This window comes from Coregonus lavaretus, assembly GCF_964263955.1.
Source record: "Coregonus lavaretus genome assembly, chromosome: 17".
Lineage (NCBI taxonomy): Eukaryota > Metazoa > Chordata > Actinopteri > Salmoniformes > Salmonidae > Coregonus > Coregonus lavaretus.
In genome coordinates, this window is record NC_140004.1 from 23,018,541 (window position 1) to 23,079,488 (window position 60,948).

Sequence of the window (60,948 nt, forward strand, 5' to 3'; positions counted from 1 at the left end):
GTAGGTAGCTGTCTGATTGTGGGGGCCATATTCCTAACACACTCAAACCCTCCTGATCCGCCAGAAGTAGTAGTTAACCTAACACAAGTTGATAGAATAATACCTGAGCACAGTCTACGAAGGCATAGGAGACAGCTAGATGTAGGGAAAGGGGAAGTACTAGGGACTGTAGGGAAGGACATCACCTTTTGAGGTCTTTCCGGACCAGTTGGGGAGTTGGGGACTACTGGCTGGTAGTATCGTAAAGGATGGGAGATATATATGTATGTCACCATGTACATCCTGGGACTATGTAGTTGCTCATACTGAGCGGGGGGGGGGGGGGGGGGGGAAATGTCAATCTCCATACACAGTTTAAGGACAGGTGGAGTATTGTGAAAGTAGGGAATTATCAGAAATGGCAGTGCGACCCATATAAGGGTAGGTACTGTCTGAAAGTCCGAATTATGCTAAAACAGGTTACAGACCTGACAAGTGAGATATCCTCTTCAACTGGGGCACCCTATAGAGTAAACCTCTCTGAGGGAGGTAGTGAGACCGGGGCTGTGGTGAAGATAGTGCAAACTATAGACCTGAAGGAAGTTGTACAGGTGGAGACGGGGTATAGAGATCCTAACCTGTGGTTGGAATGGATTCAGTATACGGCAATAACTATGTCTAAAGAGGACTGTTATGCCTGTGGGACAGCCAAACCAAGGTTAACAACTACTCTGTTCCCCTTGACAGGCTTTAACTCTCCGTCAGGTTTATCCTCCATGATTAAATTGTTTAAGCCACCTGGGAATGTGGTGAAGGAGTCTTGTAGTAACTTGCACTATCTGTATCCCCCGATAACAAAGTCACCCCGACCTAGGTTGCCTCCGTTTGAAGTCTCAGGGGATTCTTATTATTGTTTTTCTAGGACTAATAAGATAGGATACAGGGTAGGGCATCTTAGCTCCTGCTCCCACACAGAGAATGTCACAACTAAAGAGACCATGACTAATCTCTCCTCTTTGTTGCAGCCTGAGGATTTTAGGAGCCAAAACCAGGCCTGTGCTGACATCTGGTGGTTGTGTGGTGATAACAGATTGTGAACTCACCTACATACGCAAACAATCAAACGTGTCAGAGACTGGTGAGTTGTCACGTAGAAAGCGGGACCTCCTCCCGGGATCCTTTGATGAAAGGATATATATTGATGGGATAGGAGTACCTCGAGGGGTTCCAGAAGAATTCAAAGCTAGGAATCAGATCGCAGCTGGGTTTGAATCAAGTATTTTCTGGTGGTCAACAATTAATAAAAACGTAGATTGGATAAATTATATTTACTATAACCAGCAAAGATTTATAAACCACACTCGTGATGCAATAAAGGGATTGGCTGAGCAGACAGCAGCAACTAGCTTAATGGCATGGCAGAATAGAATAGCTTTAGATATGCTTTTGGCTGAGCGGGGCGGAGTTTGTGTTCTGTTTGGATCTATGTGCTGTACTTTCATCCCCAACAATACAGCACCGGACGGGTCCGTGACCAAAGCGCTTCAGGGACTCACCACGCTGGCGAACGAACTGGCTGAGAACTCTGGTATTGATAGCTCCCTAAACGGTTGGTTTGATAACATATTTGGTACATGGAAAACTATTGTTGTAACTATTCTGGGTGCAGTTATAGCTTCTATGGGTATACTTGTTCTTTGTGGATGTTGTCTTATTCCCTGTGTCCGAGGGTTGGTGAGCAAGGCGATGGAGAGGCGGTTTCCCAACAGATGGTGAGATACGGCCCAATCCTGGACTCCGACCTAAGGAATGAAGGATATGACCTACCAGGCTTGGTGGAGGACGACGACGATCCAGATAGTTTGAGACTGGATGTTTTCCTAGAACTATAAATCTCTAGTTTAAAAGTTATTGTAATGATCTTTTGTGTATTAAAGTCTCGTTTTAAGTATGATGTACTAGTTACCATTGCTAAAAAGTAACGTTACGCTTTTAATCATGGGGTAACCCTGATGAACCTGTAATGTTTTTATATGCAAACCAACTTATATACTGCAATGAGTGTGATTCATTTCTATAACAACATATATTTTGTATGTGTGTAATATTTAGTCAAAGGGTGGAATTGATAGATTAATTATTAATGACTAATTATTACACCCTGAAACTGTGTATAATGTGTTAGAAATGTGTGAGTGTAGGACCAGTAAAGGCTATGGCATTGAGCCACTATTTAGCAATGTGAGTAAGAGTTAGGCCAGACAACAAAGACAACTGAGAAACTAAGATAAAGAGGCCTCCCAATTTAGGGAGGGGAGAAACTGTTATGAAAACATGGTGCAGAATATTGTGAGAACGGCAATAACTGAGTAATGCAGGGAGTAGGATATGTGTGTGTGTGTGTATGTGTGTGTGTGTGTGTGTATGTATGTGTGTGTGTATGCATGTGTGTATATGTGTGTGTGTGTGTGAACTGATGGTTAGGAGAGCAGTTTTAGAGTGGAAAACTACAGCCCGCCTACAGAGGGGAGGGATTTAAAAGATGGACTCTGTATAAAAGAGTATAAAAGATGGACTCTGAAATTGTGATGGCAGAATTCTCAATGAATAAATATCTCTGACTATGCAGACCGGGACTCTGGCCGTTACTTAAATCCCAAAAGACTTACAACCTTTTGGGAGACGCACAGAGACACTGAAATAGTTTGTTAAATAATTCACGTAACAAAATGTAAGCAAGGTTTGAAATGATTATGTTTTAGTCAAACATATCTGTTTGGGCTTCTTATGGTCAATTTGCAGTCTACAAATTATTTGTAATTATGTTCCCGCCCCCCGACCATTCGCTCATGAAAAAAATTGGCCCGCGGCTGAATCTAGTTGATGATCCCTGGCTTATAGTATTAAAGTTGAATAGTTCAACTGGTGATTTGATGAAAAATGAAATGCTTCAGAAAAAACAAGTGATGCAACACACTACCTTCTTCTGAAAACCCCACTCTGTCTATCTCTTCAGAATGTATTGCTTTAGGGGTATATCATTTCCCCACCAAAATAAATGCACCATCTCACACACACAGTATTACTCAATGACCTAGTTATTTAGAAGAGGATGAGCTGCAGTTCCCCATACTGTGATGCTGATGCAATTACTGCTCTTGGTTGTTTATCTTTTCAATGAGCCATAAAGAACAAACCCTGAGCTGACGACATTGAGTCAACCGGATGTAGCTTAATAACGAGATGAACCATGACTACTAAAAACTGGGATATGAAACTTGTCATGACCCATTCTAACCTGCACCAACTTCAGTTCACATTGAATCACAAGCACTTAAGCCCTGCAATATCAGCATTAATGGAAATGTATGATTCAATAGTTGTCCTTCATACAGTGGGGGAAAAAAGTATTTAGTCAGCCACCAATTGTGCAAGTTCTCCCACTTAAAAAGATGAGAGAGGCCTGTAATTTTCATCATAGGTACACGTCAACTATGACAGACAAAATGAGAATGTAGGATTTTTAATGAATTTATTTGCAAATTATGGTGGAAAATAAGTATTTGGTCACCTACAAACAAGCAAGATTTCTGGCTCTCACAGACCTGTAACTTCTTCTTTAAGAGGCTCCTCTGTCCTCCACTTGTTACCTGTATTAATGGCACCTGTTTGAACTTGTTATCAGTATAAAAGACACCTGTCCACAACCTCAAACAGTCACACTCCAAACTCCACTATGGCCAAGACCAAAGAGCTGTCAAAGGACACCAGAAACAAAATTGTAGACCTGCACCAGGCTGGGAAGACTGAATCTGCAATAGGTAAGCAGCTTGGTTTGAAGAAATCAACTGTGGGAGCAATTATTAGGAAATGGAAGACATACAAGACCACTGATAATCTCCCTCGATCTGGGGCTCCACGCAAGATCTCACCCTGTGGGGTCAAAATGATCACAAGAACGGTGAGCAAAAATCCCAGAACCACACGGGGGGACCTAGTGAATGACCTGCAGAGAGCTGGGACCAAAGTAACAAAGCCTACCATCAGTAACACACTACGCCGCCAGGGACTCAAATCCTGCAGTGCCAGACGTGTCCCCCTGCTTAAGCCAGTACATGTCCAGGCCCGTCTGAAGTTTGCAAAATTGGCCCGCGGCTGAATCTAGTTGATGATCCCTGGCTTATAGTATTAAAGTTGAATAGTTCAACTGGTGATGTGATGAAAAATGAAATGCTTCAGAAAAAACAAGTGATGCAACACACTACCTTCCTCTGAAAACCCCACTCTGTCTATCTCTTCAGAATGTATTGCTTTAGGGGTATATCATTTCCCCACCAAAATAAATGCACCATCTCACGCACACAGTATTACTCAATGACCTAGTTATTTAGAAGAGGATGAGCTGCAGTTCCCCATACTGTGATGCTGATGCAATTACTGCTCTTGGTTGTTTAACTGTGGGAGCAATTATTAGGAAATGGAAGACAAACAAGACCACTGATAATCTTCCTCGATCTGGGGCTCCACGCAAGATCTCACCCTGTGGGGTCAAAATGATCACAAGAACGGTGAGCAAAAATCCCAGAACCACACGGGGGGACCTAGTGAATGACCTGCAGAGAGCTGGGACCAAAGTAACAAAGCCTACCATCAGTAACACACTACGCCGCCAGGGACTCAAATCCTGCAGTGCCAGACGTGTCCCCCTGCTTAAGCCAGTACATGTCCAGGCCCGTCTGAAGTTTGCAAAATTGGCCCGCGGCTGAATCTAGTTGATGATCCCTGGCTTATAGTATTAAAGTTGAATAGTTCAACTGGTGATGTGATGAAAAATGAAATGCTTCAGAAAAAACAAGTGATGCAACACACTACCTTCCTCTGAAAACCCCACTCTGTCTATCTCTTCAGAATGTATTGCTTTAGGGGTATATCATTTCCCCACCAAAATAAATGCACCATCTCACGCACACAGTATTACTCAATGACCTAGTTATTTAGAAGAGGATGAGCTGCAGTTCCCCATACTGTGATGCTGATGCAATTACTGCTCTTGGTTGTTTAACTGTGGGAGCAATTATTAGGAAATGGAAGACAAACAAGACCACTGATAATCTTCCTCGATCTGGGGCTCCACGCAAGATCTCACCCTGTGGGGTCAAAATGATCACAAGAACGGTGAGCAAAAATCCCAGAACCACACGGGGGGACCTAGTGAATGACCTGCAGAGAGCTGGGACCAAAGTAACAAAGCCTACCATCAGTAACACACTACGCCACCAGGGACTCAAATCCTGCAGTGCCAGACGTGTCCCCCTGCTTAAGCCAGTACATGTCCAGGCCCGTCTGAAGTTTGCAAAATTGGCCCGCGGCTGAATCTAGTTGATGATCCCTGGCTTATAGTATTAAAGTTGAATAGTTCAACTGGTGATGTGATGAAAAATGAAATGCTTCAGAAAAAACAAGTGATGCAACACACTACCTTCCTCTGAAAACCCCACTCTGTCTATCTCTTCAGAATGTATTGCTTTAGGGGTGCATTTGGATGATCCAGAAGAGGATTGGGAGAATGTCATATGGTCAGATGAAACCAAAATAGAACTTTTTGGTAAAAACTCAACTCGTCGTGTTTGGAGGGCAAAGAATGCTGAGTTGCATCCAAAGAACACCATACCTACTGTGAAGCATGGGGGTGGAAACATCATGCTTTGGGGCTGTTTTTCTGCAAAGGGACCAGGACGACTGATCCGTGTAAAGGAAAGAATGAATGGGGCCATGTATCATGAGATTTTGAGTGAAAACCTCCTTCCATCAGCAAGGGCATTGAAGATGAAACGTGGCTGGGTCTTTCAGCATGACAATGATCCCAAACACACCGCCCGGGCAACGAAGGAGTGGCTTTGTAAGAAGCATTTCAAGGTCCTGGAGTGGCCTAGCCAGTCTCCAGATCTCAACCTCATAGAAAATCTTTGGAGGGAGTTGAAAGTCTGTGTTGCCCAGCGACAGCCCCAAAACATCACTGCTCTAGAGGAGATCTGCATGGAGGAATGGGCCAAAATACCAGCAACAGTGTGTGAAAACCTTGTGAAGACTTACAGAAAACGTCTGACCTGTGTCATTGCCAACAAAGGGTATATAACAAAGTATTGAGAAACTTTTGTTATTGACCAAATACTTATTTTCCACCATAATTTGCAAATAAATTCATTAAAAATCCTACAATGTGATTTTCTGGAGAAAAAAAATCTCATTTTGTCTGTCATAGTTGACGTGTACCTATGATGAAAATTACAGGCCTCTCTCATCTTTTTAGGTGGGAGAACTTGCACAATTGGTGGCTGACTAAATACTTTTTTCCCACACTGTATAATGTGTGAAACTACAGTGCCTTCAGAAAGTATTCAATCAATCAATCAAATGTATTTATAAAGCCCTTTTTACATCAGCAGATGTCACAAAGTGCTATACAGACACCCAGCCTAAAACCCCAAACAGCAAGCAATGCAGATGTAGTAGCACAGTTGCTAGGATAAACTCCCTAGATAGGCAGGAACCTTAGAAGAAACCTAGAGGGGAACCAGGCTCTGAGGGGTGGCCAGTCCTCTTCTGGCTGTGCCGGGTGGAGATTATAAGAGTACATGGCCATTAAGACCAGATTGTTCTTCATGATGTTCAAACATTCATAGATGACCAGCAGGGTTGTAGAAGGTGCAACAGCTCAGTACCTCAGGAGTAAATGTCAGTTGGCTTTTCATAGCCGAACATTCAGAGGTCAAGACAGCAGGTGCGGTAGAGAGAGAGCGAGAGAGAGAGAGTTGAAAACAGCAGGTCCGAGACAAGGTCGCAGGTCCGGTGAACAGGTCAGGGTTCCATAGAACAGTTGAAGAGAACAGTATTCACACCCCTTGACTTTTTCCACATTTTGTTGTGTTACAGCCTGAATTTAAAATGGATAAAATTGAGCTTTTTGTCACTGGCCTACACACAACACCCCATAATGTCAAAGTGGAATTATGTTTTTTGAAATTTTTACAAATTAAAAATGAAAATGTCTTGAGTGAATAAGTATTCAACCCCTTTGTTATGGCAAGCCTACATACACTGAATAAAAATGTAAACGCAACATGCAACAATTTCTAAGATTTTTCTGAGTTACAGTTCATATAAGGAAATCAGTCAATTAAAAAAATTCAGTAGGCCCTAATCTATGGATTTCACATGACTGGGAATACAGACATGCATCTGTTGGTCACAGATACCTTTAAAAAAAGGTTGGGGCGTGGATCAGAAAACCAGTCAGTATCTGGTGTGACCACCATTTGCGAAATGCTTGTGCTTCTAGCTCCGACAGTGCAGTAATATCTAACAAGTAATATCTAACAATTTCACAACATATACCCAATACACACAAATCTAAGTAAGGAGTGACTTAAGAATATATACATGTATGGACGAGCGATGTCAGAGCGGCATGGACTAAGATACAGTAGAATAGTATAGAATATAGTATATACATATGAGATGAGTAATGCAAGATATGTAAACATTATTAAAGTTACTAAGATACCGAAGAATAGTATTTAATACAGTATATACATATGAGATGGGTAATACAAGATATGTAAGCATTATTAAAGTGGCTAGTGTTCCATTTCTTAAAGTGGCCAGTGATTTCTAGTCTATGTCTATAGGTAGCAGCCTCTAATGTGCTAGTGATGGCTGTTTAACAGTCTGATGGCCTTGAGATAGAAGCTGTTTTCAGGCTCTCGGTCCCAGCTTTGATGCACCTGTACTGACTTCGCCTTCTGGATGATAGCGGGGTGAACAGGCAGTGGCTCGGGTGGTTGATGTCTTTGATATTCTTTTTGGCCTTCCTGTGACATCGGGTGCTGTAGGTGTTCTGGATGGCGGGTAGTTTCCCCCCAGTAATGCGTTGTGCAGACCGCACCACCCTCTGGAGAGCCATGCGGTTGCGGGCGGTGCAGTTGCCGTACCAGGCAGTGATACAGCCCGACAGGGTTGGGTGGGTAACATCTCTGGTGAGTATGCAGGCCATGGAAGAACTGGGACATTTTCAGCTTTCAGGAATTATGTACAGATCCTTGAGACATTGGGCCGTGCATTTTCATGCTGAAACATGAGGTGATGGCGGCGGATGAATGGCACGACAATGGGCTTCAGGAACTCGTCATGGTATCTCTGTGAATTCAAATTGCCATCAATAAAATGCAATTGTGTTCTTGTCCATAGCTAATGCCTGCCCATACCATAACCCCACCGCCACCATAGGGCACTCTGTTCTCAACGTTAACATCAGCAAACCGCTCGCCCACACGACGCCATACATGCTGTCCACCATCTGCCCAGTACAGTTGAAACCGGGATTCATCCGAGAAGAGCAAACTTTTCCAGTGTGCCAGTGGCCATCGAAAGTGATAATTTGCCCACTGAAGCTGGTTACGACGCCGAACTTCAGTCAAGTCAAGACCATGGTGAGGACGACGAGCATGCAGATGAGCTTCCCTGAGACGGTTTCTGACAGTTTGTGCAGAAATTCTTCTGTTGTGCAAACCCACAGTTTCATCAGCTGTCCGGGTGGCTGGTCTCAGACAATCCCGCAGGTTAAGAAGCCGGATGTGGAAGTCCTGGGCTAGCGTGGTTACACGTGGTCTGCGGTTGTGAGGCTGGTTGGACGTACTGTCAAATTCTCTAAAACGACGTTGAAGCAACAGCTCTGGTGGACATTCTGTCACGCCCTGACTCTGGGGACTCTTATTTGTTGAGTCAGGGTGTGTATTTTCTATGTGGTGATTGTCGATGTTGTATATTCTAGGATTTGTATTTCTATGTTGGCCGGTGTGGTTCCCAATCAGAGGCAGCTGTCGCTCGTTGTCTCTGATTGGGGAACCATACTTTGGCAGCCTATTGGCACTAGTGTGTTGTGGGATCTTGTTCCGTGTAGGTATGTTTTGTGGTCTACCTTGGACTTCACGTTTCGTTTGTTTATTGTTTTGTCGGTTGTTTATTCATTCAAATAAACATATCACGCTGAGCCTTGGTCTGACCCGTTCATCAACGAACGTGACAGATTCCTGCAGTGAGCATGCCAATTGCACGCTCCCTCAACTTGAGACATCTGTGGCATTGTGTTGTGTGACAAAACTGCACATTTTAGAGTGGCATTTTATTGTCCCCAGCACAAAGTGCAGCTGTGTAATGATGTTGCTGTTTAATCAGCTTCTTGGTATGCCTCACCTGTCAGGTGGATGGATTATCTTGGCAAAGGAGAAATGCTCACCAACAGGGATGTAAAGAAATGTGTGCACACATTTTTGGAGAAATAAGCTTTTTGTGCGTATGGAACATTTCCGGGATCTTATCTTTCAGCTCATGAAACATGGGACCAACACTTTACATGTTGCTTTCATATTTTTGTTCAGTAAAAGTTCAGGAGTAAAAAATTGTTATCAAGTCACATAATAAGTTGCATGGACTAGTGTTTAACATATTTTTTTATGACTACCTCATCTCTGTACCTCACATACACACAATTATCTGTAAGGTCCCTTAGTCGAGCAATGAATTTCAAACACAGACTGAACCACAAAGACCAGGGAGATTTTCCAATGCCCTCCCTAAGAAGGGCACCTACTGGTAGATGGGTAAAAAATAAAGAAAGCAGACACTGAATATCCCTTTGAGCATGGTGAAGTTATTAATTACACTTTGGATGGTGTATTAATACACCTAGTCACTACAAAGACACAGGCGTCCTTCTTAACTCAGTTGTTGGAAAGAGGAAGGAAACTGCTCAGGGATTTCACCATGAAGTCAATGGTCACTTTTAAACAGTTACAGAGTTTGATGGCTGTGATAGCAGAAAACGGAAGATGGATCAACAACATTGTAGTTGCTCCACAATACTAACCTAATTGACAGACTGAAAAGAAGGAAGCTTGTACAGAATACTAATATTCCAAAACATGCATCCTGTTTGCAACAAGGCACTGACGTAATACAGCAACAAATGTGGCAAAGCAAGTCACTTTTTGTCATGAATACAAAGTGTTATGTTTTGGGCAAATCCAATACAACACATTACAGAGTACCACTCTCCATATTTTCAAGCATACTGGTGACAGTATCATGCTATGGGTATGCTTGCAATCGTTAAGGACAGGATTTTTCAGGATAAAAAATAAACGGAATGGAGCTAAGCACATGTAAAATCCTAGAGGAAAACCTGGTTCAGTCTGCTTTTCACCAGAAACTGGGAGATGAATTCACCTTTCTTTCAGCAGCAAAAAAAACTAAAAGAAGGCCAAATCTACACTGGAGTTGCTTACCAAGAAGACAGTGAATGTTCCTGAGTGGCTGAGTTACAGTTTTGACTTACACTGAGTGTATAAACCATTAAGAACACCTTCCTAACATTGAGTTGCACGCCCTTTTGCCCTCAGAACAGCCTCAATTCGTCAGGGCTTGGACTCCACAAGGTGTCGAAAGCGTTCCACAGGGATGCTGGCCCATGCTGACTCCAATGCTTCCCACAGGCACACACTCAAACCGGTGCGCCTGGCACCTACTACCATACCCCGTTCAAAGGCACTTGAATCTTTTGTCTTGTCCATTCACCCTCTGAATGGCACATATACACAATCCATGTCTCAATTGTCTCAAGGCTTAAAAATCATTCTTTAACCTGTCTCCTCCCCTTCATCTACATTGACTGAAGTGGATTTAACAGGTGACATCAATAAGACAGTGACCAATTTGACAGAGATTGAATATTTGTTAAAAAAAACAAAACAAAAACAATGATGGGCAAATGTTGCACAATCCAGGTGTGGAAAGCTCTTAAGAGACTTAACCAGAAAGACTCACAGCTGTAATCGCTGGCAAAGGTGCTTCTACAAAGTATTGACTCAGGGGTGTGAATATTTATGTAAATGAGACATTTCTGTATTTCATTTTTTAAGTGCTAAAATTTTCTACACTGCTCAAAAAAATTAAGGGAACACTTAAACAACACAATGTAACTCCAAGTCAATCACACTTCTGTGAAATCAAACTGTCCACTTAGGAAGCAACACTGATTGACAATACATTTCACATGCTGTTGTGCAAATGGAATAGACAACAGGTGGAAATTATAGGCAATTAGCAAGACACCCCCAATAAAGAAGTGGTTCTGCAGGTGGTGACCACAGACCACTTCTCAGTTCCTATGCTTCCTGGCTGATGTTTTGGTCACTTTTGAATGTTGGCGGTGCTTTCACTCTAGTGGTAGCATGAGACGGAGTCTACAACCCACACAAGTGGCTCAGGTAGTGCAGCTCGTCCAGGATGGCACATCAATGCGAGCTGTGGCAAGAAGGTTTGCTGTGTCAGTCAGTGTAGTGTCCAGAGCATGGAGGCGCTACCAGGAGACAGGCCAGTACATCAGGAGACGTGGAGGAGGCCGTAGGAGGGCAACAACCCAGCAGCAGGACCGCTACCTCCGCCTTTGTGCAAGGAGGAGCAGGAGGAGCACTGCCAGAGCCCTGCAAAATGACCTCCAGCAGGCCACAAATGTGCATGTGTCTGCTCAAACGGTCAGAAACAGACTCCATGAGGGTGGTATGAGGGCCCGACGTCCACAGGTGGGGGTTGTGCTTACAGCTCAACACCGTGCAGGACGTTTGGCATTTGCCAGAGAACACCAAGATTGGCAAATTCGTCACTGGCGCCCTGTGCTCTTCACAGATGAAAGCAGGTTCACACTGAGCACGTGACAGACGTGACAGAGTCTGGAGACGCCGTGGAGAACGTTATGCTGCCTGCAACATCCTCCAGCATGACCGGTTTGGCGGTGGGTCAGTCATGGTGTGGGGTGGCAATTCTTTGGGGGGCCGCACAGCCCTCCATGTGCTCGCCAGAGGTAGCCTGACTGCCATTAGGTACCGAGATGAGATCCTCAGACCCCTTGTGAGACCATATGCTGGTGCGGTTGGCCCTGGGTTCCTCTTAATGCAAGACAATGCTAGACCTCATATGGCTGGAGTGTGTCAGCAGTTCCTGCAAGAGGAAGGCATTGATGCTATGGACTGGCCAGCCCGTTCCCCAGACCTGAATCCAATTGAGCACATCTGGGACATCATGTCTCGCTCCATCCACCAACTGTCCAGGAGTTGGCGGATGCTTTAGTCCAGGTCTGGGAGGAGATCCCTCAGGAGACCATCCGCCACCTCATTAGGAGCATGCCCAGGCGTTGTAGGGAGGTCATACAGGCACGTGGAGGCCACACACACTACTGAGCCTCATTTTGACTTGTTTTGAGGACATTACATCAAAATTGGATCAGCCTGTAGTGTGGTTTTCCACTTTAATTTTGAGGGTGACTCCAAATCCAGACCTCCATGGGTTGATAAATTTGATTTCCATTGATAATTTTTGTGTGATTTTGTTGTCAGCACATTCAACTATGTAAAGAAAAAAGTATTTAATCAGATTATTTCATTCAGATCTAGGATGTGTTGTTTAAGTGTTTCCTTTATTTTTTTGAGCAGTGTATAAACATGTTTTCACTTTGTCATTATGAGGTGTTGTTAATTCATTTTGAATTCAGGATGTAACACAACAAAATGTGGAATAAGTTAAGGGGTATAAATACTTCCTGAAGGTACTGTATATAGTTGTGCATGACCTTTCATAAATGGTCAAACAACTGAGATGTTTTTACTGATACATAGAAAGAGAGGGATACTGGGGGTCATTGGATGTATGTAAAATTAATGCATGTAATGATGCAGGCGTGTTCCTCTTAACTACAAACAGATGGTGTATTTGCGGACCATTGGTGCACAGCTTATGGCTGATCAACCATTATTTACTGGGGGCAATGTAAGACAAGGTCCTATTGCTAAAGACTTAATCTCTTAAATGTAACTAAATGTAATTGAAAATGTAGTCTACGTAATCCCCAAAAGTAATTATTTATCATGAGAGCGCCATAAACAATAACGCTGCATACGCCAAGAATTTTTTTATAAATTGCTGAGGTGTCACTTTTGCATTTCCTATTCAACAAAACTGTATGAATAAGACTTGAAATTACATATTTTTCTAAATATAGTATAATCAATTTATAAAACGACTAACTATAAGATTTCACCTTCCTTATAACCGTAAAATACATATTTGTATATTTAGTGTTAGAGAAAGTGTGCATATTTTCTAAATGTCTCTCTTGATCTAAACGTCTGCCCCCATCACTGTGAACATCTCAGAGCTCTAGCTTGGCTTCCTGAACTTGATAGGAACTTGCCTTTCATCTCATATTAATCTTTTCCGTCTATGTTTTTGTTTAAAATCTATTAATTATATTACTGGCTATAAATCGATCTCTGAATGTGCTACAGCGACGAAACCACTCTCCTGCTGCGTTACGATGTAAGGATTTCAGGCATATGCGTTGTTAGTGGCTGTGACGTAGGGTTCAGCCAGAAGTTGATGGACAGTCGGAAGAGCAAATGAAATGGTAGGAGGGACATCCCAGCTTCAAGTGGTGTCAGATTTCACATCCTGCTTCACACAGACAGAAGAGACATATTCCTGTATCCGACAGAATCAGGGCTACCGCTCAATGCAAGCCATTTTGATCTATGGTGTCCATATCAATTTAAGCGATCGGAACCGGTACCAGAACCACGCAGGTCCCCAAAACAGGGGACTTTACATCATACCATGGAGTCAAAGTATTAATATCAGTCTGTCTATAAACATAAATCTACACCTTTATTTATATTGTTCACACCCAGATTTGAAATAGACCACATCATATGACCGAGGCAGCATGCCAAATACAAATTCATGCTTGCACTGTGGTTGGAAAGCAAGAGCATTCTCTTTTCCTTTGGCAAATGGCAATGATATGTGTACACTGTATATGACCACCGAGACATTCTATACACCATTCAAATCACATTTATTGTAGAAGCAACAAACACACTGTTGAAATCAATACATTCACTATATTTGTTTGTACCTCTCAACCTTATAATGTACATGTAGACACCATGATGTGCCATTCATGTATTCCTGTCATCCTCAAGTCTCTCTCACTTATAGCCTCCTATGTATCCAACAATCATCATTATAACTATAAGCAGGCTTCATGTGAGAGAAAGGAGTGTCCTCAGGTACGTAACACAGTTTGACAAGTCAGTGACATATTTGCAGACATTCCAGTTCATGCCCGGCTCTTGAAGAGTTGGTAGTCCACAAATAATGTCCATATCGCCCTCCTCAATGTACTTCAATCAATGTAGTCAATGTTCAATGAAGGGAGTCAGTGTTCCTCTGGTCATCCGCCATCACAACTGGAAACTAACAACTGCATCTGAACCAAGGAAAGAGGCACCTAAAACAGCCCAAATAGAGTAGGCCTATGTTATTACAGAGACAGATCTGCAAACATAATATACTGCCTGTTCTGTTGCAGTTCAGTGGGAAATTGCCTCATTGTTGTGTTGGTAATGCGTTGTTCAAGCAAATGTTCTAAGAGAGAGAATTTCCAACTTGGTTAGTTGCCAAGAGACCATGTTCAGGGCAAAAAGCGAAGGCTAAAAATAAAAATGATGACAGTACAAAGCAGTCTACGTAAGATTTTGATTTGAATCATGCACACTCCAACATATTTTAAAAACACAGTATGGATGTGTGTGTGTCATAGATTAGATATCAGGGAAATCAGTGTGGCCTATTAGTTGAGTACCTTGACAATTAAATGAGCTGTACTGCTCCACTTGAAACCAGAGGTGCTATAGTGCGATACCGCATCAGATGCTGAGAACCCTCGTCAAGATCCACAACATACTCTCTGGAAGAAAATATTGGACAAAAAATGTCAAATTATTTCATAGCAAGAGACCAGGCATATCAATAAATAACAATACAATGTCCGTGGAGTAAGCAGGTATATATTCTTGCAGACAGTAACAGTAAATAGAAAACACATTTATACAGACATATGCTACCACCTACTGGATCTACAGAATACTGCATAAATAACCAACCTACTCTTCATCAGACTTCTATTCTTAAATCTTGATACATTATCAACAAAGTGAGATAGCAGTAAGCCTATTCCAAATTAAAATGAGCTGCTCTCGTGAAGCTGTGGCACCCATCAATCAGTCCAATGATCATGTGTGATACTGTACCTCTGGTCGTCTGTCTCAGGTTCCACCAAGATGTTTTCCTGTTTCTCCCTCACACGCAGGAACACAAAGGAGTCCAGACAGGGCTCTGGCACTGGGTACATATCATTACACATGGGAGTTAATCATGTGACAAGAGAATACAATGCTTCCATCCATGCACAGTAAACATGCCACTGATATTTTTTACAAGCAGCCGATCAGAATATTGGAATAGTAAATCATGTAAATAATATCTTGCCAGGCCTCACCTGCTTTTGGCATATCCACCGTCTGTAGATTTGGGGGCATGTGTTTCAGAGCTACAGCCTTCAGATAGGTCTCTGTGTTGGCCAGATATCTGAATGGAAGAGATGGAACACAGCACATATGATAATAATAATAATAATAATGGAAGTAAATAAGACATTCAAACAACGCACAGACTTTCCTCCAACTACAGTCATTATAACTAAAAGCGACAACATCACCATAACACTCACTCTTTGGCAAAGGCAAACTCCTCTGGAGACAGGAATGAAGGATCTCCCTCCGCTCGAGACTTCTCTTTCTCCAAGACATGAGGGAAAAACTTCTCAATCTACACAGGCAACAGAGGACCAGAGAGAAAGGTGTCAGTTTGAGCATTGATTTATAGTCCCTCTCATAAGAAGATCATCAAACAGCATGCTGGGTTGTTGTTACCTTTTGGAGGCGAGAGCGGAGGTAACTGCTGAGGACATAGCGGATCCTGTCAATCTCCATGCGGTGGACACTGGCCTTCATATCACCCTTCCTAACCCGCTGCAGATTGGCCTCCTGTCAACAGAATCACACAAGGTAGTAGTTCTGTTGTTGTTATTATTATTACTGGAACCTCAATGCTCACAGAGACACAGCTGCTGCACCCCTCCGTTATGTGAGGCACCCCACCACCATTTACCATGTGAGTCAGCTGCTCCATCACACACTCCACCATCTCTGACTTGTTCTCTAGAAGCTCAGGAGAGAACTTCTCATTCAGCCAGGCCTGGGGACAGAGGAACACACACACAATGTCCACTTTATGATAGCGTAGGAGCAGTGACAATGACGCTTTTTGTTTTGACAGGATCTGTGCATTGCAAAACATATATGTCTGGCTACAGTATAGTGAATATGGCTGGCTAGCTAGTTAGTTACCTCTTCCAGTTTCCCAATCAGTTCCGATGGAGTCATCACATCTTCTTGGCCGTCATCTCCTCCGCTCATGTCGCTGGCATCATGATCATCAGACAACGCATCCGACATAATTGCTCTTAAGCTGACTTGCTTAGTTTACAATAAATATTCAGCAGCTGACCAGAAAACGTTGGTACTCTGATGAACTACGCAGAATGTTAACATTCTACATTACAGCTACAGATAACAACACTGTAAAGCTCGATTTCGACTGCACAACACAGACACAACAAACAGGAAACGCACACTTCCGGTTAAAGTTCGCGCCAACTGAAAGCAATGCGTGATGACGTCGGAGACATTCAAACGTGCGCAACTAATGCGCAGTGTTAGGTTTATGCCTACCGACTCATAGCCTACAGGAAATACAATAAAAGTATAATTTGCACAAATGTATGTGTTTATTTCAGCTCAGGCTTTCTGTCTTGAGCTGTGGACATTTATGAAATATTTCATTAATGAATAGTGGTCTACTTTCCATGGATCAAGTGCTACATGTCCCATTTCTCAAAAATTATCATGGATCATGTCTTTATTTGAAGTTTAATTTAGCTCAAAATGAATTAAAATATTGTAGAAAAAAAAAAATGACCATGGTTATTTACTTACCAAAGAATGCAGACTAGAATAAGACAGGAATTATTTTAGATTTTATTCAGAAATAGAAAAATAAATCTGTGTTGTTTCATATATTATATCCATGTAAAATGATTTGATCATACCATAAAAAATACATGTGCATAGCAGTAAACCTCAAGGTTATTGTTACAAATACAGAAAGTCTAGCCCTTTTTATTAGTGCAATTCTGTCAGTTGCCATGGAGGGGAGCACATCTCAGCATAATAATCACAACAATGTTTCTCTGTTGATCACTCACATTGAATGCAGCGGTGTTCGAGGCAAGTTTAGAAAATGTCTAGAACGAAGCAGGTACTGTCATTACCTCTGTTTGACTTGTCACATTGTCAATAGGCTCTGAGTTAGGCTGGGCTATCAAAGCCTGGTGTGAGGATAATGTACACCAGTGATGCTGTATCCAGTATGGGGATTACACATAGGAATGTGATAGGGATAGGAGTAGAGAGCAGGCTCATAAGAGGAAGTATGGGTGTGTCCCGTTGGGGCATGGCGGTACATAGGGTTGGTCTGGGACTGGGACAGTCTGACGTGGGTAGGTAGAAAGAGAGGGTGTACAGGTGGCTTCTGCCCAGAGTCTCCCCTTGTCCTGTCATAGGCTGGGATGAGGTAGGACACTGGAATGCTGGCATTAGGGTGGAACACAGGTTGTTGAGTTGGAAGTGGCTTGGGCAACATGGTCCTGGACTTCTCCTTTTTCTCCATCTGATAATGTCGAGGGACCATATGTAGTTTCTTCTTATAGATCAGACCGTCATCATGCAACATGGGCCTATTTGGGTTTTGATGGAATGTGTAACCTGGCTGAAAGGGTATAGGCCGCAAAGACTCCATAGACTTGGGATAAACCTTGGTGAAACTGGAGGTGGATGGAACCAAGCAAGATCTAACAGTATATGTGCAAGACGTTGGTGGGTGTATCTGGTGAGCTGGACGTCTGTTACTCCCATTGCAGACTGGGCTCCATACAGAGTTTTTACTCTGACCTTTGATAGAGACGGTTTCAACTGGTAGGGGGCTGACCTGAGGGAAATCTCTTTGTCCTCCAGGGAAGCCAACATATTCCTTGACATCAGGGCTGCAGGTCCGAGGCTTGTGGACCCCACTGTGGGCAGATATAGGGTTGCTGGAAAAATGAACGTGTACTTCTGGTTTTGGTACTGGCGGCCTGTCTTCAGTTAGTGCTGGACAGTCCTCAGAAGAGATGGAGTAGGGGGACGGGCTACGGGAGGAGGAGGACGACGGAGGGAGAGGAGAGCCCTCAGAGGTAGTGCGTGTCCGGCTGGGAGGGAGCAGCCCTGGGGACTGGGAGCAGTGGATCACAGAGGGCCTGCCCTTACAGTCCCCCTGTCTGGGGGTCTGGGAGTCCTGGGACTGGCTCAGGCTGGCCTGGGCCATACGCTTCTTCTTCTCCAGAGGAGAGATGATATCTGCAGCAGCAGACTGGAGCTGACTTCCTCTCCAGGGGCATGAAGTAGGGCCCTGGGCTGGGTGAGATAGGGTGCATGCTGAGGAAGAGAGGTCGTCACACACGGTAGTCTCACTGTTTGGTGGAGGATGGTCTGGGTGGAGCCTTTCAGATGGAGTAGTCCATGAAGACAATGGAGTAGAATGTACCTGGCCCTGTAACAAGACAACATATAGAGGTAATTTCCACTCATACAGGTGGGGTACATAGGCAGGAGTAATAGAGAACAGGAAGTGACTTTGTTATGACAATGGCCACTAACAGGTACAAGGTGAGGTACCTCAGAGTCTGTCTCCTTTTCCAGATGGGGCCTCTTCCTCTTGACCTCAGACTTGCTCCCCTTGCCATCTGGACTCCTCTTGTACTGTTTGCGTGGTTTGCTCGGAGGCAGAGGTTTGTCCTCCTCCCCCCTCAACTGTCTCTCAAAGGGTAAAACAAGCCTGTATGGAACACAAACAGATGACACCATGAAAACATGTAGAGATGGAGTGATGTTACTGACAGGTTAGCGGGAGCACAGCAGTGTTTGGCCTCACCTCTCATAGTGTCTGCGGGTGCAGGTAGCAGCGCTGGTGCTGCCTGGGCTGCCGCCCAGCTCATCATACACATTCTTCCACAGCCGCCGCGATGTCACCTGTTGGGACATACACCATAGTGAGCAAACACACACCTTTAAGACGCTAATCCAGAATCACTAGTCGTATCCATTCATATATTTGACGCACAGTATAAGACAATGTTTAATCTGTCTTTTGGAACTAATTAAAAATATATGGAGGGAGCTTAAATGAATGGCCCATTACTAAAATAGAGAACAAGGTCCTATTGACCAAGCTCCTGTGAAATCTGACTCAAGTGGCATTTCAGAGAAACCCTTCCTCTCTCAGCGCATTGAGCGTGTACACGTCACAGAATGGAAACTTCATTCAGCCAAAGAGAACAAAGCAGTAGAACGGTAGGCTACATGGCCAGGTTCATGTTGACAGCCTAGTGTGGACTCGGCTCTTAGTGTGGTGGGAACAGTCATGTTTACATCCCATTAACTAAAGCTAATGTGCCACACAAGATGCTAAACTGCATGATATCTTTGACAACATAAAAAAAAATACAATGCGAGTAGCTGCCGCCTCTGTATGTATGATCAACAATCAGGTAAAGTGTAAAAAAACAGCAACAACCTATGTCTGGTGAACATATAGAACTACTCTGTACTATATATGGGTGTACTCACAGAGTCGTAACTGCCAAGCTTCTCAACAGCTTTGTAGATTTTCCACAGGTTAACTGCAAGTAGAAACCATATGCATTTGAACACCATGGGGCACAATTCTATAATTAATATTGTTCACTATGAAGCTACAGTATGATGAAATGGTCTTAACACATGCATTTACTTCAAACTATGCTCGAGACTGAGGTGCTCTGAAGAGCAGAGGAAATGAATCTATATAATAATGTATGCAGATAGAGATTGGGTGATAAAGCTATGGCTATATGCTTTGAGCATGGACTCACTCTGCTTAAAGCCCAAGTGTGGTATCCTCTCAATGGGTGTGCCTCGGTCCTTCATGAAACAGTGCAAACTGGCTATGAAGGACCTCTCCTCTGTCTCCATTGGGCTAGAACTGGGCCTCTCCTCACATTCACTGGCCGAGTCAGAAATCTCCATTGCTGCAGAATTCTACGGTAGAGACCACCAGATCGACAAAAGAGGGAGAGAAAATACAGAAATGTAAATCCAATTCCAGGAATGCATACTATTACTGAACATGTACAGTGGGGAGAACAAGTATTTGATACACTGCCGATTTTGCAGGTTTTCCTACTTAGAAAGCATGTAGAGGTCTGTAATTTTTATCATAGGTACATTTCAACTGTGAGAGACAGAATCTAAAACAAAAATCCAGAAAATCACATTGTATGATTTTTAAGTAATTAATTTGCATTTTATTGCATGACATAAGTATTTGATCACCTACCAACCAGTAAGAATTCCGGCTCTCACAGATCTGTTAGTTTTTCTTTAAGAAGCCCTCCTGTTCTCCACTCATTACCTGTATTAACTGCACCTGTTTGAACTCGTTACCTGTATAAAAGACACCTGTCCACACACTCAATCAAACAGACTCCAACCTCTCCACAATGGCCAAGACCAGAGAGCTGTGTAAGGACATCAGGGATAAAATTGTAGACCTGCACAAGGCTGGGGTGGGCTACAGGACAATAGGCAAGCAGCTTGGTGAGAAGGCAACAACTGTTGGCGCAATTATTAGAAAATGGAAGAAGTTCAAGATGACGGTCAATCATCCTCGGTCTGGGGCTCCATGCAAGATCTCACCTCGTAGAGCATCAATGATCATGAGGAAGGTGAGGGATCAGCCCAGAACTACACGTCAGGACCTGGTCAATGACCTGAAGAGAGCTGGGACCACAGTCTCAAAGAAAACCATTAGTAACACACTACGCCGTCATGGATTAAAATCCTGCAGCGCACGCAAGGTCCCCCTGCTCAAGCCAGCGCATGTCCAGGCCCGTCTGAAGTTTGCCAATGACCATCTGGATGATCCAGAGGAGGAATGGGAGAAGGTAATGTGGTCTGATGAGACAAAAATATAGCTTTTTGGTCTAAACTCCACTTGCCGTGTTTGGAGGAAGAAGAAGGATGAGTACAACCCCAAGAACACCATCCCAACCGTGAAGCATGGAGGTGGAAACATCATTCTTTTGGGATGCTTTTCTGCAAAGGGGACAGGACGACTGCACCGTATTGAGGGGAGGATGGATGGGGCCATGTATCGCGAGATCTTGGCCAACAACCTCCTTCCCTCAGTAAGAGCATTGAAGATGGGTCGTTGCTGGGTCTTCCAGCATGACAACGACCCGAAACACACAGCCAGGGCAACTAAGGAGTGGCTCCGTAAGAAGCATCTCAAGGTCCTGGAGTGGCCTAGCCAGTCTTCAGACCTGAACCCAATAGAAAATCTTTGGAGGGAGCTGAAAGTCTGTATTGCCCAGCGACAACCCCGAAACCTGAAGGATCTGGAGAAGGTCTGTATGGAGGAGTGGGCCAAAATCCCTGCTGCAGTGTGTGCAAACCTGGTCAAGACCTACAGGAAACGTATGATCTCTGTAATTGCAAACAAAGGTTTCTGTACCAAATATTAAGTTCTGCTTTTCTGATGTATCAAATACTTATGTCATGCAATAAAACGCAAATTAATTACTTAAAAATCATACAATGTGATTTTCTGGATTTTTGTTTTAGATTCCGTCTCTCACAGTTGAAGTGTACCTATGATAAAAATTACAGACCTCTACATGCTTTGTAAGTAGGAAAACCTGCAAAATCGGCAGTGTATCAAATACTTGTTCTCCCCACTGTAACTCTTCAAAACAGAACTGCAATGAGCAATAAACCAATCATACAATAGGAAATACACTTCTTTTTTTTATTGCAACAAAGTCTTTTCTCAGACTACTTGTCCTTTCTTGGATAACTAGAATTTGAGTTGGCTTTTACCACCCCTTTCAATAAGTAAACATACATCCTGTACAAAGGGAAACCAACAGACATATGGTCTAAACCTGGTAATATCAAATATGAAGGCATGAATAGTTTTTGTTACACAGTATGAAAGGGCCCTTCCCCCCCCCCCCCAAAGTCTTTACTCACAAGCCCTTTGTTATACATTTATTTTCCACTGACATGAAAGTGAATGGGATGAATGTAATTTAGAAATGACAGACTGAGTAGCCTAGGAAGTAGTTCATATGATTAGAATCTGTTCAATAAAAAAAAAAGTGAGGTAAAAAAAATCTGTTTGCAATTATCAGTATTGCAGCATAGACAGTTGTTTTCAGAGGCATATTTCAGGAATTGATTATTATGTTGAAATAGGAGGTTACTCTGTTTAAGCTTTGTGTAAGCAAACACTAATGAGCAGAAAGGAGAAAAGTCACAACATGCAGTGTATACCAAATGAGAAATGAAACAGTAGAGGCAAGCAGAAATTAACCCCAGCGCTCACCAGATAAATGTCCTCACATTCACTGCACTCGTCGGGATGAGAAGTGTCTATGACACTTTAAACTGATCAAACTGGACACTTACTAACATTACAAAAGTATAGGAAGCTGAAATTCACAAAACTGCTGACACCGTATCATAATTTGTACTAGAAATATTTGAAAAGTAAAACTATTATTTTTGGCAACAGTCCAAATTCTGAAAGGGACAATATCGGTTTATCGGTTGTGCAATAGCATACAGGTTCAATTTGCACAGGGTTATGGACTGATAGTGTAGAGGTTTGATATTTTTTATTGCATTTACATCACATGAGAGCAGAAAATGAAAACATACAATATCCCAGTCTGAATCACCAAATACAGAGACTATTTTGTTTCGGTGGTGTATGCTGCACTGTAGACAAAACTCAACCAGAGTTTCTTATTGAATCAGGTTCCTCTCTGTGGTTACTTGTTCCGAGAAGCGGGAGCCAGTGGTGAGTAATAGTGAAGATGTAGGCCCCTATTTGGGATAGCACTGACTGACTCACAGCTCTATACAGCTGTCCCATAGGGTGTTGTAGCTGAAAACCGTGTCTATCTTTCATCCATGAGCCTCCAACCATGCAATACTCTCTCACTTTCTTCTTCTTCTTCCTGCCTTGACTGGCCAGCTGCAACTCTTTCTCTTGCTATGGATAGATGACTTACGTTGCATTGTAGGTTATTTTCACCAAAATATTAAATGTTTTGGTTAAGTGCTTTTACAAAGTTGTAGAATAATCGTTAATGCCATACACAGCCATCCTCACATCTAATCTGTTAGTCAATGAGATATCATGTAAAGTTCTTAAGAATAAAGACAAAGCATTTATGACTGGAATTTGGATTAGTCATATTGGGCAACACATTTCCAGAAATGATTCAATAGTATTTTTCTAACAACGTAATGCATTAGTTGCATATGACTATTGAACAGGTTTACAGTAAGTATTATAAGATAAGCAAGCCAGTTGTTTTATTTATATGTATACTATATTGAATAAATGTATTCTATTCATGGCTGGACCACAAAACAGAGAGATGTCAGTCAGCGCCATGTGACATTGGTTTCATACAGGAAACAACTGCAGTCCGAGTCATAAAGCCCAGCATACAATATACATCACAGTTAACCACACACTAAAATAAGCATGAATATCGTTGTGAAAGACTGTCAGTAAACAGCCTCTACATTTCCACCACATTCACATTTTGGAAAAGGGCGTAGGAGATGTTGATGTCAATGTGTCAACAAGACTTTCACATTGATTGATGCAATCAACAGGCCACTTGTCACCACAGAAACCACAGGCATTCATCTCAGATCAGTGTCTTGATGCTTCTCTGCTCTAACTTTTATTTTAAAATCTTCAATTACCAGAACTGTGTCTAAGTGGAACTCCTGCAGTTTCTGTATGTGTAGATAGATAGTGCAATTACAGGGAAATGTGTACGTATATTCTTTCACACGCCACTTAACTCCCACATAAAATAATCACCTTCCTCCTATTACTCATTTGTGAACATGCTGAAACGATCAGATTTGTGATATTGCAACATGACACTTAGCAATATTATTTCCTATGATGATGAGGACAAAACAAAATTGTGAATTTATACCACAATGAACATACGCAAAACATCAACATAAAATACACTAATCAATAACAAACCCTCGACTTTAGGTAGCCTCTGTATATCACATTCTATTATTTTTTATTTATTTGAATAAATCATTCCCTGTAGATATATTTGTGTTATCAAATTGTATGCCTACACATGAATTCAGACATATCAGAGAAGACATGCATGTGACTTGAGGTTACATGTGGTTTTGTTATTTTACAACTTCTGTAATGAAGAACACACCATTATTCTGAGAAAATTCACCCCTTTACACAAGCCTAATATTTGCCATGCTTATTTGATGTTTGAAGAAATAGAGAACTGAAAGCAGTGGGGAAATGAAACACAAATAAGAAATTAAGGATGTGAGCGTACTGAAAGTGTCTCAAGCTGCCTGGAATCCTTATGAGTGATAAATGACAGTGTACTGTCTCACCTGGTTCAGTGTCCCCTCCACACCTCTGCCCTCCTCCCTGACTGGTCTCTGACTGGTGTCTCGCTCCCTTTCAGGATCTAATACTGCCACAGGACACAGGGAAAAAACAGTCACAACTATGCGAGAGCACCCTCTCCACTCCATACAGGGCATGGGTTTATCATAATCAAAAAATTGTGTGTGTCCCATATTCATCATCAGTCAGACCAGGTGATCCAGAACAAGACACAATAAAACCCTACGTGTGTGAAAAGCTGATTATTTAGTTCCCCTATGGTTGCATTTCCAATCCTGTGCAAGCAGCAAGAACAAGTACACTTGTGATCTATTACTGAATATTTTGTAAACTAACACACACTCCAGTACCGACAAAAGACAACGCAGTTCTAATATAAAACCACATGGTTACAAAACCACTTCCTGCTTATGAGTCTAACCGCAGTTATGTGGTACCCTTCCTGATATGAAAGCATTACAACGTCAATGAAAATTAGAAATGTAATGTAAAAGGCAGACTGTTGTATTTGACTTTCAGTATTTCATTTGCATGTCTTGGTGAATATATTAAATCAAATGATCATACACCAAACCCAAGGCCAAACCCCTCCATCATTTTTAGGCACAACATGTCTTTGTTAGCTGCCTGAGAAAAGCCTTATTACTGATACAAATGTATAAGACATAAAAAGGTTGAACGCGAATCGGTCCACATCCCCTGTAGCTCAGTTGGAGGAGCATGGCGCTTGCAACGCCAGGGTTGTCGGATCGTTTCCCACGGGGGGCCAGTATGAAAATGTATGCACTCACTAACTGTAAGTCGCTCTGGATAAGAGCGTCTGCTAAATGACTAAAATGTAAATGTTCCATCCTGACAACTGTCAAACGTATGTGTCATTGTCCATGAACACCCACATTCGTATCTCTTCCTCACCCAATATATGCCTCTCTTTCGAGATCAGCCATTTCCTGAGCTGTGGTTTACAGCATGAATCGTGCTTTCTATAGAACTTCTCTATTTCATCTGTTCAAATATGTACTTTGGTCAATGTATGAAGGACTTTTTTTTTTAAAGAAAAAGAGATGTAATTGAGGTACTTACAATGTGCCACAAGTATTTTTATATCTCACTCAAATTAATCTACAGTTTAAACTAACCTGCTTAAGTCTTGATAAATTGTAATTGACCATATCTGGGTTGTATTCCAGTGTTATCAGCCCATATATTCTTTCATTAATTACTTTTTCCAAAACAGTAATTAGGAATGCTCCTAATATTTATATATTCCCACGGGGGGCCAGTATGAAAAATGTATGCACTCACTAACTGTAAGTCGCTCTGGATAAGAGCGTCTGCTAAATGACTAAAATGTAAATGTATATTGCTTGAAATAGGTATTTCAAGTGTTTCTGCTTAGTGCTTTTTAAAATAAAGTTTATTTAATAATCTTTCCTTGTCATGTATGTACGTACATGTATGTATCTTTTATCTCTCTATTAAAAATGTTGTCAGTTAACTTGCATCATTAAAATGGCCTACCTGCCCCAGGTAATGTAGCCTACAGTAAGCGCAATTTCACAACATCCCAACACATTTTATTTCGTATTATGAAAATTAGAACGTGTGATCGACGTTACAAAAAACAATAGGCTGTTGTCTGATTGCAAACGTTATTAAACAGTGGCACAATTTCCAGTCTACACCATCATTATAAGTACGTGTGTGCTTTTGCCAAAACATTTAGATGCTTCTCCAGCTAAAACAATGAAAGCTGATGGTGCTTAACATAAAAAAATAACTTACCCATTGGAAAATAATCCTTTGAATCCCGAAGATCGTTTACTTTGTTTCAGCACAACCTTTTTCAAGAAGCGTCTCTTAATTCAGCACACCTCGAAATAAAACGTCTTCAGTGAATTATCATTGGTTGGTCATGTCTCCGTCACAGCAAGTGAGTCTGGGAGTTGGAGTTTTTGATAGCAGCTTTCTGAACACACAATAGTGGGCTCAAGGCTAATTGAAGCACAGTTTTAATAATTGTTTCATGTAGCCTTTCTCAAATTGATTACCTGAGGCAATGTTTTATGAGTTTCACTAGATTAGGCTACACAGACGAAAAAACTAAAACAGATTATATATTTTATCATTATAGAGGTGCACATGTTGACCTAATAGCAATAAAAACATTTTGTCTGGATAGTGATTGAAATAAGATAAGATTAGGCCTGCATATAAGTCTAAACAAAATCTGACATTCTGATCTTTTCAACAAAACTGTCTCTACCACACCGATATTTGCATTTCATCCATGGGAATGGTTTGGAGAATCATAATTTATCTATGCATAAACTTTGGAGGTATTCAACAAAAACCTAGCAAATCAAATGCAACTGTCAATATTGGTGCAGTATACTACTTATCCAGCTTTGCTCTAGAGATGTTTCAAATCTCAGTGAAATGCAAAGGCCGTATTCTTCCACTTGTTGCAGATAGAGTATGACATTTGGATATATGTTTAACCTTTAAATGTCAAAATAACAAAGCTATCAGTTGCCTGGCCGGATCTCACAGGGAGTTTTTTTGAGAGAAAAAACACTTGTTTCACTGCTGTTTGAAATAAGGATGGGTGAAAAAGAATTACCTTGATTCAACCCGCTACATTAATTTTTCCATTTTATATACTAATGACTTGGGCAGGTGCTGAGCGCTTTCACAGAACTACGTTTTTGTAATATGTAATAACTATATTACTGTTCTTCCTGGTTTGTGCAATTGTGATATTGATGTCAGTTGATGAAATATTTTATTTGACTCAGATTGTGATCACACCTCGAATTCACAATTTACTTGTATTAAGCTGATGAAAACATGCTATTTTTTTAATATACAAAATACATTGTGTACAAAACATTAGGAACACCTGCTCTTTCCATGACAGACTGACCAGGTGAAAGCTTTGATCCCTTATTGATGTCACTTGTTAAATCCACTTCAAATCAGTGTAGATTAAAGGGAGCAGACAGGTTAAAGCCTTGATAACTGACACATGGTTTGTGTATGTGTGCCATTCAGAGGGTGAATGGGCAAGACAAAATATTTAAGTGCCTTTGAACGGGGTATGGTAGTAGGTACCAGGCGAACGAGTTTGAATGTGTCAAGAACTGCAACGCTGCTGGGTTTTTCATGCTCAACAGTTTCCAGTGTGTATCAAGAATGGTCCACCACCATTCCAGCCAACTAGACACAACTGTGGGTAGCATTGGAGTCAACATGGGCCAGCATCCTTGTGAAACGCTTTCGACACCTTGTAGAGTCCATGCACAACAAATTGAGGTTGTTCTGAGGGGCAAAAGGGGGTGCAACTCAATATTAGGAAGACGTTCCTAATGTTTAGTACACAGTGTATATACACATACATACAGTGGGGAGAACAAGTATTAGATACACTGCCGATTTTGCAGGTTTTCCTACTTACAAAGCATGTAGAGGTCTGTAATTTTTTATCATAGGTGCACTTCAACTGTGAGAGACGGAATCTAAAACAAAAATCCAGAAAATCACATTGTATGATTTTTAAGTAATTTAATTTGCATTTTTATTGCATGACATAAGTATTTGATCACCTACCAACCAGTAAGAATTCCGGCTCTCACAGACCTGTTCGTTCTTCTTTAAGAAGCCCTCCTGTTCTCCACTCATTACCTGTATAAACTGCACCTGTTTGAACTCGTTACCTGTATAAAAGACACCTGTCCACACACTCAATCAAACAGACTCCAACCTCTCCACAATGGCCAAGACCAGAGAGCTGTGTAAGGACATCAGGGATAAAATTGTAGACCTGCACAAGGCTGGGATGGGCTACAGGACAATAGGCAAGCAGCTTGGTGAGAAGGCAACAACTGTTGGCGCAATTATTAGAAAATGGAAGAAATTCAAGATGACGGTCAATCACCCTCGGTCTGGGGCTCCATGCAAGATCTCACCTCGTGGGGCATCAATGATCATGAGGAAGGTGAGGGATCAGCCCAGAACTACACGGCAGGACCTGGTCAATGACCTGAAGAGAGCTGGGACCACAGTCTCAAAGAAAACCATTAGTAATACACTACACCGTCATGGATTAAAATCCTGCAGCGCACGCAAGGTCCCCCTGCTCAAGCCAGCGCATGTCCAGGCCCGTCTGAATTTAGCCAATGACCATCTGGATGATCCAGAGGAGGAATGGGAGAAGGTCATGTGGTCTGATGAGACAAAAAATAGAGCTTTTTGGTCTAAACTCCACTCGCCGTGTTTGGAGGAAGAAGAAGGATGAGTACAACCCCAAGAACACCATCCCAACCGTGAAGCATGGAGGTGGAAACATCATTCTTTGGGGATGCTTTTCTGCAAAGGGGACAGGACGACTGCACCGTATTGAGGGGAGGATGGATGGGGCCATGTACCGTGAGATCTTGGCCAACAACCTCCTTCCCTCAGTAAAGAGCATTGAAGATGGGTCGTGGCTGGGTCTTCCAGCATGACAACGACCCGAAACACACAGCCAGGGCAACTAAGTAGTGGCTCCGTAAGAAGCATCTCAAGGTCCTGGAGTGGCCTAGCCAGTCTCCAGACCTGAACCCAATAGAAAATCTTTGGAGGGAGCTGAAAGTCTGTATTGCCCAGCGACAGCCCCGAAACCTGAAGGATCTGGAGAAGGTCTGTATGGAGGAGTGGGCCAAAATCCCTGCTGCAGTGTGTGCAAACCTGGTCAAGACCTACAGGAAACTAATGATCTCTGTAATTGCAAACAAAGGTTTCTGTACCAAATATTAAGTTCTGCTTTTCTGATGTATCAAATACTTATGTCATGCAATAAAATGGAAATTAATTACTTAAAAATCATACAATGTGATTTTCTGGATTTTTTTTTTTTTAGATTCTGTCTCTCACAGTTGAAGTGTACCTATGATAAAAATTACAGACCTCTACATGCTTTGTAAGTAGGAAAACCTGCAGAATCGGCAGTGTATCAAATACTTGTTCTCCCCACTGTACATACATGATAGCATTGGCCAATCTATCCCTGAACTTCGGGAATTATAATTCAAATAGATACAGTGCATTCAGAAACTATACAGACCCCTTGACTTTTTTCCACATTTTGTTACATTACAGCCTAATTCTAAAATTGATGAAATTGTTTTTTTCCTCATCAATCTACACACAATACCCCATAATGACAAAGCAAAAACAGGTTTAGAAATGTTTGCAAATGTATTAAAAATACTAAACTGAAATATCACATTTACATAAGTATTCAGACCCTTTACTCAGTACTTTGTTGAAGCACGTTTGACAGCGATTACAGCCTTGAGTCTTCTTGGCTGTGACACTACAGACTTGGCACACCTGTATTTGGGGAGTTTCTCCCATTCTTCTCTGCAGATGCTCTCAAGCTTTGTCAGGTTGGACGGGGAGCGTCGCTGCACAGCTTCTTTCAGGTCTCTCAGATGTTCGATCGGGTTCAAGTCCGGGCTCTGGCTGGGCCACTCAAGGACATTCAGTGACTTGTCCTGAAGCCACTCCTGCGTTGTCCTGTTGGAAGGTGAACCTTCGACCCAGTCTGAGGTCCTGAGCAGGTTTTCATCAAGGATCTCTCTGTACTTTGCTTCGTTAATCTTTTCCTCGATCCTGACTAGTCTCTCAGTCCCTGCCACTGAAAAACATCCCCACAGTATGATGCTGCCACCACCATGATTCACCGTAGGGATGGTGCAAGGTTTCCTCCAGACGTGACGCTTGGCATTTAGGCCAAAGAGTTCAATCTTGGTTTCATCAGACCAGAGAATCTTGTTTCTCATGGTCTGAGAGGCCTTTAGGTGCCTTTTGGCAAACTCCAAGCGGGCTGTCATGTGCCCTTTACTGAGGAGTGGCTTCCGTTTGGCCACTCTACCATAAAGGCCTGATTGGTGAAGTGCTGCAGAGATGGTTGTCCTTCTGGAAGGTTCTCCCATCTCCACAGAGGAAGTCTGGAGCTCTATCAGAGTGACCATCGGGTTCTTGGTCACTTCCTTGACCAAGGCCCTTCTCCCCCGATTGCTCAGTTTGGCCAGCTCTAGGAAGAGTCTTGGTGGTTCCAAACTTCTTCTATTTAAGAATGATGGAGGCCACTGTGTTCTTGGGGACCTTCAATGCTGCAGACATTTTTGGTACCCTTCCCCAGATCTGTGCCTTGACACAATCCTGTCTCGGAGCTCTACGGATAATTCCTTCAACCTCATGGCTTGGGTTTTGCTCTGACATGCACTGTGAACTGTGGGACCTTATATAGACAGGTGTGTGCCTTTCCAAATCATGTCCAATCAATTGAATTTACCACAGGTGGACTGCAATCAAGTTGTAGAAACATCTCAAGGATGATCAATGTAAACAGGATGCACCTGAGCTCAATTTCAAGTCTTATAGCAAAGGGTCTGAATACTTACAGTGAGGGAAAAAGTATTTGATCCCCTGCTGATTTTGTACGTTTGCCCACTGACAAAGAAATGATCTGTCTATAATTTTAATGGTAGGTTTATTTGAACAGTGAGAGACAGAATAACAACAACAAAATCCAGAAAAACGCATGTAAAAAATGTTAGAAATTGATTTGCATTTTAATGAGGGAAATATGTATTTGACTCCCTCTCAATCAGAAAGATTTCTGGCTCCCAGGTGTCTTTTATTCAGGTAACGAGCTGAGATTAGGAGCACACTCAAAGGGAGTGCTCCTAATCTTAGCTTGTTACCTGTATAAAAGACACCTGTCCACAGAAGCAATCAATCAATCAGATTCCAAACTCTCCACCATGGCCAAGACCAAAGAGCTCTCCAAGGATGTCAGGGACAAGATTGTAGACCTACACAAGGCTGGAATGGGCTACAAAGACCATCGCCAAGCAGCTTGGTGAGAAGGTGACAACAGTGGTGCGATTATTCGCAAATGGAAGAAACACAAAATAACTGTCAATCTCCCTCGACCTGGGGCTCCATGCAAGATCTCACCTCGTGGAGTTGCAATGATCCTGAGAACGGTGAGGAATCAGCCCAGAACTACACGGGAGGATCTTGTCAATGATCTCAAGGCAGCTGGGACCATAGTCACCAAGAAAACAATTGGTAACACACTACGCCGTGAAGGACTGAAATCCTGCAGCACCTGCAAGGTCCCCCTGCTCAAGAAAGCACATATACAGGGCCATCTGAAGTTTGCCAATGAACATCTGAATGATTCAGTGGAGAACTGGGTGAAAGTGTTGTGGTCAGATGAGACCAAAATCGAGCTCTTTGGCATCAACTCAACTCGCTGTGTTTGGAGGAGGAGGAATGCTGCCTATGACCCCAAGAACACCATCCCCACCGTCAAACATGGAGGTGGAACAATTATGCTTTGGGGGTGTTTTTCTGCTAAGGGGACAGGACAACTTCACCGCATCAAAGGGACGATGGACAGTGCCATGTACCGTCAAATCTTGGGTGAGAACCTCCTTCCCTCAGCCAGGGCATTGAAAATGGGTCGTGGATGGGTATTCCAGCATGACAATGACCCAAAACACACGGCCAAGGCAACAAAGGAGTGGCTCAAGAATAAGCACATTAAGGTCCTCGAGTGGCCTAGCCAGTCTCCAGACCTTAAACCCATAGAAAATCTGTGGAGGGAGCTGAAGGTTCGAGTTGCCAAACGTCAGCCTCGAAACCTTAATGACTTGGAGAAGATCTGCAAAGAGGAGTGGGACAAAATCCCTCCTGAGATGTGTGCAAACTTGGTGGCCAACTACAAGAAACGTCTGACCTCTGTGATTGCCAACAAGGGTTTTGCCACCAAGTACTAAGTCATGTTTTGCAGAGGGGTCAAATACTTATTTCCCTCATTAAAATGCAAATCAATTTATAACATTTTTGACATGCGTTTTTCTGGATTTTTTTGTTGTTATTCTGTCTCTCACTGTTCAAATAAACCTACAATTAAAATTATAGAATGATCATGTCTTTGTCAGTGGGCAAACATACAAAATCAGCAGGGGATCAAATACTTTTTTCCCCTCACTGTATGTAAATAAGGTATTTTGTAAAAAAAGATATACATTTGCAAAAATGTCTAAAAACCTGTTTTTGCTTTGTCATTATGGGGGTATTGTATCAAAATATGGAAAAAGTCAAGGGGTGTGAATACTTTCTGAATGCACTGTAAATCTCAGAGACATAATGCATGCCACATGACATTTTCACGTTAATACCAAGTTAAACTGAGTGTTTAGAATAGATGAGAAATTCGATGTAAAGATCCCCTGCCATTTATCTCAGCCTTTCAGTGAGAGGGTCAGCAGACTGTAAACGGAAACAGTTCAGAAGAAATGTTGTCATTCCAATCAGAACAGTCTCTAGGTTTGACTCACAATCATCGAATGGCCTTTCTAGTTACACTTTGAATTCTACCGTTAGAAAACAAATAAAGGCCTATACGTTTCTTTCAGTTCTTCATCTTTTGCGTGACTTTGGGTTTCTTGTAAGTTTCAGCCATTTTCAGTAACACAATTAACTAATAATTTTAAAAAGTGCACTTTGGGAGGCTTTTAGACATGTCTTTTCAGTTGAGGGAAAAATAAGTGAGATCTTATCTAAAAGGATGGGGAAAAACGTTAACTTAAAAAACCTTGCTGTTCTTGTGAAACTGAAACTGAGGTAATAACAAAAATCCCCGGCCGTTACCTTAATGCTCTCATTCCAGGAAACTGCTTATAGAATGAATATATATCACAACTAAGGTTTATGTATGAGACTAAAAGTGATACTCCTAACTGTAGCTACAATATCAAACAGTTACTGCTCCTTCAAAGTCCCCAATGCTTTCACTCCAAACAGATTTCAGAATAATCAATATGCCACCTTGCACACCATTCAATTTTATCAGCTAGATACTACCGCCCTCCCATGTTTAAATCAACTTACTGCCGCCACAACCAACATTTACAAAAGATGCCATGACTGGCACACATTTTACTTGAACTCTTTTATTATGACGAACGTATTAGCATTACAATATACTCTTGAAAAACAAAAACATGGACAATGGATACATCATGCACCTTGAAATTACAGTGATCGTTTTTAAAGTGACAATGTCCCACAAACGTTTTATTTCACAATGATTTCAGTTAAAAAGCGGTGACGCTGCATAATGGTATTGAAGTTTCCACACAGATTAGAATGAGAGAAAGCACTTTCCAGAGGACAGCATCATCCCCCCACTCCGTTACCCTCGTTTGGCACTCTCACATGATAACAGCGTCTGATCACGGCTCTCTTAAGCCTGCTAAATTAAGACAATCACAGACCTGTATTTTGATGGAAGCTGGACTGTGAAAGACAGGTTAAGCAGAGACAAATTGTACCCCAAGACACAGATTACGACAACAAGACGAGGCAACAACACGAGAGGAAAGATGACTCATGCCTTGTTTCGTGTAACTGGTCCCTGAAACAGTCATAAAAATTCTCTAGGGCAGGGTTCTTCAATTCCGGTCCTGGAGGGCCGAAACACCTCTGTTTTTCATCCTCTCCTTCTAAATCAGGGGTTATTTCAGACCTGGGACACCAGGTGAGTGCAATTAACTACCAGGTAGAAATAAAAAACAGAAGTGTTTCGGCCCTCCAGGACCGGAATTGAAGAACCCTGCTCTAGGGGCTGAAAAGGGCAGGGAGGGAGGGTATGGGGACAAGCTCTTTAGCATAACCATTACATATATTTTTTTAAATAATACTTTTGCACAAGGATTTCACAAGGAGATGATGATTGTGTCATTTTCACCCCCATTCTTTCTTGAATTCAGCCACCCAGGAGAGCACAGCAAATCTATAACCTTTTGGTTTTCTAATATTCAACTGCAATAGCAAACTATGGTTTGAAATTCACACAGGATTATTTTCAAGCAAACTCATTTCTGATAGAAATATTCACATAAAATATCAGTCTGAGGAAAAGGCAAAAAAATCATATTTGGTACCGTTATGTGAGCTATGAAATGTTATTATCCTGAACATGACAGGAGTGAATGCTACAAATAACAAAAAAAGTACACCTGGAACAAAACTGGCTTCACTTTTTAAGATATGTGATGTACAAGTGCTGTTAATGTTCACAATGGAATCTTGAATTGAAACATCAAAAAAGTCTGACAATTTACTGCATCACAGAAGGTAAGAGATTCAGTTTGGGATTGGCCAGTATATGGGTTTTCATCAAAACCTAAATAATGCCATTTAAGTTCTCACAACATAAACTAAATAATGGAATTTCTCTCTTCAACAGGGATAGATTTGAGCAACCCCTGGTCACTGTTCATACATTGGTCCATATTGTGAAGGATTCAGTTCAGCAATTGACTATGAAAAGTTCACTGTTGAGTTACTTCTGACCTGCTGTGTTCTGGAGCTAGCAGTTTCCCTACTGCCAAATTCTTCTGGGGGGATATTTTCTCTTCTGCCTTCAATATGCTGATCTAGTGAGCGGGCAAGGTATGGACTTAGACAAGCTCCACGTAATTGGCTGGGAACATTCCAAAATGACCGTCTGGGCTGTAGCCCCGCCACCAGCCCTCGTCAATCATCTCGATGCCATTGAGAATGTCATCGGGATCGAAGGAGATCTCTGTCTCATCAGCTGTGAAATGAAAAGAAGAGCAATACCTCAGATCACCATGTCCATTCGGATATCTGTTGCTGTATTATTGTAAGGTGTCTATTCCCTCGGCAATGTATCCCTGATATCGTGGATAATAATAATAATAATAATAATCTGGATGGTAAAACGTTTTCAGTGTAAACTTAAACGACTAAAACCAGCTATAAAGTATGTAGAAAAGATAATGGAGCTATATATGTTTTAATAAGATAATATTTGAGAACTAACAATCACCAAAATAAAAACAAGACAGGGAGAATCTGAAATTCCCAAAATGTCATCATGGCATGGGGCTCCTATTGATTTTGTTATAATGTTTGAGTCACTCAGATAGCATTAAAAACAAGGCATAAGCCATTGCAAAATGTGTAGAATTGCAGGAAATTAGCTTTGAAACTGCAGTTTCTCTCATCCCCATGGGAAAATGTGTAGAATTACCTCTAAAACCATGCCACTGGCCATACCCAGTACCCCCCCCCCCCCCCAACTTTGCCACAGTTGCTGAAAAATATCCTAGGGGAACCACTGCTCACTGACTGCCAGTTTCCATCTAGCAGTTCCACCCACATTGATTCTCCATATGGGCAAAACGTCACGGTTACACATTGCTCACACAGAGAACCAGTTCAGTGGGCCGAGTGTCTACTGTAAATTGTCAGTAGGCTGTGACAATGCTTACCAGCTTGGTAGTCATATAGAGCCCTGGCACAGACACCTCGGTTGGTCTTCTCTGCAGCCACCTCATTCGTGTTCTCTTCCATCTGAGGGAACAACAAGGGGTGCTATACCTCTGAGAATGCTCTTCAAGTTTAAGTTCAAGCGCAAATATTTACCTCTCGACTTGAATGGTATTTCAATAATGATTGTGATAAGGGATTTTCTGATAAAAAATAAACTATACATTTACATTTTAGTCATTTAGCAGACGCTCTTATCCAGAGCGACTTACAGTTAGTGAGTGCATACATTTTCATACTGGCCCCCCGTGGCGAACCCACAACCCTGGCGTTGCAAGCGCCATGCTCTACCAACTGAGCTACAGGGGACTATACTATTGCTGTAACAAATAATGAATCTCACTGCTCATGTGCTGACAAATATTCACCTGTGGGGGCTCCTCATAGAGGTTGTTTTCGGCTGGCTCTGGGGCATGGTTGTGCTGAGTGGGAGCTGCCATTGCCTTTACTGAAACTGAAAAAGTACATGTCTTTATCTGAAAAACACTACCTCTCTCTACCAACAGGTGGCAGCAGCACCAGCGATCCAGAGCACAAAGTAATTAAGAAATGTGTCCAGAGAAAGGGTCATGATGATACACAGATGAGAGATGAATATGACTGTTGTGTGTTCAGACTGAGGTGTGTGTGGAGTAGGGCCCACCTTCATCTTGCCACTGATCCTCAGGGACTGCATCCTGAACAGGGGTTGCATCCTGCTCATCCAAGCACTCAGACTGGGATGGCTCATCCACACTGGGAGTGGGTTCATCCACAACAGGCTCATCCACACTGGGTTCTTATTATGACACAACGTACACACATACAAATGATATACGAGCACAGATACACAGAGTGTACAAATGTACAAACATACTAAAGCATGCACTCAAATATTCAGACACTGAATAATTACCAAACCATCTGTCAAGTCTCATGGAAAACAACAAGCCACTGGATGAGATTGATGATGTACAGTGATCTAATGATGGGCATGGCCCATGAGCCATGAGGGTGGTGTTAAATTGCAATAACAAGAAAGGAAAGGGAGTAGCATCAGGTAAATCATCTGGTTTGATTGATTGGTTGATTGATTTAAAGGGCGTAGCATCAGGTAAATCATTTAGATTGATTGATTTAAAGGGAGTAGTATCAGGTAGAGATTTGACAAAAACACAAACATAGCAAGTGTATGTCTCTCAGTCACCTACGTGTGAACTATTTCTGTGTGTGTGTGTTGGGAAGGGGTCAGTTTGTGTCAGCGGTATGAGTGAGCTCAGACCTGCAGCAGGGACAGGAGAGGCGGAGCCTGCTGGCAGAGGGGAGGCTTGGCGCAGGGGCAAGTGGGACGGCTCGGGCTCGCATAGTTGCTTAGAAAGAAATGGGCTGTTCAAACGCCCTGAGAAACACACACCAGAGCAGACAGACAGGTTGGCCGGAAAGGTTACCCAGCAGAGCAGAGACAACACAAAGCAGATGTGGTCTAGAGACAAGATGTGATATGAGACAATGAGATAAAGTTGATGAAGGCAGAGTAATGTGACAAGATTCTCCTTCTGCATGTTTCAACATGGCCCAGACAATCCCCTGATCTCGCTGCAAGATCACACCCACACCTGACAGAGAGCTAGAAAGCCCAGCTATGAAACACTCATGGAAAAAACATTTGACATAATCACCTAAAGTCCTCATTAAGAACTACACTGGGTATATAAAACAGCAAACAGTTGTATTGAATTGGTGGATTACCTGGCTGGGGGCTGGCAGGGGTGTTGGTGTCTGCAGTGCTGGAGGCCATGCCCTTCTCTCTCTGCTTGAACATCTCTCTGGGGTTCATAGATCGCTGGGAGATCAGGGAGGCCGCCTCCTGAAACACACCATGTGGTCAGACATACACACTGGGTACTGTATAGCCATAGCAACGTTCCAGATGTTCCCTTTAATAAAGAACATAATCTACAACACATAATCTACAATACCATCTACTGTCTGCATAAAGGTGTTCTGAATGATGTTCAAAGATGAGAAGTCATGACCACAGTAGAGGGTAGTAGAGTAGAAAGAATGTATAAACAAGAAAACGACAGTAAGTGAAGCTATGGAGAGTTTAGATTCAAGCAACGAACAGATTTGGTTGAGTCGATGGAAAGGGAAGCAGAGGGTTCTGAGTCACAGGGAACCTTTAAACAATTATTAATCCTACAGGGGGCCACATTTAACTCACATTGGCTTTCTCCACTGATTCACCACGCTTCAACCCTTTCTTCTGAGCTGCCTGGAAGTCCTTCTCCTGCTCCTCCTGATGATGACGATGATGCACCACACATCATTCAACACTACCTCTGAGGCTACACCTACCGGTTCTGTATAGTTTGTTCTAGTGTTATACTTATGTCCTAAATGTGTGCCTTCACATTTAAAACATAATTTAGGTGGGGTGCAGACCTGGGTTAAAATACTATTTCAAATATCTCAATTACTTTCATATACATTTCAAAGAAAATACAAATAGTTAAATATTGGAATGTATTTGGAAATACACTTTTAAAATATTCAAATACACTGACTCAAATACACTCCCATGCATATAACCCAGGTATTTAAATAGTATCTGAAATAAGTATCTGAAAATACTTTCAAATAGTAGGCTATTTAAAGGAAATTACTTGAAAATACTTCCAATAGAAGTAATTGAAATCGGGCTACATTATTTGAAAATATTCAAATACACAGAAAATAGGCAGGCCTATTTAAATAACAAATACACATGTATTTGAACCCAGGTCTGGTGGGGTGCATCTTGTATAAACAGATCTACTGCCCCCTACTGTGGATCTGATTTGAATTCTACTCAGACAGCCGGCCTGTCCTGCTGTGAGTCAGCAGACAACTCACCCATTGTTGTTTCTCATTGTCTCTGCTCTCAGCTTCCTGCTGCTGCTGGTACGTCCTGTTAAACAAATGGGAAAAGCAGACTAAATGGAAACCTGACTGTCTTAATAAGGTCAGCTAAATATGATAACCACCTCCAGCTTAGTTTCCTAACCACCGTTTTTACTCACTTCTGCTGGTCAATCATAGAGGCCCTCTCCTTGTCTCTCTTCTCTCTGAGAGTTGCCTCCTTGGCCTCTCGATCCTTCCGATCTTTCTCCAGCTTCTGGCGCTCTTCGTCTGCCTTGCAGCGCTCCTCCCGCTGCCGCTTCTCCTCATCTTTCTGAGACAGACACACAGAGCATGATACGAAGTCAGGGTATTCACTGTTATAAAGGACTATTTAACCAGAACATGCTGAGCAACACTCAAGCAAATCTAACCAGTATTTACGTTTTACATTTTTGTCATTTAGCAGACGCTCTTATCCAGAGCGACTTACAATTAGCGCATTCATCTTAAGATAACTAGGTGAGACAACAACAATCGTATCAAGTACATTTTCCCTCAAAGTATTTATGAGCAAAGTCAGTGCTAGTAGGAAAAGCAAGTGCCTTTTTTTGGGGTTATTTAAGATACTCTTCAAAGAGGTAGGTTTTCAGACGTTTTCGGAAGATGGGCAGGGACTCCGCTGTCCTGACTTTAGGGGGAAGCTTGTTCCCCCATTTGGGTGCTAGGACAGAGACGAGCTTTGACTGGGCTGAGTGGGAGCTGCCCTCCCGTAGGGGTGGGAGGGCCAAGAGACCAGTGGTGGCGGAACAGAGTGCTCGGGTTGGGATGTAGTGTTTGAGCATAGCCTGAAGGTAATAATATAATAATATATATAATAATATGCCATTTAGCAGACGCTTTTATCCAAAGCGACTTACAGTCATGTGTGCATACATTTTTACGTATGGGTGGTCCCGGGGATCGAACCCACTACCCTGGCGTTACAAGCACCATGCTCTACCAATTGAGCTACAGAGGACCACAAGGAGGGGCTTTACGTTGCTGCTCTGTAGGCAAGCACCAGGGTCTGGAAGATGATGCGAGCTTCGACTGGAAGCCAGTGGAGTGTGCTGAGGAGCGTGGTGACATGGGAGAACTTAGGAAGGTTGAACACCAGGTGGGCTGCGGCATTCTGGATAAGTTGCAGTGGTTTGATGGCACAAGCGGGGAGCCCAGCCAACAGCGAGTTAGTTTCAATATTATAGATGGGAGATGACAAGTGCCTGGATTAGGACCTGCGCCATTCCTATGTTAGGTAGGGTCATACTCTACGGATGTTGTAGAGCATAAACCTGCAGGAGCGAGTCACTGCTTTGATGTTGCAGAGAACGACAGGGTGTCGTCAGGGCCACGCCAAGGTTCTTTGCACTCTGGGAGGGCGACACCGTGGAGTCCCTGTAGTGGGAGTAAGGTGTTGGAGCTGACTTACCTCTGCCTGCGCCCAGAAGTTGTCTTTATTGGTCCGTTTTATTTCAGACATGGCGTTGGTCTTCTGATACACAGAGCCCTGTCATAACAAAATACAAGCGTTAGCTAAACACAACAAAAAACAAGTTGTCACTCCTAGACACCAACCCCTACCCAGATCCAGTACTGACACAGCATGTTGGTTTATTATGCAGAGTTAACAGGCTGTCCTGGCCTGGCTTCTCTGGCTCCAGCCCTGGCCAACAATCATGAGCTCAACTAAGCCCCTGGATTCTACTGCAGATGAGTCATTGTAAACAACCAGCTCTGCACGTCACAACATCCAACACGTTGGAAACAAACCCACACTGAGAATCTCTCATCCGCAGCCTTGTTCAATCATTCTAACCAAAAATGTCCACAGGCAGACAAGTTAATAACCAAAACTAATTTGCTATGAGAGTATATCTGACCACAAAGCAACTTGCCTAACAGTGCAACCTGCCTGTACATCATTTGATGAAACAAACTCATAATGCATAACTACAATTTTATGATTTTAATTTCCAAAAGGATAAGATGCTGTACATACCACAGGTCCCTGGGGACCAGCGTCTCGGAACTTGTTGGACTCTTTGTGGAAGCTGTAGTTGGCCCCTGAGGCCTTCGCCACCTTTTGCATAATAGCCTCAGGTTCCACATCCTCCTCTGCACGGGCGTTTATTGTGACATGAGCTCCCTGGAATTACAGCAGACATTTTAGCTACAAATAACACGCATCACACATTCCAGATAAGGCCGTGAAAGGGTTGTCCGTAGCAGGGATATTTGATATCTGACTCAGCCACCACCCATAGGATTTGTTGACATGCAGTTAGCATGGTGACTTTCATGATAACAACTGATAAGAGAAAACTTCAACCCATAATTCACCCTAAGTAGCATCCAACTTCTGCTCAACTCTTAAACACTCAAATGCTATTACTGGCACTAACAGGGGTGTCTACTCTATCTTTCCTGCAATTGTTCTTCATTTCATGTCCTGTTGAGGCTAGTTTTGCAAGTGTACACATAAATACACTATACACACAAAAGTATGTGGACGCCCCTTCAAATTAGTGGATTGGGCTATTTCAGCCACACACGTTGCTGACAGGTGTATAAAATTGAGCACAAAGCCATGCAATCTCCATAGACAGACATTGGCAGTAGAATGGCCTTACTGAAGAGCTCAGTGACTTTCAACGTGGCACGGTCATAGAATGCCACCTTTCCAACAAGTCAGTTCGTCAAATTTCTGCCTCGCTAGAGCTGCCCCGGGTCAACTGTAAGTGCTGTTATTGTGAAGTGGAAACGTCTAGGAGCAACAAAGGCTCAGCCACAAAGTGGTAGGCCACACAAGCTCACAAAACGGCACCACTGAGTGCTGAAGCGCGTAAAAATCGTCTGTAACACTCACTACCGAATTCCAAACTGCCTCTGGAAGCAACGTCAGCACAAGAACTGTTCATTGGGAGCTTCATGAAATGGGTTTCCATGGCCGAACACAAACCTAAGATCACCACGCGCAATGCAAAGCGTCGGTTGGAGTGGTGTAAAGCTCACCGCCATTGGACTCTGGAGCACACTTCACCATCCGACGGACGAATCTGGGTTTGGCAGATGCCAGATGTCTGGGGCTGTTTTTCATGGTTTGGGCTAGGCCCCTTAGCTCCAGTGAAGGGAAATCTTAACGCTACATTATACAATGACATTCTAGACGATTCTGTGCTTCCAACTTTGTGGCAACAGTTTGGGGAAGGCCCTTACCTGTTTCAACATGACAATGCCCCCGTGCACAAAGCGAGGTCCATACAGAAATGGTTTGTCGAGGTCGGTGTGGAAGAACTTGACTGGCCAGCACAGAGCCCCATCAAACACCTTTGGGATGAATTGGAACGCTGACTGAGAGCCAGGCCCAATCGCCCAACATCAGTGCCCGACCTCACTAACGCTTGTGGTTGAATGGAAGCAAGTCCCCGCAGCAATGTTCCAACATCTAGTGGAAAGCCTTCCCAGAAGAGTGGAGGCTGTTATAGCAGTAAAGGGGGGACCAACTCCATATTAATGCCCATGATTTTGAAATGAGATGTTCGATGAGCAGGTGTCCACATACTTTTGGTCATGTGGTGTAATTGCATAGTTATTGATTTTTCGTCATTAACTAAACATAAGCGGCCTGTGTGGAGACAATGTCTAGACCAGGGGTACTCAACGCCTACGAGGTCTGGAGCCTACTGGTTTTCTGTTCTACCTGATAATTAATTGCACACACCTGGTGTCCCAGGTCTAAATCAGTCCCTAATTTGAAGGGAACAAATGCAGTGGAACTGGCTTCGAGGTCCAGAGTTGAGTTTGACGGGTCTAGACCTTGCCAAATTAAATTACCTTGAGAAAATTAGCTATGGAGCTGACATGATTGGCACACAGTCCTTTCCTGGCGTCTTTCACACCTTCTCCAGTCTGAAACACAAATACTCATAAGATTCATTCAACTTGACCTGATTTACAAAATACAGAGGAGTGCCACCTTTAGAAGAAAGGGGAGTGTAGTGCAGCACTCACCCAGTTGATGAGGACGTATTTGCACAGGCCAGAGTTTGGGTCTTCGACACGACAGAAAGCGTACATAATTTTACCGCTGTTAAGTTCCTCCACCAGTTCCTCCAGTCCACCATCTGAAAACACCAGTATCGGAACATTGTAGAATATATGTTCTATGCAAAGTCTACATTACTGTGTAAAGCCTACATTATGTAAACATCACATGACAAATGACTCCCCTTTTCAACATGTTCTATTTTTGACAGTATGGGTTGTAAGTATCTTGATTAATCCCCCCCCCTTAAAAGGTGAATATGCCAGCGTAAGCCTTTTTGTATACCACGTCAATTAATTATCAGATCTATGCAGAAACAGAGGGATCCTTTTTCTTTATATTCCTGGATAGTCACCCGTTGAAGTGTCCTGGGGTAAGGATTCTTTTTGGGATTTTCATGTCCCTCAGTCGAGCACCTGATCCTCTTCTTTTTCAATCTGGGCTGAAGCGTTTGGGTACACAAGTAGCCAACTGACTATGACTGACATGTGGTCGTCTCACCTTGCTACCTTAAGATGAATGCACTAACTCTAAACTGTAAGTCGCTCTGGATAAGAGCGTCTGCTAAATGACTAAAATGTGATTACACATGCTTTGTTACCTTTCTTTTCACATATGCAAATAGTTATCTTCTGAAAGAAACTCTTGTCTGGGAGACTTATCCAAACAATAAAATATGCCACTACTGCAAAAGATTTACATTTACCTTTGCTTGCATCTTTTAAAATTGTCTTACTGTGCTTTGAGAGCAATTCAGTGGCACACCATAAGTGAGGGTGATGATCTCAGACAACATTGCAAACTCGATTCCAAACAGAATACATTTACATGTTGGAGCCAATCTTTGGATTCTGTCTACCACACTCACCTCCCTTTTCTGCCAATCGTATATCATTAGTGTTCCCCTCATAGGTGAACAAGGCCCTGCAGAGAAGAATGCCAGGTTACAGGATCACACTACCATTGCAAAATTGTAGATAGGTAGCCTAATAAGCAGTTTAAACAACATACTGTCAACATCAGTGTCCACATTCACAACCACACTTAGCCACTGCTTAGTAAGCTATTGCAGAATAGCATCCTGAAGCAACCTGGCTAGGTGATGTGCCTTACTCAAAACAACATGACACTTGGTTGAACTGCATAACTTTGGATCAGACCATTTAAAGCTGCAATATGTAACTTTTTGGGTGACCCACCAAATTCACAGAGAAATGTGAGATCTATCATCCTCATTGAAAGCAAGTCAAAGAAGCGGTAGATCTGTTCTATGAGCTTTTTCATTTATTTATTTTTGTGTACTTTGTACCCCTTTTTCTCCCCGATTTCGTGATATCCAATTGGTAGTTACAGTCTTGTCCCATCGCTGCAACTCGCGTACGGACTCGGGAGAGGTGAAGGTCTAGAGCCATGCATCCTCCGAAACACGACCCTGCCAAGCCGCATTGCTTCTTGACACACTGCTCGCTTAACCCGGAAGCCAGCCACACCAATGTGTTGGAGGAAACACTGTACATCTGGCGACCGAAGTCAGCTTGCATGCACCGGCCCGCCACAGCAGTCACTAGAGTGCAATGGGCCAAGGACATCCCGGCCGGCCAAACCCTCCCCTAACCCGGATGACGCTGGGCCAATTGAGCGCCGCCTCATGGGTCTCCTGGTCGCGGCCGGCTGTGACACAGCCCGGGATCGAGTGACGCCTCAAGCACTGCCTTAGACCGCTGCGCCACTCGGGAGGCCCCCCCCATGTGAGCTATTTTTCTATGCTTCCCGTTCTTAAGTTTCATTTTTGTATCTTTTCCTTTCGGTTTTGTACACCAGCTTCAAACAGCTGAAAATACTATATTTTGGGTGATGGAAAATATATTTAACAGCGGTTTAGATGGTACAATGATTCTCTACAATATACTTGCTTGTTTTGTCACATATACTGAAATTAGGCTAACTATTAGAATTTGAACAAACAGGAAATGGTGGAGCGATTTCAGCATAGTGCAACTTTAAGTGTGCAAAGCGTAGAGCTCCTTTAATAGTGCATTAGTATGTATACTGAGCAAAAATATAAACGCAACATGTAAAGTGTTGGTCCCATGTTTCATGAGCTGAAATAAAAGATCACATAATTGTTCCATATGCACAAAAAGCTTATTGCTCTAAAATTGTGCACACATATGTTTACATCCCTGTTGGTGAGCATTTCTCCTTTGCCAAGATAATCCATCCACCTGACAGGTGTTGCATATCAAGAAGGTGATTAAATAGCATGATCATTACACAATTGCACCTTGTGCTGGGGACAATAAAAGGCCACTTTAAAATGTGCAGTTGTGTCACACAACACAATGCCACAGATGCCTCAAGTTGAAAGAGTGTGCAATTGGCATACTGACTACAGGAATGTCCACCAGAGCTGTTGCCAGAGATCTGAATGATAATTTCTCTACCATAAAATCACCTCCAACGTCGTTTTAGAGAATTTGGTAGTACGTCCAACCGGCCTCACAACCGCAGACCACGTGTTACCACACCAGCCCAGGACCTCCACAACCTGCTTCTTCACCTGCGGGATCGTCTGAGACCAGCCAACCGCACAGCTGATGAAACTGTGGGTTTCCAAACAGAAGAATTTCTGCACAAACTGTCAGAAACTGTCTCAGGGAAGCTCATCTGCGTGCTCGTCATCCTCACCAGGGTCTAGACCTGACTGCAGTTCGGTGTCATAACCGACTTCTGTGGGCAAATGCTCACCTTCGATGGCCACTGGCACGTTGGAGAAGTGTGCTCTTCACGGATGAATCCCGGTTTCAACTGTACAGCGTGTATGGCGTCATGTGGGCAAGCGGTTTGCTGACTTCAACGTTGTGAACAGAGTGCCCCATGGTGGCGGTGGGGTTATGGTATGGGCAGGCATAAGCTACAGACAACGAACACAATTGCATTTTAATCAATGGAAACTTGAATGCATAGATGTACCGTGATGAGATCCTGAAGCCCATTGTCGTGCCATTCATCCGCCGCCATCATCTCATGTTTCAGCATGATAATGCACAGCCCCATGTCACAAGGTTCTGGACACAATTCCTGGAACTTGAAAATGTCCCAGTTCTTTCATAGTCTGCATACTCACTAGACATGTCAACCATTGAGCATGTTTGGCATGCTCTGGATCGACTTGTACAACAGCGTGTTCAAGTTCCCGCCAATATCCAGCAACTTTGCACAGCCATTGAAGAGGAGTGGGACAACATTCCACTGGCCACAATCAACAGCCTGATCAACTCTATGCAAAGGAGATGTGTCACGCTGCATGAGGCAAATGGTGGTCACACCTGGTTTTCTGATCCATGCCCCTACCATTTTTTAAAAAGGTATCTGTGACCAACAGACGCATACCTGTATTCCCTGTCATGTGAAATCCATAGCTTAGGGCCCAATTTATTTATTTCAATTTACCGATTTCCTTATTAACTGTAACTCAGTAAAATCTTTGAAATTGTTCCATGTTGCGTATATATTTTTGTTCGGTGTAATTATATGGTGAGAAATAGCTAAAAACCCTTCTGAGAGCTTCCTCTTTTAGTTAGCCAAGTCTGGTCCCCATGCCACCGTTGAACTAAAGGACTTTCAATACAGCAACAGGATTTGTGCTAAGACTAAAACCCTCTGGGTTTGATAAACCTAGTCTTGACAACTAAAGCCGGTTAATTAATTGAGGTCATCTTTAAAAACTGACACCAACAGGTTTCATTTGAACGTCAGTGACACAGGAATTAACTTGATGCTCCAACAACTAACGTTACTTTTCTCAAGTAAAAATTCTGACTAACGTTAACTAGCTACTGTACTGTTTAGGCATTGCAATGTGAATGAATCCAATAAAATAAACGCTAACAGGTAACTAAATAAATAGGCTAACTAACAGTAATGTTATATAACATAATCCTTAACTAGTTAGCTAACGTTAGCTAACTAGCTAGTTAACAAGCTAAGGAAATTGCCAGACAACAGGGTAATCAGATGTCTCGGCCACGAAGTAACAACATCGCAATAATCATCATACTACTTCGTTGTAACATTTTCATTGCACAACTAGCGAGCCAGTGAGCTAGCTAACTGATATGATAGCTAGCTAGGTACAGAATAAATTAAATGTTAGCTAGGGAGCTAGCTAGCTCCTTAAACATAGCAGATGCAACATGTTATGGCGAAGCAATTAAAGCTAGCTACCGTCCTTACCAGTTCGTGTTGGATTTCTCATCTACCACCTCTTTGTAGGCATTTGTCAGGGCAATGCCATTTTTACTTAGGTTCACTGCCATCTTTCTGTCTCTCAAACAGATGTGCTAACCGTGAAACGCCCGTCCTAGCTACTTATTGGAGGAAGTAGAATAGAATGGAATGACTTCTGATTGAGAGCTCAGCACACAGGAAACTCGCCTCATAACATCATGAACAGAACCAGAGATATCTCTGACAGAGCATTCCACACCCCCTCCACTCTGACTAGGCGCCCTCTGATGGAACATTGATGTGAAACTGGTCATGTTTAAAGTACTCTTTCTTATGTATTTTCTGCACCATGAATGCAAGTAATGTATAGACTATTTTTCTTCTCCATACACTGACTAGGCTACATGCAACCCGCTTTTCTGTCTTTAAGTAGACTTGGTTTACTTTTCTGCTTTTAACATGCACTTGACATGTTGAGTTCTCTGGGGCAGCTACAGCTAGCAGGATGTAGAGTGGGGCCAAGCGTTCTAAATGAGTGTTATTGTTTATGTTCCAAAAAAGGTCTTATAGACCCAAAGTAGAAACATCCCTAATCTCTGATGTTTGTAACAAAGTTGATCTAAACCTGATAACACAGCCTGTTAGACCAGAAAAATTTAAAATATACATGGAAAACTACAGAGATAAGGGAATATATACAGAGTATACAAAACATTAAGAACACCTGCTCTTTCCATGACAGACTGACCACTTGAATCCAGGTGAAAGCTATGATCCCTTATTGATGTAATTTGTTAAATCCACTTCAAATCAGTGGATGAAGGGGAGGAGACAGGTTAAAGAAGGATTTCTAAGCCTTGAGACAACTGAGACATGGATTGTGTATGCAATTCAGAGGGTGAATGGGAAAGATACAATACTTAAGTGCCTTTGAACAGGGTATGGTAGTACATGCCAGGCACACCAGTTTGTGTCAAGAACTGCAACGCTGCTGGGTTCTTCACGCTCAACAGTTTCCCATGTGTATCAAGAATGGTCCACCACCCAAAGGACATCCTGCCAACTTGACACAACTGTGGGAAGCATTGGAGTCAACATGGGCCAACATCCCTGTGGAACGCTTTCGACACCTTGTAGAGTCCATGCCCCTGACAAATTGAGGCTCTTCTGGGGGCAAAAGGGGGGGTGCAACTCAATATTAGGAAGACGTTCCTAATGTTTAGTATACCTAGTGTATAAATGTGTTTGTTTTAAGAAATGTGCTCTAAATAAAGTTTGATTGATTTATATATTTTTTAATACATTTAGATTTCAGTCAAGAAAAGAGTATTGAATTAATTTCAGAAGTTTTATTTATTTGTATTGACAACTCAATTGTTATTTTCTGTCATGTGTATGCAAGTGGAGATAATTGGTTATGGTGATGAGAGTCTTAATTACATACAGATATCAAATTTGAGATGCATTTATTTTAAAAGGCTGGTCCTGAATTTCAAGTTAGCAAGGCTATACATTTAAAATAATTAGTAGTCCCATTTAAATTTACATTGCAAGTCTCTACTGATCAAATTAAATAAATGTCCCTTTGGGGGGAAACAAGTCCTGATAGCAATTTACAGTATCTATACACAAAATTATGGTGAAGGCTAAGATTTTGTCAGAGGTGTCAGGCAAATTAATTGTAAAGAAATCCCTGATATCTGGCAAATGGCTGTGAAAAGGTTATCCATTTTGCAAAGCATGCCAAGCTGCCTATCATGACCTCCATTGAGATCATTCTAGTTAGTATCTCTTTGGATCAAACCAGGATGTCATACTGAAAGGAACATTTGATGGATCGAGGCTGATTGCACTCAAAAATGACAACTGGAAGACAGATAGATAACAAATAAATAACCAAACAAATATAAGGAGCTTAATCAGCAAGCTGAAGAAACACATTTTGTCCAGTGGCATTACTCACTGCCTGTCTTTTTATGAATTGGTTTTACTGCCAGATGATTCTGGTGTATTCAGAGTGGATATTCAATCCATTGCGGCTAATTTGTTGACCAATTTTGAGCCAAAATCATAGCCTTATGACCTATTCTAAATGTCATAATGTGACCGTATGCATTGGGCTCCTAAGTAAGTAAAACCAGTCTATAGTGTAGAACATGTTTTTCCAGCCCAATCAACCTAAATGATCCTTCACTAAATCTATGGAAGGACAGTCACTGCGACAATATCAAGCATTTCCAGAGTTCGGCTTCTCGCCACCTGACGAATATGTCAGAAGGAATAGTAGTTGATAGAGTTTGGTATGAGGGTTTTGGCGTTTATGGTTGACGGGGAGGCCAGCCCCCAGTCGTGATCGGGGTTAGTAGCTGGCTTTCTGGCAGGGTCAGGCCCCAGTCGTGAACTGTGGTTGTGCTGAGCCTGATGGCATGGCAGTATGAAAAAAAAAAAAATGTAGGCACTCACTAACTGTAAGTCGCTCTGGATAAGAGCATCTGCTAAAAATGACCAAAAAAAAATAAAAAATGGTAAGGCAGGGCCAGCCCACCATAATGGACCAGGGTTGAGCTGGCCCACCATTGTGCAGGAAGCCAGGAGGGTGACTCGAACAGTGTGGCGGGCCAATGACTCAGCACCAACTTGCAGTACAGCCTGTTTGTTACACCAATGTACAGAAGTGTGACGATGGATGCCATTTAAATACTATGAGGGTGGTTGATTAGGCAAGGGGATTCAGGTGATGCGGGCTTGTGGCTAATGAAGATTGGATGCAGGTGAGCAAATTGGCATGGTCCCGGCTCTATGCCCATATATGGAGTTCTTTGCTAATGGTCGCATTCCAATATGGGTGTCTGGGCCCATATACGGTGTTCCTGTTCCAAGGGCGCAATATTAATGTTGGTGCCCATGTGTGGAGCTCCTGTTCAGGGCCACATTTCAATATGAGGTCTGTCACCACTGTATACCTCCTGAGTGGCGCAGTGGTCTAAGGCACTGCATCGCAGTGCTAACTGTGCCACTAGAGATCCTGGTTCGAATCCAGGCTCTGTCAAAGCCGGCCGCGACCGGGAGACTCATGGGCGGCGCACAATTGGCCCAGCGTCGTCCAGGGTAGGGAAGGGAATGGCCGTTTGCAACGCCAGGGTTGTGGGTTCGATTCCCATGGGGGGCCAGTATAAAAAAAAAAGTATTCACTAACTGTAAGTTGCTCTGGATAAGAGCGTCTGCTAAATGACTAAAATGTAATACGGAGTTCCTGCTCAAAGGCTGCATTTTAGTACAGAAGACAATGCCCATATATGGAAGTTCCTGATGTGTCTTCTGAATCTTAAAACTCTCCTCTCAAAATTGCATTATAAACACTTAAATGGCCAACTTTCTTATACTCCCTCCCCCCACTACTTTTTATTCCCTTTCCATGTCAACATTAGACAGTTATAACCTGGTTTAAAATAATCTATGGCTCAAGACAGATGCAGTCTAAATAATCCAGCACCTGCACAGGTTTATGTTGACTTTAGATTTGATATTACTAATGGAAGATGAATCACAATGGTGGTCATTTTAGTGACATCAATCAATCAAGCTTGCAGAATACTACGTTACAAATGTACTGCACATGTACACTGCTGCAGACCCTCTGGAAAAATAAAGAGAAAGTACATTTCCAATGATGAGAACAAAACCTCAAGACATCTGCTAAAACAAATATGCAGCTGCCACGATCCAGGTTACAATGTTAAGATGTAAAAGGCATGGGAAACATTTGTGAAACACCTAGTGAACCTTCACAATTAACCATGATGACAAATACACCTGAAGTTACTCACATGAACTAAAAATGTAACTAAATGTTTATTCATAGATCTGAAACAGTTTGTCATTAAAGGAAGTATTTTCAAGCTCCCATCTAAAAAGAATTACTCCAGTTTTAACCAATGGCATATTCAAAGCATTAGTATGTGCAGTGTCTATCCAAGCATGAACAAAAACTGTTTGAAAACATTCACATCAGTGTTTTTACAGTAAAACAATGTGATAAATTGAGAAGGGAAAGGGAAAGCTAATAAATGACCCATGTCAGACGTCACAAAAGACAACTTCTGGATTAAAGCAGCAGCTCAGTGTGCAAAACAGAAGGTCTGGTCATTTCTCACACCATAGGTCACTACAGTGCCCTTCACAGACAGGTGAGTTGGATATATACCTGAGCTACTGTATTTAGAAAGTGGCACTGTATGGCTGGGAGGAGTTAATCTCATAGAGATTAGCTTTACCAGGGTTTAAGTGTCTCTTTACAGTAGGATGTTATATGGCAAGATGCTAGCCCTGGATGGATCTAGGACAAGAAAAGGGGACATAGATGACACCGGTGAGAAAAGTAGTGGCAGTTTCAGAACTTTCTCCCTGGTCGCTTGCCCATGAGCACAGATACCAGTCCAACCCAGGGCAGCTCACCTTGATAGCACCTCTCTCCAGGCTCTCCAAAGACCACCTGTCACTGCATTTGGGACATTTCCAAATGCATTGAGTGATAAAACAAATTGGCTCAGGGGGAAACAGAACGACTTAATCATCTCACATTATGTCTGGGTTTGAGACTAACTCCAGACAGTCTCTCAAGATTTTGTGGGCAATAGAACCTCGCTGATGGATATAGCCATGCACCATTGTGTGCTGAGCACTCCACCTCAAATTGCACAGCTAACATCTGAGAAGAGGTTATTACAATAATACAGCAAGGCCACTGAAAACATTAACATAATAATACAAGACATCCAGAGGGGCAAAGAAAGTACCTTTGAAAGGAGGGAGAACCAAGCTGCTAACTACTCCCCTCCAAATTCAAACCCAATGTTTCAGCATTCAGTAGAATAACACAATGATATCATTATGGTAATAACAACAGTGATCATAATAATAAGAGTGAATAGTAACACTGATAATAATAGTCACAATAGAAGTAGTAATAGTTAAAGTCTGGGTGTGGTGGTCTGGACCATGAGGAGGTTCCAGTCTTCCACAAGGGAGTGCTTTCAGGAGTTCCTCAGCAGATCCGTACAAGTCATGAAGAACGGCACATGGCAGCAGCTCGGCACTTAGTAGCCAGGTTGCACTGTCCCTTATTTTATCACTTCCTTCTCCAACCCGAGTGTCTAGTTATGTTTCCCCTCTTGTTCGTTTGCCTTGTGTTAATATTGAACATGTTTATTTTCTTCTTTTAGTGTTTAATTTCAAAGGCATTCTCACATTGCATACTTCTGTGTCCATTCTCTTGCTAGTCTGTTGTACCTGTAAAACAAAATGGAAGGTTTGCACTATACCAGAAAAACTAAACTAGCACACTGGTATTCTTGAATATTCCACAAATAATTGAATGCACCATTAACCAGGTTTCCATCCAACCTTTTTTTGCGAGTTAAGTACATGTTGGATTAAAAACAGTCACGACAGGCCTGATGGAACAGCTAATTAAAATCGGTAAACTTTCCAAATGTCGACAAAACACGACAGACAAGGGGAGATATTTTTATGTCTGTAAAATTAATTATGCGAGAAAAGGCGATGGAAATGCCTTTATGTGCAAATATTGATATAACCATCATACTGAAGTAAACGGAGTCACACGATGATATGTTGTGTGGTCCTCCCACTACGACAAAAAAGCATGCAGTTTATTAGGCTACAGATGAAATAAGTTATGATGAACTTCACAGGGTGGTGAAAGTGCACAGTGATGAGTGGTGATGCTCCTTTCCAATAAATATCGAGGGTCTTATTCTGGTGACATGATGATCAATGCTTGGCTGACGTTTGACAAATAAAAATAATCTCGCTCTTTTGTCCATAATCTCATCACGAAGGCTATCCTACCTGCACTGTATCTGCAAATTGTTGGCTAGAGCGCACGTGCCAAGACCAGAGTGGGCACATTCGCAATGTAACGAAACATTTTTTCTGACAAAACCATCACTAGAGTTGAAAATGCGATGGAAACCCATTTAACTTGTATTTTACTCAGTACATGGGAATTTAACCACAAAAGTTGTTTTTATGTGCACTGTGTCATCGCATAGAGCCTTTTATCCACAACAGGTCAATTTGATGGAAACATCTCTGGTAGGAAAATGCGCATATTGTTTTTATGCAGATTTTAGAATATTCACATGAAAATCTGTCACCAGTTGGATGGAAACCTAGCTACTGTTACCAATGTTTTGGTCAATAGACCTTCACCAGGGTTGACTGAAACGTTGGTAAAAAATTAATGTCTATTGACCAAAATGTTGGAATTAAAGATACATTAAATTGTTTGTGGACTAGGCCCTATTCAAGAATACCAGTATGCTGGAGTTTCAAAGCAAGGGAATCAAACACTGTATGGCACACTCACTTTTCCCTGTCAGCTTTGTAGGTGTGTGCAATCTCTGGTACAAGCGGGTCATCTGGGTTCGGATCGCAAAGCAGAGAGCAGATTGACAAGAGAACTAATAAATGGAAAAAAAATAAAAAAAATCAACTTTGGATAGCTACATCTAAACCCCCTCCAGCTGCACACACACTCACACGACAACAAAAATAATATCTAATATATTTTATTATCCAAAAAGTAAGCCAATTATCCGTGCATTTTCTTTAAGGGGAACCATGAGCCTTTAATACATCTACACACAGCTCACATCCATATTGCTATGACAACAGTTACTGTTGACCACCTCTTTATCTGAGAGCTATAAAGTGGCACATGATGATTGCCCTTTTCAAGTCTAAAAATTAAATATTTATTATTCTGACACTATTTGAAGTAGAAAATAAAACACTAAACACAATAATGGATTGCTGAATTTGATCCCTAATTGTATTGTACATTATTACCAGGAGAGACATTGACTAGATCAAACAATGGTTTATTTAAAATGTTAGGCCTACTCTTAAAATATTAAATTACTGCTTTTCAACAAACCACCTAAATTTGTATGCTCACAGTTCTAAAATAAGAGAGAGATAATATTCTGTCTGGTTGTCATGTAATCCAAGGGTCTTTTGCATTATATTTAATATTATTATTATTATTATTATTATTATTATTATTATTATTATTATTATTATTATGTAACATATAGTTATACTGCATGTAATGCCAGGAAATATTACATTCCAACCCCATGTCAGATCCTATACCAACATTCACAGGGGCTTACCTTTTGATACAGTGAGTGCAGGCGACCATTGCGATCTCAATATATCCAGACAAATACTTCCATTGCTGTTGATATTAGGGTGGTAGATTTTTGTCGTGAACGCAACCTGCAATTTAATTAAGTATTTTATAAACCAGCACTTACTTCTAGCACTATGAATTGTGTTTCCTAATGTCAACTGATCTTATGTGCTTTTTTACTCACCTTTGGTGGTTTGAAGGGGTAATCTGTAGGGAAGTGAATAGTCAAGAAGAACACCCCTCCCTGATAAGGACTGTCATTCTAAAATAATAAAAGAAAAACATGTTTAGAAAGAGGATAAGAATACCCTTAAAGCTTATTGATGCTAAGCTATATGCTAATAAGAGAAAGGGAAATTAAATCACATACCGGACCCATTATTGTTGCCTGCCAGTGAAACACTAAATAAAATTACAAATGGGTTACAATTAATACAGAACAATGTCACAGCCTCGCCCATCGCGTGGTTGCCCATCAAAAGTTGCCTAAATGTAAGTATTGCGTATGCAATACTGAATGTCTGACAAACTGGCACTAACTGTTTTAAAAACATTCCGACATGGCAAATGTCATTGATGTTATTAATATAAAGGATTTATCCACTAGCTCATCCCTACTTACAATCATCTCCAACTGGTCCCGCTGAGCACTGTGCAGGTGGATCCCTCTGCAAATCTGTCAGTTCCTAAAGAGATGAATAATAATAATAATGCATAAATACAGGCAGTGTCTAAAATTTTATTTTTGTATCCACTACTAGCCGATGTGGCCAATAAGTAGAAAATTCAGTCATGGATATAACTGTGTCATTGATATATATTTTCTAAACAGATTGCTGTTGTCTCTGCAATTCTGCATGTCTTTAAAAAAAACTTGGCATAGGTAGTCACATCGGGGTCGTATTCACTAGTGCACACCGTTGCTTTGCAACGAAAACAAGAGTTTCTTATTGGACAAGATCAGGTAGTCCCTCCCAGTCCGTTTCTGTTTTACCTTTATTTAACCAGGTAAGCCAGTTGAGAACAAGTTCTCATTTACAACTGCGACCTGGCCAAGATAAAGCACAGCAGTGCGATAAAAACAGAGTTACATATGGGGTAAAACAAAACATAGTCAAAAATACATACAGTGTGTGCAAATGTAGCAAGTTATGAAGGTAAGGCAATAAATAGGCCATAGTGCAAAATAATTACAATTAGTATTAACACTGGAATGATAGATGTGCAAAAGATGATGTGCAAATAGAGATACTGGGGTGCAAATGAGCAAAATAAATAACAATATGGGGATGAGGTAGTTGGGTGGGCTAATTTCAGATGGGCTGTGTACAGGTACAGTGATCGGTAAGGTGCTCTGACAACTGATGCTTAAAGTTAGTGGGGGAGATATGAGTCTCCAGCTTCAGAGATTTTTGCAGTCCGTTCCAGTCATTGGCAGCAGAGAACTGGAAGGAATGGCGGCCAAAGGAGGTGTTGGCTTTGGGGATGACCAGTGAGATATACCTGCTGGAGCGCATACTACGGGTGGGTGTTGCTATGGTGACCAATGAGCTAAGATAAGGCAGGGATTTGCCTAGCAGTGATTTATAGATGACCTGGGGCCAGTGGGTTTGGCGACGAATATGTAGTGAGGACCAGCCAACAAGAGCGTACAGGTCACAGTGGTGGGTAGTATATGGGGCGTTGGTGACAAAACGGATGGCACTGTGATAGACTACATCCAATTTGCTGAGTAGAGTGTTGGAGGCTATTTTGTAAATGACATCGCCGAAGTCAAGGATCGGTAGGATAGTCAGTTTTACAAGGGCATGTTTGGCAGCATGAGTGAAGGAGGCTTTGTTGCGAAATAGGAAGCCGATTCTAGATTTAACTTTGGATTGGAGATGCTTAATGTGAGTCTGGAAGGAGAGTTTACAGTCTAACCAGACACCTAGGTATTTGTAGTTGTCCACATACTCTAGGTCAGACCCGTCGAGAGTAGTGATTCTAGTCGGGTGGGCGGGTGCCAGCAGCGTTCGATTGAAGAGCATGCATTTAGTTTTACTTGTTTCTAGTGAATATGACCCCGATTCAGACACTGAGCAACACAGTGAGGAAATGTGACAAAACTGACATTCAGATAGGGAAAAATAAATAGGCTAGGCCTACATCACATAGTCTGGTTGAGCACTGAGTTGGGGTGAAGGGTGTCACTGCCAAATTAACTACCAAAGACTCTTCTCAACTTTGACATTTAGGCTTATATGACCAGTTTTATGCATACAATACAAAAGGTAACATATCATACTAATTGGAGTGTCTCGAATTTACTTGTACTATGTTACAGCTATCCCTGAGTCCAGGTTGGTTTTACTCTACAGGCCCTTACTTAGTTGTACCATACTGTGAAGTGATAATGTTACTCCATACCAAATATCCCTACTCATGACAACTTTTAATACATTGAGAATACAGAAAAAATACAAACAGACCACTGTTGCAATTGTTCACCAAAATCACATATTTTAACTGATATGGACCACTAGTGGTGTACCATTTGAGTTAATATGGTATGACGTCACTATCATTGCTGTACATAAATAAAATACACTTTCTCTATAATCTAGTTAGCTAACATTTTATGCAAACGCTGTCCATTCTGTTATAAATACACTTGCCTGCCCCAGTGCCCCATTTGCCATTCCATATATGGCAACATCGGGATTCAGTATTTGGCAACCTGCAAACAGCTGTTATATGTCACGCGTGCGCATTACCTTCCAGCACACTCATTCATGATGGAGCAAAGATGGCAAAAGATAGGTACCATTAGCCAGCTAAAGTTAGCCTCAAATTGTACTTTCTCTCCCGGTTCGTCAGACACAAATACATGACTAACTTGCTTATTTATTGTTACACTTGCAATGTGGTCATATTACTTGTACCCCAACCAAATGCAGTTAGGTATGTACAGGCCCGTTACATTAGTTAGCTGCTAATGTTAAGTGAGGACTGCTAACTAGCTAGCAAAAAAAATACTGTCCTGTTAAGCTAACAGCTTAGCATAGCCAGCATGAAATGCGTCAATTGCAAAAGGCCACCATTGGTTTCTCGTCTTTGTCTATCTGCCAACTATTTAAGGAGAGCACAAACAAGTGCTTGTTACATTAAATGTGGCAAACCATCTTGGAGAACCATACTTAATGTAAACATAGCTAACAAATTAGCTGACTAGTTGCAACGCAAAATGGCAGGAAGAAATAAGCAAACAATAACAAACACTCACCTTTTGAATTCTTTTCAACGCCATTGCTCGTTTAATTAGATATGGCTCTCTAATACACTTGGCACAGATACTTTGGTTTAAATTACGATGTTTTTCAAACCACTCACTTTGTGTGTATATAAATAATGTAACAATCGTGGGGGTTTTCGAATAAAACTGCCGTTTCCACGGTAGAAGGTTGGCTAGTTCTTCGTCGCGGTTTTGCTAGCTTTCTCACCCCCCTCTCTCCTTCCACTCACTGGCAGCTTCCACTGCTGCTGGAGAGCATTTCCGGAATATCGCGAGACGAATAATTAATTGGACAGCTGACAAATTGTAGTTATTTTGATTGAAATTAATTTAGGCCTAGCTACACTCTTTGGCCTAAGTACTCTATCTCCTGACAATGAAGGCATTTATTCTATACACATGACTATCGAATCATTGACTGCCCTACTTTTGTTAGTAGGAACATCTATATCCTTCTGATATTTTTGTAATTATTGATTCATAATTGATTTAGGTCAGGTGTGGTGCAGATTATTATTGTGGCTAATTAGCTGGATAAGAGGAACCAAACATTAATTTAATTGTTTTCGAAGTTGGTATCCTGTTTGGACCCCTATGCCAAAGACATTCAACATTGTAAGCCTATTCCAACAAGAGTCTGATCTTGCAAAATAATGTGGATGATGTGGGTACAAAATATTCAAATTCATTTGAATGGAGAGCTCAAACAAAATAACCATAATAAGCATCAATTTATAGGGGAAATCATTTAGCAAGCAGCCGCACGCACAACAACTTAATAAATCACACATCTGTCCACAAGATGTCCCTGTTTACTTCAGGGATAAGCATGGCCCGCTGATCTAAGGGCCCTACAGTTAACTCACACAGTAAACTCACACATCTAACGAATCATGCACACCAATAACATAACTATTCTCATAGTGCTATTGACGAGCTTTAATAGAACCTATATCAGTTTGTCAACAATATTTGTTGGGGGAAAGAAAAGTATTTGTGGATCCAAAGTTTGCATGAATATTTTTTTTCTTCGGAAAGAGTTTGTATGGACACCTTGGCTTTATATATTTTTTATGTAGTAAGATATAGCTACATTTCTTATTTTACGGTGCATCTATATTCACCATGCATTCTTGAGTAGAATAGATTCAGATGTGCATGTATTCTATACTGAACAAAAATATAAACGCAACAATTTCAACGATTTTACTGACTTACAGGTCATATAAGGAAATCAGTCAATTTAAATACATTCATTAGGCTCTAATCTATGGATTTCACATGACTGGGCAGGGGCGCAGCCATGGATGGGCCTGGGAGGGCATAGGCCCACCCACTTTGGAGCCAGGCCCAGCCAATCAGAATGAGTTTTTCCCCACAAAAGGGCTTTATTATAGAGAGAAATACTCCTCAGTTTCATCAGCTGTCCGGGTGGCTGGTCTCAGACAGCGTTTTATTGTCCCTAGCACAAGGTGCACCTGTGTAATGATCATGCTGTTTAATCAGCTTCTTGATATGCCACACGTCAGGTGGATGGATTATCTTGGCAAAGGAGAAATGCTCACTAACAGGGATGTAAACAAATTTGTGCACAAAATTGGAGAGAAATAACCTTTTTTGTGCGTATGGAAAATTTCTGGGCTCTTTTATTTGAGCTCATGAAACATGGGACCAACACCTTACATGTTGCGTTTATATTTTTGTTCAGTATATTATGTTTCTTCAAAATGATACATTTTACATTTTAGTCATTTAGCAGACGCTCTTATCCAGAGCGATTTACAGTTAGTGAGTGCATACATTTTTTATTTTTTTATACTGATACAAAACAACAGTTATGTAAGTTGTTAGGGTTTTGAAGAAATGTACAAAACATTTAGCCAATAGGCTACACTACATAGTCACGCACATTCAATTGTAGAAACCACATACATTTGCTTTATATTAGATTTTCTATATAGCTTTGTCAAGTACCATGGTGATAGACCAAGGGATTGTTCAGTCAATATCAAATCATTGTAAAGGCGTATTCATCTGTGAGTCAGCTGCATGCTCCAATTTCTGCACAGCCTTGTCTTGCAAAGCCCCATGAGTTTCCCTTTATATGTCTTAAACAAGGGTGAAAAAAGAGCTCTCATTATTTTAGTGAGTATCTATGAATGGGTGGCAGTGTTCATTCTTCTTAAATGGCTGCTTCAATGTCAGGTTGAGGATCCTATCGTCAATGTGACACTGAGAAGGACCATTTTCCTTTGGAAAGCTAGAGATTCCTTCAGATAATATCTTATTGTTTGCTCATCTCTGGGCTCTCAATGACCCGACTGTCCTCAGGGCCTGCCTGTAATCAGATTCAGCCAGCCCAGCAGTAGAGGTGGCAGTTCCGGGCCTAGTGCAGCAGGGGCCTAGTGTGCTGACTCTGCCTACTTGCTAAGGACATTTATCAGCATGGAATTGAAATCCCCCACACTCTCTGTTGCCTTCAAGCCTCAGCTTGAAAGGCTTCCCACAGTCATTCCACCACTGTCTCCTTAAATGTAAATGTGCACTGTTTGGCTACTGTGGGCTTTTAAACCCGCATTCGTTCTTCAACGAGGTCCGGAGGGCCACACTGAAAATGTGTTATTTTCCTTGCTGTAAAAATTAGCAAAAAATAATCCTCTATCCATCGTTTTGGGAATTTTTGATGCTCGCTCACTGTCTAGTGATTATTAGCGAGCTGGACAGTCAAGAAACTCTATGAATATAGGTCCATTATCATTTGTACACAGTTTTGATTTGGTTTTAGTCATTTTAAAGTATATTGATTTAGTTTTTTACTCAAACCACCCACGGGCTGGATTGGACCCCCTCGGCCCGCGGGCCATATGTTTGACACCCCTGCACTAGAGAGCCCTAAACCATCATACCATCCTGCATTAATAGCCATCAAGGACTGTCTGTCAGGGTGATATGGTAGAGAACAAACCTTCTAGGCAGAGAGCAAAATGTAGTTTCCTTGTTTCTTAGGTAACCCATTACAAGCAGTTAGGGAAATCCCCACCTATCCCCTGCAGTTGGGAGTTTTTAATTACACCATTGGCGCCCCCCGGATTTAAAGGGATGTATGTGTCTTGCAGTGGATGCCCAGGGACAGGTATGATATGGGTGGGGTGTCGAGGGTGGGGGGGTTGGCTGACCTCTCTCTCTCAACTAAAGACAATGGAATATAGTGGTGTAATTTGAGATCATGGACAAGGCAGTGTGTTTCTT

General features: G+C 42.1%; 4 protein-coding genes across 9 annotated transcripts; all 4 read right to left on the reverse strand.

Moving 5' to 3' along the window:
- Window positions 1-13,732: 13,732 nt before the first annotated feature.
- On the reverse strand, window positions 13,733-16,649 carry gins4 (GINS complex subunit 4 (Sld5 homolog)). The gene is made up of 8 exons (XM_084180199.1): window positions 16,338-16,649; window positions 16,099-16,185; window positions 15,861-15,974; window positions 15,659-15,756; window positions 15,428-15,516; window positions 15,180-15,270; window positions 14,732-14,836; window positions 13,733-14,377 (listed from the first exon to the last, which is right to left on the reverse strand). Exons 1-7 carry the CDS (start codon window positions 16,443-16,445, stop codon window positions 14,740-14,742), a joined length of 684 nt encoding a protein of 227 aa, XP_084036325.1. The 5' UTR covers window positions 16,446-16,649; the 3' UTR covers window positions 13,733-14,377; window positions 14,732-14,739.
- A 365-nt stretch (window positions 16,650-17,014) lies between these two features.
- Window positions 17,015-24,671, reverse strand: LOC311144263 (uncharacterized protein). The gene is made up of 6 exons (XM_084180274.1): window positions 24,594-24,671; window positions 19,997-20,162; window positions 19,713-19,765; window positions 19,018-19,115; window positions 18,762-18,921; window positions 17,015-18,636 (listed from the first exon to the last, which is right to left on the reverse strand). The coding sequence occupies exons 2-6, from the start codon at window positions 20,148-20,150 to the stop codon at window positions 17,371-17,373; spliced, it is 1,731 nt and encodes a 576-aa protein (XP_084036400.1). The 5' UTR covers window positions 20,151-20,162; window positions 24,594-24,671; the 3' UTR covers window positions 17,015-17,370.
- Window positions 24,672-33,603: 8,932 nt separating this feature from the next.
- LOC311144456 (drebrin-like protein B) lies at window positions 33,604-47,436 on the reverse strand. 5 transcript variants are annotated; one of them, XM_084180475.1, is made up of 16 exons: window positions 47,213-47,432; window positions 43,845-43,900; window positions 42,943-43,055; window positions 42,766-42,840; window positions 40,931-41,077; window positions 40,361-40,438; window positions 39,072-39,223; window positions 38,905-38,959; window positions 38,234-38,308; window positions 37,759-37,876; window positions 37,292-37,408; window positions 36,674-36,808; window positions 36,399-36,484; window positions 35,973-36,054; window positions 34,299-35,272; window positions 33,604-34,109 (listed from the first exon to the last, which is right to left on the reverse strand). In XM_084180475.1, exons 1-15 carry the CDS (start codon window positions 47,293-47,295, stop codon window positions 35,136-35,138), a joined length of 1,509 nt encoding a protein of 502 aa, XP_084036601.1. In that variant the 5' UTR covers window positions 47,296-47,432; the 3' UTR covers window positions 33,604-34,109; window positions 34,299-35,135. The 5 variants fall into 5 exon arrangements, with proteins under 5 accessions (XP_084036601.1, XP_084036604.1, XP_084036603.1 ...); XM_084180478.1 differs by lacking the exon at window positions 37,292-37,408 and having other exon boundaries at window positions 33,604-34,136; window positions 34,692-35,272; XM_084180477.1 differs by lacking the exon at window positions 37,292-37,408.
- Window positions 47,437-51,039: 3,603 nt separating this feature from the next.
- LOC311144755 (ubiquitin-conjugating enzyme E2 D4) lies at window positions 51,040-58,119 on the reverse strand. Of its 2 annotated transcripts, XM_084180855.1 has the most exons (7): window positions 57,691-58,119; window positions 55,048-55,111; window positions 54,796-54,827; window positions 54,610-54,687; window positions 54,406-54,511; window positions 53,598-53,691; window positions 51,040-52,495 (listed from the first exon to the last, which is right to left on the reverse strand). In XM_084180855.1, exons 1-7 carry the CDS (start codon window positions 57,712-57,714, stop codon window positions 52,450-52,452), a joined length of 444 nt encoding a protein of 147 aa, XP_084036981.1. In that variant the 5' UTR covers window positions 57,715-58,119; the 3' UTR covers window positions 51,040-52,449. The 2 variants fall into 2 exon arrangements, with proteins under 2 accessions (XP_084036981.1, XP_084036982.1); XM_084180856.1 differs by lacking the exons at window positions 54,796-54,827; window positions 57,691-58,119.
- Window positions 58,120-60,948: the final 2,829 nt, after the last annotated feature.

Coding starts and splice junctions, on each gene's coding strand:
- gins4 (XM_084180199.1), bottom strand. CDS start 16,445: ATGTCGGATGCGTTGTCTGATGATCATGATGCCAGCGACATGAGCGGA. Junction 15,517..15,658: donor GAGTTTGCCTTTGCCAAAGA/GTGAGTGTTATG, acceptor TCTTCCATTCAG/ATATCTGGCCAACACAGAGA. Junction 15,271..15,427: donor GGTGGATATGCCAAAAGCAG/GTGAGGCCTGGC, acceptor ATATGTACCCAG/TGCCAGAGCCCTGTCTGGAC.
- LOC311144263 (XM_084180274.1), bottom strand. CDS start 20,150: ATGGAGATTTCTGACTCGGCCAGTGAATGTGAGGAGAGGCCCAGTTCT. Junction 19,766..19,996: donor ACACTTGGGCTTTAAGCAGA/GTGAGTCCATGC, acceptor TTCTACTTGCAG/TTAACCTGTGGAAAATCTAC. Junction 19,116..19,712: donor AGCTTGGCAGTTACGACTCT/GTGAGTACACCC, acceptor ATGTCCCAACAG/GTGACATCGCGGCGGCTGTG.
- LOC311144456 (XM_084180475.1), bottom strand. CDS start 47,295: ATGGCAGTGAACCTAAGTAAAAATGGCATTGCCCTGACAAATGCCTAC. Junction 41,078..42,765: donor CCATAGCTAATTTTCTCAAG/GTAATTTAATTT, acceptor CTGTAATTCCAG/GGAGCTCATGTCACAATAAA. Junction 37,877..38,233: donor AATCAGTGGAGAAAGCCAAT/GTGAGTTAAATG, acceptor GGTGTGTTTCAG/GAGGCGGCCTCCCTGATCTC.
- LOC311144755 (XM_084180855.1), bottom strand. CDS start 57,714: ATGGCGTTGAAAAGAATTCAAAAG. Junction 55,112..57,690: donor CGTTGAAAAGAATTCAAAAG/GTGAGTGTTTGT, acceptor TCATCTCTTTAG/GAACTGACAGATTTGCAGAG. Junction 54,688..54,795: donor AGGCAACAATAATGGGTCCG/GTATGTGATTTA, acceptor TTATTATTTTAG/AATGACAGTCCTTATCAGGG.